Below are 72,089 nucleotides of genomic sequence, written 5' to 3'. Positions count from 1 at the left end.
TGGTATCAGAGCTTAAAAGCTCACTATGCAAGGTTTAACTACCTTGAGCTGATCCCCACTATGGCTGAGAACAGCACTCGGTTTCTCCCAGGAAATCTGACAACTCAGATTTTGCCTGAGGGTCTGTCCATAACTCGGTCTCCTCTATTCTTCGGGTCTAACTATACCTTTTGGAAGAATAGAATGAAAAATTTCATTCAGGCAACAAATATGAGTGCATGGCTATCTATAGTCCAAGGCCCATTTGTTCCTATTGAAACTGTTGATGGCCAAACGGTTGTCAAAGCTGAGACTAAATGGACAGAGGATGATCTCAAGAAGCTACAAAATCATGCTTCGGCTATAAACATGCTTCACTGTGCTTTAGATGCTGCAGAATACAACAAGATTTCAGGTTGTGAGTCAGCGCAGGAGATTTGGAAGAAGCTTTAGGTCACCTATGAAGGAACCAACAAGGTGAAGGAATCCAAGGTCAACCAGCACATGAGGTTGTACGAGCTGTTTGAAATGAATGATGATGAAGGAATCTCTGACATGAACGCAAGGTTCACAAACATCATCAACGAGCTCAAGAGACTTAGAAAGATCTTCATAGAGGAAAAGCAAGTCAAGAAGATTCTTAGGAGTCTTCCTAAAAGCTGGCAAGCAAAGAAGACTGCTGTTGAGGAAGCTCAAGACTTAACCACCTACAAGTATGATGAACTCATTGGCTCGCTGCTGACCCACGAGATATCAATGAAGAACTTTGAGGTGAAGGAGAAGTCTGAAGACAAGAAGAAAAAGTCTCTTGTCATGAAAGCTGACTCCACTGATGGGAGCTCAACAGACGATGAAGAAATGGCTATGTTCACTAGAAAGATGAAAAGGCTGTTCAGAAAGAATGACAAATATTCTAAGAAGCCTTACAAGAAGTTTGATAAGTACAAAGCTGAGTCCAGCGACAGCAAGTACAAGAAGGACAGCTCAAAGCCCATTACATGCTTTGAATGTCATCAAACTGGCCATATCAAGTCAAGCTGTCCCACGCTGAGGAAAGAAAGAAAGAACAACAAGAAGGCAATGGTGGCAACTTGGAGCGACAGTGATGAGTCTTCATCATCAGAAGCTGATGCCACTGAGTCAGCAAAGATTTGTTTCATGGCTGACGAACTTGCTGAGCCATGTGTTTCTGAGCATGCTGACCCCTCCATTGCATCTGACGATGAGGAACACTCAACTGAGGTATTATCACTACCCCTGCTCAGAAATGAGATGGTTAATACCCTGAGTGACCTCTACACACTTGTCAAAAAGTGTAATAAAAAGGTTAGAGCACTCAGCAGGCGATGTGACGAGGTTGAGGAGGTCAAACTGAGTGACCTTCGATATCTTCTCCAGGACAACTCAACCTTGCATAGTAATATAGAAATTATGTAAAAGTTTGTCTCTGAGGTCCAATCAGATTCTAAAAAACTGAGAAAGGATGTCACATCAATTCAGAACCAACTTAAGGTTCCGAATAAAAGAAATATTCCTCTGAACACTGAGTACCGAAGTACTAGTCAGCAGAGATGGAATCCTCAGCGGAATGTCCAGTGTGACTTCTGTGGGAAGAAAGGACACACCACAAAGGTGTGCTGGCACGCTCAGCACTGGGGTGCTGACCAGTCAGTGAGACATCCTAAACGGAAGGTCAGTTGTGACTTCTGTGGAAAGAATGGACATATTGTCCAAGTATGTCGTCATAAAATGAAATATGATGCTTTACCTGTTGAACCTAACAAGCAAGGACCCAAAAAGAATTGGGTACCTAAAAGCAACTAGCTATATTGCAGGTAAGCCTGAGATGTGCTGAGAAGTCAAAGATGTGAAACTCAGTTCATCACGTTTGTGCGTAAACGAGGAGGAAGTGTAAGTTTTGGAGACAATAAGAAGGGTAAGATAGTAGGGTCAGGAACCATTGGTGGTAATCCTACTATTGAGTCAGTCTCCCTAGTCAGCGGACTCAAATATAACATACTCACCGTAGCTCAGCTATGTGACAATGGGAGAAAAGTTATATTTGATGACACTGGATGTAAAATATTCGAGGGTAAAACAAATGAGTTAATTTTAACTGCCCCTCATATTGATAATGTCTTTATGCTGAACTTAGAAAAGAAGTTTTCAAAAATTGTATGCTTAGTGTCAAAGGAAGAAAATTCCTGGCTATGGCACAGGAGACTTGGTCATGTAAGCATGGACCTCCTGGCCAAATTAGCAAGAAAGCAATTGGTTGAGGGACTGCCAGAACTTAAGTTTGAAAAAGATCAATTATGCCACGCTTGCCAAGCTGGAAAACAAACCAAACAATCTTTTCATATTAAAAACATTATCTCAACTAAGCGTCCATTAGAGTTGCTACACTTGGATCTCTTCGGTCCAGTCCAGCCGTTGAGCTTGGGTGGAAGAAGATTTTCCTTGGTCATTGTAGATGACTTTTCTCGGTACACTCGAATCATCTTGCTGAGTAGCAAGGATGAGACCTTTGAGACGTTTTCAAATTTAGTAAGAAAACTTGAAAATGATAAAGACCTTAAGTTAGCTCACATCCGAAGTGATAATGGTGGAGAATTCAAGAACCAACAGTTTGTTGAATTCTGTGAAACCAACGGCATTGACTATAATTTTTCTGCTCCTAGAACGCCTCAACAAAATGGGGTTGTTGAAAGGAAAAACAGAACCTTGGTTGAAATAGCCAGGACAATGCTGAGTGAGCATAGGCTTCCAAAGTATTTTTGGGGAGAAGCTGTCAACACAGCGTGCTATATTCTTAATAGGGATCTAGTTAGACCTATACTAAAGAAAACCCCCTACGAACTTTGGAAAGGACGAAAGCCCAACATTGGATACTTTCGTGCCTTTGGTTGTAAATGCTTTATCTTGAATACTAAAGACAGCTTAGCTAAGTTTGACTCAAAAGCTGATGAGGCTATCTTTTTAGGCTACTCAACAAACAGCAAAGCATACAGAGTTTTCAATAAACGAACTCAAGTCTTAGAAGAGTCAGTACATGTTGAGTTCGATGAAACTAACCCTGCAGGAAGATACCAGCCGCTGACTGAGGATGATCCACACTCAGCACCCGCTGACCAAGAAACTGTCGCTGAGTCATTTCCTCAAGGGCTGACCAAAGGTAAAAGTGAAACTCAAATTACTTTCACTGACCAATCTACACCTGCAGAGATTGTTGAAACACAACCAGCGCAAGACATCAATCTACCAAAGGAGATCAGGATACCAAGAGGTCACTCAGAGAGTGCCATTCTTGATGCCGTTGAGAATACCCTGATGACGAGGAATCAACTCAGGAGATACCTCAGCAACGTAGCATTCGTCTCTATCCAAGAGCCAAAGAATTTCGTTGAAGCTGAGTATGATGAATTCTGGATGAATGCAATGCAAGAAGAACTTGATCAGTTCAGACGAAATAAAGTATGGGATCTAGTGCCAAAACCAAGAAGCCAGAAGACCATAGGAACAAGATGGGTCTTCCGCAACAAACTGAATGAACAAGGGAACGTGGTCAGAAACAAAGCAAGACTTGTAGCTCAGGGCTACAGTCAGCAAGAAGGTATTGACTATGATGAGACCTTTGCCCCAGTGGCAAGGCTAGAGGCTATTAGAATTTTATGTGCATATGCAAGCTATATGAACTTTAAACTGTTTCAAATGGATGTTAAGTGTGCATTCCTTAATGGAGTTATAAACGAGGAAGTTTATGTTAATCAGCCTCCAGGGTTTGAGGATCCTAAATTCCCAAACCACGTTTATAAGCTCAAAAAGGCTCTGTATGGCCTCAAGCAAGCACCACGTGCTTGGTATGAGAGGCTGACCAGTTTCCTGCTGACTAGAAATTATGTCAGAGGTAAAGCTGATACAACCTTATTCTTTAAGAGGAAGGGTAAAGATACCCTGCTGGCTCAAATATATGTTGATGACATTATTTTTGGTGCCACTAACGAGTCAATGTGCAAGGAATTTAGTAAGCAAATGCAGACTGAGTTTGAAATGTCAATGATGGGAGAACTCAATTTCTTCCTTGGACTTCAAATCAAACAAGGGAAAATGGCATCTTCATCAGTCAAACTAAGTATGCTAAGGAGATATTGAAGAAGTATGAACTTGAGAATTGTAAGTCAATATCTACCCCAATGGGCACTGACACTGTCCTCTGCGCTGATGAGAATGGTAAGTCAGTAGACAGCAGATTGTACCGAGGTATGATTGGTTCTCTACTTTACTTAACTGCTAGTAGGCCGGACATTCAGTTCTCGGTATGTTATTGTGCTAGATATCAATCTAACCCTAAGGAATCTCATTACATAGTTGTAAAAAGAATCCTTAGATATTTGCAAGGCTCAGTGAATGCAGGTTTGTGGTATCCCAATACTCATGACTTCACACTCATTGGATACACTGACGCTGACTACGGACGAGACAAGCTTGAACGAAAAAGCACCTCAGGAGGATGCCACTTCCCTGGGAGCTGTCTTGTGTCCTGGTTCAGCAAGAAGCAGGCGTCAGTAGCCCTGTCAACCACTGAAGCTGAGTACGTTATTGCTGGAAGCTGCGTTGCTCAAGTCCTATGGATTAAGCAATAGCTTGAAGATTTTGGCGTTTGGACTAAAACAATTGAAGTCAAATGTGACAACAAAAGTGCCATTGACTTATCAAAGAACCCAATCCAGCACAGCAGGATGAAGCATGTCAGCATAAGACATCACTTCATCAGAGATCACGTACTCAAGGGAGAGATCAAGCTGACCTATGTCCCAACGGATGAGCAGCTTGCTGATATCTTCATAAAGCCACTGGCTCGTGAGCAATTCAACATACTTAGAGAAGCCATTGGTATGTTTAATCCTCTTCAATAAATTTCAAGTATAGTATGCATGCTGAGTGAATTACCATGCTGAATGATTTATGCTATTACATGTTGTGTGTTTATCTTAAGATGAGAAACTAAGCATAAGAATTATTCCTTTGCATAACACTGACTACTCAGAATTTTAAACGCTTGAAATTCTTAACACTGAGTGAAGAGTCGTTGCAAACTTTAATGCAGAGCACGCGAATTAAATAGCCACCTAGGATGACGTATAGGCTATAATTAGAAAATACACGCGATGTATGTGTCATAAATGCCAGAATCTTTATCGATTGAGAATCTCGAGGTAAAACGGACAACCCAATGCCTTGGATTAACTCAACATCTCTATAAATAGTGGATGAATTCCCACTTTTATTTCTTTACGCTTAGAAATCTTTGGCATTCATACTCTCTCTCTAAAAATTCCCAAACTTCCCAAAACTTCTCTGAGAATATGACAAGAGTTTCTCTAAACATCTCCGGTGCCGGTCTCTCCCATAACCGCTCCGATGACAATCCCACTTCTCCTACTCAGCGTGACCACGCTGGAGTTACTACGTCGAGTAAGAAAGCTCAAGCTGCCCAAGCCACCTCTTCCAAAGGGAAACAACAGCAAAAGGACAAGGGCAAGAAAGTAGCAGAATGCACCTACACTCAGGTCTTCGAGAGTGTGAGGGGGTTTAAGATTGATTACTCACGATGGTTCTCATAGGGATTCGTGGATGCCGAGCAACCTTTTTATGAGTGGATCAAGAACAATGGTTGGACCGAGCTGTTCTCAGTTCGCGATGCTACTTACCCTGAGCTGGTAAGAGAATTCTATGCCAACCTAAAGGTCGCCGATGATGACCGGAACTACCTAGCTTCTCATGTTCGAGGAAAGGACATCTTCATCAACCCTGCATATCTTGCCTCACTGTTCAAGCTGAAAAACGAAGGAGCTATACTTCGTAAATCTGGTGACCATGAGAAAACCGACTACGTTCAGACCTTCTATAAACCTGAGGGTCATGTAGGTGAAATCTCGAGCACTTCCATGGGTCAGCATCAAAAGATGGCCCATTACATACTGACCAATTTCCGTTTCCCTAAAATCAACTGCACCAACTCAGCAACCAACTTTGAGCAGTGTTTTATATGGCACATGCTGACCTACACACCGATAAACATGCCCATATTCATAATCGGTGGGTTTCTACGAAGTACAGGAACCCTTAGGTTAGGCTCTTTTATCACCCGAATCGTCAAGGATCACAATGTGTATATGGTTGCGGAAATCAGCACTCGAGGAACAGAGATTACAGCTGGTGCCCTATTCGGTTTGGCACATGATCTACCTATTGTGCCGAAGAAAGGAAAAGGGGAAGCTGTCCAGAACGCTGAGGGGGCGATGACATGAAAGGGAAGAACTCAAAGAAAGAGGAAGGCTGTCTAGAGCACCTCTAAAGCTGCTGCTTCTGCCCCAAAGAAGCTTAAATTTGTATGCGGAGGAACTAACCCTCAGATACAACAAGGACAGGGTGGATCTAGGTCAGCTGAGAAAAGACCTAGGCAAGCTGAGCCTGAGACAGAAGAAAGACAGGTTGATGACCAACCATTAAGGAAGAGGAAGAAGCAGCTCAATTTTGAGTTAAGACCTATCGATGCACTACCAACTGATGTCGTCGTTCCTCCTAACTCACACTACCTACAAAGTCAAGACGTTGACGCTGAGCAACAGTTAGATGATCAGGAAGAACAAGACCAACTGGGTGGTCAGTTTGTCGAGGAAGAAATGGAGGAACAGTTTGTGGAAGAACTGGATGATGAGTCTGAAGAAGAAGAAAGTGGTCAGGATGACACTGAAGAAACAGCTGATGATGAGCACCTTGAACCAATCAATACTGAGTTGGTTGACGAAGCAGAAACTGAGCACACAGCAAATGCTCCCGCTGTTCAAAGGGAAACTTCACCCACTGACTCCATTGAGTCCTTTCCTTGTGACCCTACTCCTCCAAAGCTAAAGAGACTGAGGAAGAAGAAGGCTTTTAGAGCACCCGTCATTGACCTCATGGGTGACTCATTGCTAAGGGATGAGATCTCTGACCTTACAGATGTACATCTTCGGTACTTCTCAATCCCTCCTGAGTCTCAACCAGAGCAACAAGAAAATCAAGCCTCTGTTTCTCAGCCGAAGGAACATGCCGACTTAAATGCTTCCACCAACCAAAGTAATGCCGAGCAAGTGCTCGAAGATTCCGCTCCTCAACATGTTGAGCAAGCCAAGGAATTACCTGCTCAGGTGAACACTGAACTTCCTCAGCTTCCACAATCCAGTCAGTTTCAGTCTGACACTGAGCAAGTAACACTTTCTACCGATCCTCCACTTCCACAACTCAATGTGCAGAATCAAATTCAGTCAGTTTCTACTGACAATCCTAATTCTAGGCCAGCTGCTGATAATGCTGGGCCTTCTAATGATGAGCAGAACCAAACACCGCTTTCATTCGGTTCTACTCCTCCTCCGGCATCTGGGTCAACCAATGATGGATCCTTAAGCTATTTGAATGCCTCTGAGTCTGGTCGAAGAATCGTTGACTTAGCCCAAGCTCTTATCCAGGACCTCCATCAAACCAGTACCAATGCCATTGGGTCTACTACTGTTGAGACAACTCCACTCTCGTCTGTCACTCAGCTTCTAACTGAGATCAAAGGTCTGAAGGATCTTCTAAGTGTCATGACTTCATTGCAATCTCAACAGCCCAGGAAGGACTCTATAACAAAGATGGCCGAACTCCAGCTGGCCATGGTAAACCACATGAACTCACTGTAAGGGCAGATTCATCAATTATCAGCTGCGAACTCAGCATATGCCACGTCTACCGAAGTCCATCATCTCTTCAGCCAGCTTCATATTGAGCAAGAGAAAACAAATCACCAGCTTTCCACCTCCTCCCAATGCTCCATTGAGCAAATTAGCGAGGCTGTACGTCTGCTGAACTTAAACAGGCAAGAGATGGCAACTGACGAGCTTAAAACCAACGAGATTCTGAAGTATTCTCGAGTAACTTTCAACCATGTGCGCCAAATCAACGGTCAGTGTGAGTATTTTGATTCATCTTTGCTAAAAATGTTTCATCAAGCTTTTGCAATGCTCACCGAAACCATACACTGGGTTGGCAAGTCTCAAGCCGCTGTTTTGAGTATGCTGAGTGCTACATCTATCGGTATTCCTCAAGCTATTGTGGATGACACCTAACTCAAGCTGCCATTGAAGAAACCTTCATTGCCAAAACCGATGTTGGCAAAACGGGGGAGAAAGAACAAGCCCCAATAACTCATCGAACTGAAGAAGCTTCAGTTAGTCAGCAGACAGTCAAGAGTAAAGGCAAAGCTACTACAGAACATGCCGTTCACAAGAAGAAATAGCTTCACTTGCACTGACTAGAATAGCTAGCCTTTTTTGAACCTTCATACCTGTGTTCTGCTTGTGAACTTTGTTGTGCTGACTTTTAAATTCAAACAAAGTATATGCATCTCTTTCATACTGTCTACTCTTATGCGATGCTTACTTAAGTGATTGTTATAACTTGTCAAAACGCATCTTCATTAAATCAACTGTGCTACACTGTCTATATTGATTAATGATATGTCTGCTGTGTTGATCAAATGTGTTGACCACTTCTTATATGTCCACTTAAGAAAAACTCATTGAACAAAGCTTACTCAGCGCTCTCTGATATTTAAACCTTCCGCATAAAACTGAGTTAAATAGAATATGTTCCATGAGCTGACCTATTTCTGAAAACTGACCTTAGACTTACTCGATTAAACATTAAAATGTTTAGAGTAAAACTAAGTCAGCCGCTCAACCCTTACGGGGGAGTTATTTGATAAAATTAGGTCAACTATCATGGGGGAGCTCAACACTGAGTTCTTCAACTGAATATTTTTGCCAACATCAAAATGGGGGAGTTTGTTGAAACACCTTTCTACATGATTTTGATTTGACAAAATTATTTAAGTGATGATAAAAATATTCTAAATTTAAATGCTTTGATTTATTACACTAATGTGTTTGTTCAATGTTGAGTTTAATTGTTTATAAGACATTGAGATTAAAAAGCCCAAAGGCCCATAAAGTGGAAGTCAAGCCCAAATTAACACATCAAGACCATTCGGCTCAAGAGTTCAAAACGAAGCCGTATCAAGTAAAATGACGACTCAGCGAGAGAAGGATCGAGAAGCCTTCGTGGCAAAAGCTTCAAGTGGAAGCTGCTGAGTTGGACGACAATGCAGTCTGGACAGCGGCAGACAATGTTCAACTTCCAGACAAAGTATTTCTACTTTGGGAAAAGTTCAGAAGGCGCAGGAAGCTGTCTCGTGGACTTTTCCTTAAATGTCGAAACATTCTGCTGAAGACTGACGAAGACAGAAGATGCAAGAATCCTATTGGCCAACGACGCTGAGCATGCCCAGAGTGATAACGACAGGAAGCCGTTTCCCTCCAACTGTTATTTCGAAATTCGAAATGACCAGGTGCCTCAAGTGTCACTATATAAAGGCCATCCATTTGCTTCAATCGATGCAGATCTTCAACTAGTCGAAACGCTGACCAAATTCATACTTGAAGTTTTTGTGAGAAAAGCAAAGCCAATACCTTACACCAATTTCCATATTATTGTGTAAAAGTCTAGAGTGATTTTCAATCATCTAAAGTGTCTTAGCAATTGTTGTTTAGGACAAACACTTTATCATTTCTAGAAGAATAGAAAGGAGAGGCTGAGTACTCGGTTATAGTACTCAGCGAAGATATAGGAGTGAGTAGAGGTATAGAGGAAGGTACTCTTGTTATACTCAGCTTCTATCTGTAAAAGGTTTCATGCTCTACCTTTAAAGAGCTCAGTAGAGAATTCAAAAAGCTCGGAACGAGTTCCGGGGACTGGACGTAAGCGGAGAGGCCGAACCAGGATAAGTCTGCTGAGTAATATCTTTCTAACCCTTAAACTCCTTTAATATATATTGCTTGCTGTAAAACTGACTAAGTAAAGAACTCACGCTGAGTTAAGTCTACTAAGAAGCTGAGTTCAGGAATAGACTCTAAGTGCTATTTTCTGACTCAAGTAAAGAAGCAGACTTAGTCACAAGTTGACTAAGCTTGTGTCTCGAATCTACTTAGTGACGATGTGTAAACCTTTTCATAAGAAAAGAAGTCAGCCTCAACGGACAAATTTTTAAATAGTTCCTATGCCCCCCTCTTGGAACTAACTTGTCACATTATAAGGGACCTACAGAAATTTCCCTCAAGATTGGCACATTCACTTTGAAATGATTGGTTAGGAGAGATTGTGCCAATCTTGGTGTGCACCATGGGACACGTCCATCCCAAAAGGTCTGGACTTCCATTTCTCATCCCAAAAGGTCTGGACTTCCTGTAGAGGAAAAAATTTCCGTCCAGATTAGTCAGGTTCACTTTGAAGTGATTTATTAGGAGTTTATTGTGGCAATCTTGTTGTAAATTTTGATAATGTTATGATTTTAATGTTGTTATTGTGGCAATCTTGTTGTAAATTTTGACAATGTTATGATTTTAATGTTAGAATTCGTTATTGTTTGGCATTTTTTGTTATATACCACTTCGCGAATTAGCTTCAAAACGCATCTAGGCTTCGCATATGCTAATTAAATTCATCAAGTAAACCAAACATTAGTTTCGCAGGCTTCACATATGCTAATTAAATTCATCAAAAACAGTCTACATATGTAATAGGTTGAGTAAATGGACTAAATATGTAAATGGACCTCCTATTTGATCTAGTTTTGTAATTTACCCTAATAATAATCCAAAGCAATTACATCATTAGTCAGGACCGGTCCTCAACTATGATTTGAGGGGCGTATGTCCACGGGACTCAAAAAAGTGTTTTTATATTACTCTGTAATTATAAAAACAGGGATGAATATAAAAAATTAAGATTGATTGGTTGAGTTGGTATAAGGAATTGTTTTGTATTCTCAATTTAGCTTGAGGTTGGAAATTCAAGCCCCCATCTCCTTATTTATTTTGTAAATCGCTATGTACCGCGTCTTAATTACTACTTACCGCTCCAATATTGACAGTTTTGCCCTTTTCATATTTTTCTTTCAAAAACTGTGAATGCTTTCTCTCTTCCGATCAACACTGAAATTGTGAAAATAATTGATGAGTTGCAACCTGAGAAACCTGAAAATGGATGATTACGAGCCGGAGACATTGGACGAGGTACAAATTTTGAAAAAATTTACGTTATTTTCCGTAGGTGGTCAAGGAAAATGCTTGGCCAGACGTTTTTCCTGACCGCCTGAGCATATAGACAAGTCAATGTGCAATATTACTGATTATTTGACTGTTACACTCGTTTTAAGTGAAGTTTTAACAATTATTGTGACTTTTAAAAGACGTTAGGCGCTAGTCGGGCGGACATGACCCTTGAGGATTAATCAAGATTAATCAAATTTGTACTTTTTATTTGGTAACCAACAAATAGTTATATAAATTCAATTAAAATATATATTATGCTATCTAAAAAATAATAATATAAAATTACTTAATATAGAACAACACGTATATTTATAATATATATCTTTAAAAACTGTGCAAACATCAACCTTTCAATAATAATATCATTGAAACAGCGAAAAAGATAAAACATAATGTTCACAAGTAATATAATTCACCAAAATATATGAAACGGTGTCATTAAAGTCTTAACTCATATCATAAAAACAAGTAGAGAACGCGATTAAATAAAAATATATAAAAATAATAAACAAAATTCATGTGACAATGTTCAAAACTAAATTATAATAAATAAAAAAATTTATGTTCATCATCGCTTAAGCGGCGCCTAGGCAATCTAAGCGGTCTAGACGGGGCCCTTGCGGCTAAAATTTACCTATATATAAAAAAAACAAAAGAGACTAATCGGAGAAAATAAAAATGGATTTTCGATTTCGAGCGTCTAAAGACCTAGGCCGTTTTGGTTTTGAATAGTGACGAGTCATAATAAGCAACAACCTGAACACTGAAGTTGAAATTAAAACACTGTTTGTAAAACCACAACAACTTATAGTACTCTTTAATTGAAAAGGACCACGAGTTGTTCCGAGTCCAGACACAACAATCCACATCTTCCATCCCTCGTTTTACTGTAATAACTCTTTGTTGAACTTCCAGCGGCAATTTCGGTAAATTGAGCCAAGTAAGAATCAAATTCAAAATTTCATTTAATGAAACTAATCAATTAAAAATACGAGAAATTTTCTACTATACACCGGGAACAATTAGGAGCGTTAAGGAGCCAAATTAAGACCGAACCTAGGTAGGCTTGGTTCGATCTCAAAGCTTGTTGAGCTTAAAATTTTAAGCTTTGCTCGATTCTCGGTTCGAAAAAAGCTCGTGAACAACTCGAGAATGTACTCAAATTTATATGTTTTAACACTTTGTTATTTAGTTTCAGCATTCTAACAAAGGAAACATCGGATCAATTAAACTTCATAAATATAGTAATTGAAAAATAATCGAGTCATGTTTGCGAGCTTTCAAACCAAACATATGGAGGCTCAAGTTCGAGTCGGTCCCGAACTCGAGCCAAGCTTTGATCAAACTACCGTGGCTCATTAACATCCTAGGACCAACACACCTGACTTATTAAAAGAGGCTAACATGTATAAATTTAATTCGATTAACTCTCATATAGTGGTATGCATCCCTCTTTTAATTGGTCGAGTGTATTACTCTTCGTGTGTAGTAAAAAGTCTCTTCGAAATATCTTTTTATTGAAGTCTAACTTTATTTTTTCTCTCTCTTTTTGGAATGTTCCATGTACAAATTTTAGTATACGGCGAACCATGTTAATGTATATGCCAAACCAATAATTTGATAATAAATTATATATTATTGATCAAGTGTTGTGCACCAAACGTATACTAAAATCTCTCTAATACTCTATGACCATATTAATCTGGCCTAATGAAAAATAGTCATATATTTATGTATTGTTTATCTCCATTATTTTTCAGGAGACAATATTTTGGAAAATAAGAAAATAAAATCATTAGAGTCTAGTGAATTTTGTGGTTTGTACTAAAAATAAAGTGAGACATAATAGGAGTTAAAAGATGTGGGAAGAGGTGCAGATTGAGAGACAACTATCTTATAGACCACATGAAGGAAAAACACACCATTATTCAGTTTCATGCTCTTCTTGGAAACAAGTGACATCATTCTTTCATTATTGCTTTTATAATAAAGTACAATATTTTCATGTAATACCCAACATTTTATTTTATTTTATTTTGCTTTTCATCATTGGATACTCACTTTGAAATTAATTATGTGACAGAGTGTTCCCACAAATTAATTGACCTATTTTTTTTTTTACATAAAAGCCCTCTAAATTTAAAGTGTATATACAACTTACCTTATGTGTTGAATCCTTATTTACTATTGTCCGTTACACTTTGCTACTTGCTTTGTAAAAAATACCACTTTCTAAAAAGCAGAGATTCCTGTTTTTATAAAAAAGTTATTTTGCAGCTAAAAAGATAAATAAAACATGTCTAACTAAACACCTAAAACTCTTATTTTTAAAGTGAAAAGATAAGGGTATTGCTAAATACCGCCCCTAATTTCCGGTTCACCGCACTGTTTTGACCATTATACCCTTGCCACTTTTTTTCCCCTAAAACCTTCAAAACTCTCTCTAGTTTTCTCTTCCGAGCACAAATCCCGGATTTGAAAAAAATGGATCAAAACATTCCCGAAGACAATGAGTTCGAACACGAGGTAATATTACGAGAATTAAAAACGTTATTTAGCATTTTTTTATTTTTTTTTATTCGATTTTTGCCTGGGCGAGTGGCGAATACCACCCGTTCCTTAGGCCGAACGGATGAACTACCCGTTCGGCCTAAGGAACGGGTGGTAATCGCCACCCGCTCCACCAATGGAACGGGTGGTACGCGCCACCCGCTCCACCCATGGAACGGGTGGTACGCGCCACCCGTTTCACCTATGGAACGGGCAGTACGCGCTGCCCGTTTCCACCTATGGTGGAACGGGTAGCCTGCCCGTTCAGGCAAAAATGGGCAGAAATTGCCCCGAATTAATTTCGAACGGGAGAAATAGCCCCGAAGTATTTTTTTTGTAATTTTAATGTAAATTTTTCGTATATTCAGGTACCGATAGAAGATTGGAACCCCGATAACATTGATTATAGTTCGCGTTTTATAACGGATACCGTTTTCCCCTCCAGTCAGGATGCTATTGATTGGGCAAAAAAGATAGCTATTCAGAATGGGTTTGAGCTTGTAATATCTTCGCACAAAAATAGGGGAAAACAGAAGTTGTTGCGCTGTTCACGGGGTGAACGATATAGAGGTGTTGTGAAAAATGATGAAGATCCTGCAATTAGGAAAAGTAAAACTAAAGCGTGCCGCTGTAAATTTCAGATTAAAGCCTATCAACATGCAGACCTTTCGGGATGGGGGATAAAGGCTAAGGCTGGGTTAACTGAAATGCATAACCATACAATGCGTATGTATCCAGAGGGAAGTCGGCAAATGAGCGGACTCAGTATCGCATCTAAACAAATTGTGCGTGATATGTCTTCAGCTCAAGCAAAGCCTTGTGCTATTTTAGCAGCAGTTAAAGAAAAACACCCAGAGGACAACTCAGTAATTAAACACATATATAATTACAGGGACAAAATGAGGAGGGACGCGTTTGAAGGTAGAGACCTGGCTAGTCAATTCTACCATATTGCTGTGGAGAACAAATATGTCAATTACACACAGGCTGATTCAGGTGTGATAACGCATGTGTTCATGGCACATCCAGAGTCAGTTGATATGTTCAGGACTTACCACTGGTACATCGGCATTGATTCAACGTACAAAACAAACAAGTACAAAATGCCGTTTGTTGAGATTGTTGGGATGACGCCATGCAATAATAACTTCAAGATAGCGTATGCTATTGTTAAAGACGAGACCGAAGGGAGCTATCGTTGGATTTTGCAAAGGCTGAAGATTTTGCTTGGGGATGATCTTAACCCGACCGTTGTTGTTAGTGACAGGGAGCTTGGGTTATTAAAGCCGATACAAGAAGTTTTTCCACAAGCAGCGCACTTGCTATGCACTTGGCATATAAATAAGGATGTGGAAGATCGTGTGTATAGAATCATTGGAGATAAAGGCCTTGCCTCTAAATTCAAGAATGGCAAATGGAGAACAATATTAGAATCATTAACCATTGAGGAGTACGAGACCAATCTTATGATGATGAAGGAAAAGATGAGCAGGTTCAAAGGAGTTATCTCGTATGTTGAGGAGACGTGGTTGGTGCATAAGGAGAAGTTTGTTGTTGCTTGGACAAAGGAGTTCCTACATTTTGGTAACACAACTACTTGTCGAGTGGAGAGCGAACATGCTAGTCTAAAGCAATGGCTCAATACGGCAACTGGGTCCCTTGACACGGTATGGCAGAAGGTTCATAAGCAGATTGAATCACAAGCAACCAATATAAGGTATTTGCAATTTCTTCTACTGCGATTTTGGAATTTGCATTTAGGGTTGTATCATTTCACTAACTAATAATAATTTTGTCTTCGTATCAGGTACATGCTTGAACAGTCGCGGCTTCGTCAAGCAGTCACTTTCACCGGACGCCCATTAAGCCAACTTGTATTCAAAGTCTCTCATTATTGTCTGCAGTTGTTGAATCAAGAGTTAGAGCATATGAGAGGGTTGAGCCATGAAGTGTACGTGCATTGCGGTTGTGTATTGAGAACATCGCATCAGATACCATGTGCATGTGAACTGAAACGAGCTTGTGATCTGGAACAAATGATCAGTTCTGAGAGTGTTCACGTGTTTTGGAGAACACTTTTAATCAATCATGGTCACACTGATGAAAATGACGGGCGTAATGATCTGAACGAGGAGCAGCGATATTTTAAGTCCTTAGTGGACCAAGTCTCTAAAGCCGACCCATCCGTAATGCGTAATATTTCAATGTTTATCCATGATCAACTACACCCTGATCAAGCTCAGTACACCGAACCCGATGTCAAAATTAACGTGCGGGGGCGACCTAAGGTGAGCAAATCCACAAAACGTATGCCGAGTTCTTGGGAATATAATAAAACTCGTCGTGGACGGGCTCGTTCTACTAGTTCATCTAGGAGTCGTGGTAGAAGTGGCAGAATTAGCTCGTCATCCTCGGTACATAATGCTGCCTCATCAGGTAAATTATATCTGATAAACCTAACTTTTTTTTATAACTGTTTTGCAATATAGAGTTGTTTTACACTAATATACATGAATGCAGATGGAAAAACGTATCATGGTTCTGAATTCGTACATTCCGATAAAATAGTTGGCATAATTAAACCATACGTCGAATCATACTACGACGTTGTAGGTGATGGAAATTGTGGTTTCCGTACGGTAGCAACTTACATTTTTGGTGATGAAGAAGCGTGGCAGACAGTTAGGCATCACATTCGAAATGAAGTAATTGCTAACCGTTGTTTGTATCAAAGAGTGTTTGTTGATACTGTTGATGCAGCTCTTCGTAGAGTAAGTTGGGACGGTGCAGGTTGTACGCCGGATTATTGGATGATCGTTTGGGATGACTTGTGGCCGGTTGCTACCATGTACAATTCTGCTATCATGTTATTTGGCTTCTCAGGTGGGGACACATTAGCGTTGTGTGGTACTATCTTACCATTGTATGCCGCATCGACTGCTACAAGACCATCACGTGAGATTTGTATAGCTCATTTAGGGAATCACTGCCAGCACTACATACGTTTAAATTTATCGCCTAACTTTCCGGTGCCCCCTATAGTACACTGGTGGTTTGTGCACCGAGGCCAAAGCGTTGTAGGATGGGAGCGCTTCTATCAGGATAGGGTGACACAGTGGACCAGATTGGCCCAACTTAGGGGATATTAGTGGTTGATATTCTGTAATGTTACAGGTGAATTCTGATGAATTATATATGGTTCTGTAATGTTACAGGTGAATTCTGATGAATTATGTGTGGTTCTATAATATTACAGGTGAATTGTGATGAATTTTGTGTGGTTCTGTAATGTTACAGGTGAATTGTGATGAATTATGTGTGGTTCTGTAATGTTACAGGTGAATTGTGATGAATTATGTGTGGTTCTGTAATGTTACAGGTGAATTGTGATGAATTATGTGTGGTTCTGTAATGTTACAGGTGAATTCTGATCAATTATGTGTGGTTCTGTAATGTTACAGGTGAATTGTGATGAATTTTGTGTGGTTCTGTAATGTTACAGGTGAATTCTGATCAATTATGTGTGGTTCTGTAATGTTACAGGTGAATTGTGATGAATTATGTGTGGTTCTGTAATGTTACAGGTGAATTGTGATGAATTATGTGTGGTTCTGTAATGTTACAGGTGAATTCTGATCAATTATGTGTGGTTCTGTAATGTTACAGGTGAATTGTGATGAATTTTGTGTGGTTCTGTAATGTTACAGGTGAATTCTGATCAATTATGTGTGGTTCTGTAATGTTACAGGTGAATTCTGATCAATTCTGATTAATATATTCGAACATGTGGTATTCCAACGGCTATATTCCAACGTCTATATTCCAACGGCTATATTCTCCATCTATAAAATTAAACAATGTTGCTACTTCAGTTATCCACATTTACTCTTTACATTACGATCAACGACAACTCTCAAACATAAATGGCTTCATCTGATTTTACCAACGAGTTCCCTAATTTTCCTCCCGAGAAAAGCATAGTTTCAACTTTGAATAAGTCTGATTGCACGACGAAGATGCTTGATTACCAATACTACGCAATCCGTGTATATGGAGAGACATTTGTGAGTCCAACAATGTTCCATCCTGAATTTCCATTTATGTTTTGCTTCAAGCTTCCGTCTGCTGGTGAATTTCCAATATACTCACTACACATGATGTGGTTCTTATGTTATATGTATTACATGCCTTTTGAATTTGCTCTAGAGGAATGGTTGAACAATTTGAATGAAGGAAATATTCCTAGTCATATTCAAACATTTCTGAAGTGGTTTATGCCTATTGATGACTGGAAAGCTATGTTCGCCAGACTATTGCGTGATAATCAGAGGGGAATCATCCCTAAAAAAAATTTCAACTCCATCATCTTTTTAAGATGGACAGAGTCTGAAATTTCTCATGAGGTTCATCGAACTTATCCTTACTCGATCGTGAAAAATTGGGATCGCTATAAATTAGAGGTTCGAGTACTACAGAGTATCAGCGCTTCAAAGAACGATTACCTGCCAGGACGAGCTTGGCCAAGAAATAGAGGAAATGCTCCATGGAACATTTTTCCTGTGGAATATGAGACGAATATTGCAGAGGAGAAAGAGATATACCTTGCAATACAGTCAGGTGTACCAGCGACATCTTCACCAAACATTCAGGTGTACGAAGAAGATAGTGACTAATGTCTTTTTTTTTCCGGTTTATGTCGTTGTAATGTCTTTTTTCAGTTTATGTCGTTGTAATGTATTTTTACAGTTTATGCCGTTTATGTCGTTCTAATGTATTCTTAAATTTGCAATAATAACAAAACATACCACAAAAAAGTACTAAAATATCAATCCACCAAATTCAGTCAAAATAGTACTAAAATACTTCAAAATACAGTCATAACTCACTTGGCCAAATGCCAAACATCCATAATCTCCTCTAACGACTGCCTATATACAATCGCAGCATCCTCGTCTAGATGACTCATGTGATCCAACACAGTTTCACCCCAGCCAGATAATCGACTAACCCACTGTAAAAAAGTAAAGAACAAAAAACAAGGTTAATATCATTTCACATTTCAGTAAATATCATTTCACATTACTAGACCAGTAAAGAAAAACCAAAAATAACTTACAATCTCACTGTTTGAGCGAGTATAAACAGCCGGTCCGGGTGCAACAATCTCCGGAAGTAGACGAGGGTGTGAGTGACGGGTGTACCAATGCATGTACTGATCCTCACAATCTAATGGAGTATGTGCTGGAGTGAATACAGACAGTATAAGGACGGACGACTGGGGAAAAGAGTCCCAAATACCCTGCACCATCACAGCTGGCACCTCTACACGATACTTCAAACTGGTCCACGGGCGAACAGCCTTAGAAGGCTGCAATATCGGTCTAGGAATGGTCTGCACATGTCCAAGCTGTCGAAGGCATCGCCCCGGCATGTACGACTTGATCACATCCCGATACCGTATCCATCCAGAATATAGAGTCCTCGGGGTCTCAGTAATGGCATCAGGGCCATACGGCATCCACATGACCTACAGATGTATAAAATTACATTAACACATACAAGTAATACACAAATTTGTTTTAATTGAACAGTATTTATAATTATAAAGCAAGTATACCTCATCTGCTGTCAACACATCAAGCCGGGCACGAAATGCTCTCAGCCGCTCATCGCTCTTCTCCATCGATATAGATGGCCACAACGAAGCCCTAGGAAGATCCGGGTCAACTATAACTGCCTCTCGATGTGGCCTGAAGCAAGGAAAATACTCGTAAATCCAGGACTGGAGCAATGTCATACAACCCGTCATCTGCCCGCAATCTCCTCCGGTAGCAATACCAAGATGACGGTATAGATATGCTAGTGCAGCTGATCCCCAAGAAAGTCCAACGGCTCCAGCCGCCGAGTCCTGCACCTCTAACAGACAAGAAGGTCGGATGCGGTCACCACTCTTGTCTACGAACAAGGTGGAACCGAGCATCAGCCACGTCCAAGCTATAGCCTGGGTCTCAGGAATCCGATCACCTCTACAGTGCTCCATGACGGAAGCGGCTCGTATACCACCAGAAGCATAATGACGGGCATCTAACTGAACCCGAGTCACCCCAAACAAATCCATCACGCACTCCTTAAGCTCATCAACAGTCGCATAAGCAGTCACCATGGCACCATCTACGGGGATGCGCAATATCTCCCACACATCATGCATCAAAATGGTCATCTCGCCAAATGGCATGTGAAATGATGACGTGTCTGGCTGCCACCGCTCTACAAATGCCGTGATCAGAGCAGCATCTATGTGACTGTGCATAATACCAGGTAAATGGAACAAGCCAGATGACTCGATATGCGACTGAATCGTCCGGGAAGAACCACTGTACCATAATCTCAGCTTCGTGCAATACCCTGATCTGGTATGACACCTAAGGACGTCCCTATCCTGACCGGCCCATATAGCACATGCAATATGTCCCAAAAAGCTCGGGATCACAGCACCATCAAATGGACCCCCGGGGACGGGGTCCTTCACAACCCAGTCATCCTCTACACTCCTCGATCGCTTGCTGCTACCTGAAATTACAGCAAACGGTTTACATTAATTTTTTAGTATATTTTTCAATAATCACGATTAACACAAATACAAATAAACACATTTTTTAATTTCTCTTACCAGAAGAAGATGCTGCGGTAGAAGAAAATCGTCCGTCTCGACCCCTCGTCACAACGCCACGATCTATGGGGATAGTATCAGCACTAGGACGATGCATAGAAGCATCCCCGTCCATGTCTATATCAGCCGCCTCATCCCGTCCCTCAGCACGCTCCGCCTATGCAGCATGTGCCCTCCGGGCGTCCGCCATGAACCGCTGCTGCTCCTCCCGGTCCCGCCGAGCAGATGCAGTAACAGGACGTGAAGACGTGCGTCTAGGGTCAGCTCCCTCCTGATCCTGTAATATTATTTATTTATAAGGTATATTCAATTTAACATAATTTTTTTTTTCTATACGTTCGGGTCTGCCTACGCCCGGTCCGTGCAATTTTTTTAAAAAAAAAATTCAAAATTTGCCCTTTTTTGGCCTGGGCGGGTGGTTTACACCACCTGCCCTATGGTCCAAACGGGTGCGGCGCACCAGTCGGCCTTAGGGCCGACCAGTGCGCCGCAAACGTTTGGCCCTTAGGCCAAACGGGTGGCGTATGCGCTCCACCATAAGGTGGAGCGCATGCGTTGTACGCGTTCCACCTTAAGTGGAACGCGTACGACGAGCGACCCACCCCATGGTGGAGCGCATGCGCCGCGCGTTCCACCTTACGATGGAGCGCGTGCGCCGTGCGATCCACCATAGGGTGGATCGCTCGACACGCTCCATCTCCACCGTAGGTGGAGATGGAGCGTGTCGCCCGCCTAGGCCAAATTCTGGGATTTTAATCCCGAATTTCGGCCCGATTACTCACGATTTTGATAATTTTTTTTATGGAAATACTTACCGTAATACCCATGTATCCTTTGCCGATGCCTCCTCTTCGTGCCATCTCGTTTTTGGTCGGTTTTTTTTAGAATGGAAAATAAGTTGAGAGGATTTGGAATTTTCAAAACTTATATTTGAAATAATGAGAAGGGTAAAAAGGTCAATACAGGGCGGTGAACCGGAATTTTAGTGCGGTATATAGTCGCCCACATAAACGGGATGTAAAAAATGAACCACCAAATATCCCGTGTATTACTCGAGTTGAGATTGAACAAGTGCAAAACAGACATTATTATTGGATGATGAGAATGGTTGGATTAATGATGTGGACAGTTTTGGGGCAGCAAATGGAAATGAATATATATATTTGTGATGTAGTATTTGAAGAACAAGACAATGGGAGTTATTGAAATTGTTTACTCAGTTTGGTGGATGCTGCCCTACTATTTAGCCTTCTTTCACCTGCTCATCTAATTCATGTACTTGTTTTTTTTGTTCATTTCTCTACTAATTTATGGATTTCAGTATTCCTCCAATCTTTTTTTTTTTTTTCTCGGCTTAATGCATATTTACACTTTTAAACTGGACACGTTCTACCTATTGGCATCCTGAACTTTTAAAATAACATATCACACACATATACACACCTATAGTTGGTTTTAAAAACCAATCACACACCTATAGTTGGTTCTTTCGGGCCTTCTGCACACAAAATCGTTGATTTCTCATCTTTGACAGATGAGGAGGCATACAGAACAAACTCACGCGCTTTTCTTTTTTTCCTATAGTACGCATGCCACCTCAACTATCAAAGATGTCATATCAACGATTTTGTGTGCAGGAGATCCAAATGAGCAAAGTATAGTTGTGTGATAGGTTTTTAACAGCGAAATACAGGTGTGTGATGAGTTATTTTAAAAGTTCAGGGTGCCTATAGGCAAAACGTGTCAAGTTTAAGGGTGTAAATATGCATTAAGCATTTTCTTCTTAATGAACTATTTACACAATTTAATACATTAGAAACTCTCTCAGCTTACTTAAAGTAACATGATTAACTTCTTATATTCACATGGCAGAATAAGAGAATACTTTGAAAAGTATACCACTTATGCAAGTTCAAGAGGCGAATTGTTGGGGTTTTATGTCGTATAGACAATTGTTTTAGGATATAAACTAATTGTAAATGAATTGTTCTTTATTATTTATTTCATGAGATGTAGTATGTTTAATTATATAAAGGCATTAAACTGTTATCACAACTAAACTAGTTAAATAAAAGGGAATCTTGATTTTACTGAAGTAATCATAAAGTGTTTATACAAGCATGAAGCGAGACTATATTTTATAATAAGTCAATAAACTTAAAGTTGTTACAAGGCAAGTAATATGTTTAGGGATTAGCATAATGTTGTTGAGACTTGCATATAACAATGTCTTTTGTTGTAAACAGTGAGCTGATCTCACAAGTTTTAGATATTCAGATATCTAAGCAGTTGCATGGATCCGATGAAGAAGATCATTAGAATTGAAGATCCGACTTGAAAAAACATGATACATAGATTTATCTATTGTCACATGTTTAAGTCTCAAAGGTATTAGTAGGTGATATCATGTAAAATTATCTTCATTTTTACCACTTAAATACCATCAAACATCTTGAACACTTTGTCAAATGACACATCAATGAGATTACTTAATCATGAATTCTCTTCATAACAACATTATCTTTAATTTTACCACTTGAATACGTCTATAATTGCTCACTATAACTACCAATAAAATCACCTTTGCAACCTTCAATAGATGCAACATGATCTTGCAAATCACACCAAAAAAAACCTCTTTGAAATAAGGACTTCAATACTACTTTTCATATCTTTCAATATCTTTTTCACATGTTTTCAACAATTACAAACAAAATCATATCTTTCATCCTCGTCTAATTGAAAATTAAAATCAAACACAGCAACAAAATCATCTTTCATCCTTGTGGTGAAGCTCTTAGCCTAGTGGTTGAGAGCTTACCTATGTTTTGGGAGGTCATGGATTCGAATCACATCCGGGTCTGGTGGAGATTTTTCGTTTTTCTTTAATGTAAGCGCATTGTGCGCAATTTTTTTTTAAAATAAAATAAAAAATATATATATTTTCATAAAAAAAACCAAAACAAAAATAATTAATTAAATGTTTTAGAAATATCTAAACTTTGAAAACATCACACTCTGGTGGGGATTTTTCTTTTTTCTTTAATGTAAGCGCATTGTGCGCAATTTTTTTAAAAAAATAAAATAAAAAATATATATATTTTCATAAAAAAACCAAAACAAAAATAATTAATTAAATGTTTTAGAAATATCTAAACTTTGAAAACATCACACTCTGAACATCACTTTTACTGTAAAACTTCTCAATAGAAAGCCAATTCATAGGAAAATTTGAACTTGCTCTCTTACAAAATAAATTTTCAACAATAAAACATATCTCATCATCCACAACTGAAAATACATAACAATTCAAATTTGCAAAAAAAAAAAAAAAAATCAAATTTTTAATAGTCAAATAAAAAATTTCCGTCCTCACGAGTACTTACAGTCCAAATCTATACCAGAAAATAGACCTAAACATTTTAACACAGTTCTCATCACACTCCAAATTAGTCTTATTATTACTAAATCATCAACATTCACCACCTTCTTCACACCAAAATACTTATCAATCAAATACTTATCAATCAAATTTTCTTCATTTCCCATTCAGAAATTCTCTATTTTCATAACAACTCGGGCCACTAACCATAAAAAAAACTCTTCGATGTCAAACCTCAACCTAACACCACCTACATCGGTATACATACATAACATGTCCTCTTGATGAACCTTGTTCATAATAAAACAATGTATCAACTAACTATGATAACTCAAATCACCTAAGTTTGGAAAATTACTAAAACATGTCTTACAAAACATGTTCAATCGATATTCACTTGATCTAAACATACATGACACTCAACTTCTTCACCTACTCTTTCTTATGTTTCTTCAAAAAAAAAAACATCATCCTTAATAATCTTTTCCTCAACAAAAGAAATCTCAAATCCTCCATGACATCAACCAAAGGTTCCCCTCTGAACCCTCCAAACGAGAAGTAGATGCTTCATCGTTATCAGAAAGATAATGAAACCAAATTTCTTACTATGGTTTTCTATTGGCAAAAAAAAAACTCAAAAAACTAAACAAATCAAATAAGGAATGACAAAAAAAAAAGGCGAATACAACAAAACAATCAAATGAAAGAAAAACAAAATACAGGATAAGAAATAAAGTAACACTCAACGAAATCCAATCGAAAATGACAAAAATCTAGATAAAGAAACAGATTCAAAAACCAGTCACCAACGCCCAAAAACACCCTAAAAACAGTAAAAAACAAAACAATTACAAATTTAAAACAGACACGTGCAACAATGAGGAAAACTATAAAGCAAAATGTCTCCTCTAAAAGTGGCATTTTACATTCATTCCCTTATTATAATCTCTAACGCATCCTGCATGTAAATGCCCCTGGACTTGAAGCGGGTACAACACATAATCATCTTGCTATAGGTTGAAATCCATTTTTCATAAATGGAAGTTACCAGGATTCGAACCCCTTGATAACTTGATATAAAATATAAGCTGTTAGTTAAGGACACATAATCATCTTGCTATATAAATGGAAGTTACCAGGATTCGAACCCCTCGATAACTTGATATAACATAAGCTGTTAGTTAAAGCTCAATAGCTTTTATATTAATCAGATTGAATTCCTACACATCCTAAAAGAGGTAACCTCGATTTGAAATGTGATGTTCATAGTGAAAAATTACACCCAAAAAAATTCCTGAATCCAATTGTTTCCTCAATTGCTTGCATCCTAAAGCACAGATAGTAAAAAAAAAAAAAATGCTTATAATGGCCCAGTTGTGAGTGCATGATCTAAATCAGCAATTAAATCATTAACATCCTCTATCCCCACAGAGATACGAATAAGATCTTCGGTCAGACCCCTGGCTTCTCGCACACTAGCTGGTATACTTGCATGAGACATAAAGCAGGGCATGCTTATAAGGGACTTCACACTTCCTGCATAAATCAACAACTACCTTCAGTGGTGAATACAGGACAACTTCACTGGGAGCCAATTATACACTGGGCATAGATTTAAAAAAAAAAAAAAAAAAAATCACGCTCCCTTCACACCCTTAACCCCAATATTCCGGAGACAGGGCTCATTATTTATTTTTACACATTGAGCTCATTATTTATAAAGCTACATGTTTACAAATGATCAAGGGCTCAATATATAAAACTAAAAGTTCAATAACTCAATGTGTAAACCAGCAAAGTTCAGGAGCCTCATGATACTTTAACCCATGTACATATATGCATACACGTGCGGATATATCTTATATGCCTTGATATGAAAATGTTTTTTCCGGTCATGAATGAGCTTGAATAGAAAGGAGGATTACCAAAACTGACAGTTATGCTGAAGTACTTGGTAGTCTCGACAATGTGCTTCGAGAGTGCCAATGATCCTGTCAAAAAGCTGAACACGGAACCTGCACCTTTTGCCTACAAGAGAAAAACATTGGAGTTCATATAATGAATGCGGTTTCAAACTGCGGAATTATCGAAAGCCCCAGACAAAGGCTGGCACCTGAGAGTAGTGTAAATCTCGTCCAGGATGACCAGGAAGACCAGCATAGTTAACTTTCTTCACTCGTGGATGTGATGCAAGAAACTCAGCAATCTTCTGTGCATTGTCCTGCCCAAGAGACGAAATTACACATATAAAATCTCCACTGCAAAAAAATTATTGAGAATAAGCTGGAATATTGCAAGGAAACAAGTCTTTGGATCCTTCAAACATGTTAATAATCACCACAAACAAGATGGGGAAAAAAGTTCAGAAAATCAGATGGAATATGCATAATTTTCAAACGGAGTTCAGTTCCAACATTTTCATTCAACAACTATCGTCATCATTTGCATTAGGCAGATCAACCAATTTACAGAACAAACACAAAGTATATACGGATAAAAGCACCAATTAAAACCTTAACTTGTAAGAAGGCTTGTCTCAGAATGATAAATATTTCAAAAGTTAGGTCAGTACTGCTAGGATCACAGAAGCTACTATTCACCAAAGTAGGAAAAACTTTGAACTAAATCTAGAAAAAAAGGTTTAAAAATTAACCATTGACATTTATCATTCCTCAATTACTCTAGATTTCCACTAGAGTTGCACACTGCCAGTCAGTTGTGGTGAAATCTCTGCAAAGATTGGCATTTATCAACATATTCACAAAAGTTCCAAATCAGACACCAATTTATCAATTGCTTTTATAAGTGTCAAAATAAAATACATGAACACAATTATATCAACATAGAATATGCAAGTAAAAATGCATGTAATCCAAAAATAATTTGTTGCAGGAAATAGAAGAAATGTGAAATTTTCCACTCCAAGGTTTCTCACGTTGCACCTGTTGTTTCTCCACACGTAGAGCCATGGTCTTAATACCTCGTAAACAAATCCAACAGTCAAATGGTGCTAACCCAGAGCCTTCTGCATTTTGCAGGAAATACAAATCTTTGGCCAAACTGAAAAAACCAAAAAAAGGGAAATTAACCCAAGTGGAGCAGAATGGAGGAGAGATACTACAGAACGAAAACTAGTAAATTCATGACATCTGTAGGTAGTCAATTATATTAGTTGAGCTTGGAAGAAATTGCGATAGAAAACAATTAGCAAGGTACATAAACAAGTGTATTTAGATACACATATTGGAAAACATATCGTACTGTGAAAGTGAAATAATTTAACACAAAAATAAAGAATAAGGCTGGGAAAAATAAATAAATTACAGAATTTCCATCCACTTTTCTTAACAAAATCAGAAAACAATGTGCATTTATATATTTCGGATCAGTAACATACGAGTGCAGTTGTATTTAATTTATTTATGATGATATTTATTTAAGTTAACACATAAAAAGCATGGAATCATGCTCAGCATTGCAACAGATGCACAAGGTTCGGCTAAAAACTGAAGATAGTAACAGAAACTAATGAAAGGAAATTGAAGGCATTTAATATATCTGCTGCACAAATAAACAAGCTTAGGGATGCAACCTTTCTCCTTTTACAGCAAGTACTCCTGCCATAACATCACTGTGCCCAGATATAAATTTAGTAGCTGAGTGCATCACTATGTCTGCAAGGAGCAAAATGTAATCAATATTAACAGCATTAAGCACTGCAGTTCACACAGTTAAAGGATTGCAAATTCATACCTGCACCAAGTTCTAAGGGCTGAGATAGTACAGAGGACATAATACTATTATCTACCAGGACAAGAGCACCATGCTTGTGTGCCATCTTTGCAATTTCCTTAGGAAAGAAAACAGGAAATTAACAAAAGATGAGTAAGCTATTAGAATCAAATAAAACAGAACAGAAAAAGAATAGGTTATATCCCTGTCAAGGGAAGGGGTCAACATCAATCCATTGAACTTTGATACAAAAAAGAGTAAACCTAGAGGTGCATAAGGATATTAAAATTCTCACTTGAATGCTCGATTTTCAAAAACAAATCCAATGGTCCTCAGCCTTTTAATTTAACTAAATTTTAGTCCTGCCACTAAGATCACATAAACTTCAGTACTTCAATTTTTGTCATGGACAAGATTTTAGCACCTTTTACATAAAACTAGAGACTAAAAAGTTTGTTTTACTTAAATATCAAGGGAGGCAAGCAGAGCTGCAAATAAATCAAGACATTTGTGAACTTGATGGTTTGGCTCAATAAAGGTCCATTCAAGCCCGTTCATGTGTATGCAGTTCATTCAGCAAGGTATGTCCAGTTCATTTTAATCATGATCAGCTGGTTTAAGCTCAATTGCTAGTAACATTGATGCTTTTATGTATTATATGTAAGATTATAAAATAATGGATATAAAGAAGTTAATTTATGACTACTTTTTTGATCAAAAATTGTATTGTTTTAAATACATATTTCACAATTTTATATTTCACTAAATTATGAATAATTTTCCATGGAATTCAAATTTGTCAAGGGAGATTTTGGCTTGATATAGACTTATTTAGGCTCATGAACCCATAGGTAAAACAACTCTATCCAGCTCAGCTTGTCTAGTTATAAATAACCCTGGATGGATAGCTAAATTTTCAGCTCATTTATTATAGAAGTCTAAACAAACCGAAAAAACTCAGCACCCGCAGTGCTACTCATTTCTTTTGCCACCATGAACACAAGTTTAAATCGGCAGATTAAAGAATATAATTCTCCAACAAGGTACTTAATTCACTTCTATGAAAGTAGAAACTGATGTGTGAATTTTACAAATACTATACCAATGTTTTAACTTAATACATACTTTGAAGTGGTCAATTTGGTATAGTTCTATATCCATAAACTAAAAACAATAGTAAGAAAAAAGACTAAATCACAAGCATGCCTCTTACACGAATATCGGAAATTTGTTGACGAGGATTGGTTGGGCTCTCGAGCCACACGAGCTTTGTTGTAGGACCAATTGAAGATGCTACCTCATCGAGATTGCTAGTGTTTACTCGTCTTCACATTGTTGAGCAGAACCATTTCAGAATTCAGTTGCTGCAAAATCAGACTGGAGAAAAATTCGGAAAGGATGTACTAACTTGACGATAATTCCAGATTTTGGGGTTACTTGGGACAACAACCGGTCAGAACCACCATAAATGTCATCTCCAGCAACAATTTCCTCACCTAAGATGAAACTTCCACGAGTCAGCAAAATCCAGAGGAATAAAGTATTGTTATCCATGAAACAATAGACTTAATGATGAATCTACCAGATAAAATGCTTCATAAGGGCGGCCCGGTCGCATTACGCGTCCCCGCTGAGCGAGGGTCCGGGGAGGGGTCCCACCACAAGGGTGTATTGGGGGCAAGCCTTCCCTTGCCAATTTAATTGGCAAGAGGCCGCTCCGAAGACTCTAACCCGTGACCTCTGGTCACACGGCAACAACGTTTTACCGTTGCGCCAAGGCTCGCCCTCAGATAAAATGCTTCATAATTAGCATAATTTGGATAAAGCATATTAAACTTGCACATGGTACAGTACAGACCTTGTAAATCATTACAACCAAAGTTACATTAATGGATATCATAAGCCATAACAATATGGCTACGTGAACACATTTTGCTTCCCCTTTTAAGTACTTGGCATTTTCACATATATGATATGTAACATGGGTATTGAACACTCAATATTAAGAGGCAAATCTCTGAAATATTGTCAAATCCAGCAATTGGGTACAATTGCATAAGACTCCTATCATATTAAGCATGAAGCCTGCAAATATATATCCTCCAGTCCACAATCAAACTGCACCCATAAGTAAAAGACACGCCTTGTGAACCAATGAGATGTGTCAAATATACAACAATAAAGTGAGCATAAAATAAAGGAAAGAGCACCTCCAATCCAAATTTAGGCTTCTGAACATGTCGTTTATTCAATAATAAGGTGAGCCTGCACCCAGAATGATGCCCTATCTTATGTAAATTTTCCATGAAGTCATGAACTCAAATTTCTAATAATCATAATTAAGAATAGCATAAAACCTACGATCTTATTTGTCAATTATTTCCACCAATAAATTCAAACTGTACATAAGAACCTGATTTAACAGACATGCAGTGTTGTTGTGCAGGTAAAACAAACGACAAAAGAGAACAAAAACATACCAGTTCCAATAAGATGAGTGACGGCAGCCAAAGCAGCCATTCCACTTGTGAAGCAAAATGCTCTATCTGCCTTATCTAGCTTTGCCAAGAGGCTAAAAAAATATGAAAAAAATAGAATTATTAAGCTTCCAAGAAAAAACAAATACAGAGCAAATAAACAGAGAACATCCATTTGAAGATTGTTAAGAAATGCTTTTTTTCCAAAGTATTATGGGCACAAACATGCAAAATACACCTCTCCAAAGCATCCCTGGTTGGATTCCCACTTCTGGTGTAATCATATGGACCATTTTCAGTTGCAGATGGCTGGAATACAGTGTGTGAAAGTAAGATTTAGATAAATAACAAAATAGAGTTATCATGCTACACAAGACATTACTACAAAACGTAGCAAAATATACAGATAAAGTAAAGTGTCACATTGCTTTACTAAACTGGGATACACATTCAGAGAGATACATTGCCAAATATGAAACTGAAGAAAGAAGATAGAGTATCATTCATCAATAGGTGGATAGGGAGAGGATCACAAAGGACGCCCAGGGTCTTGGGTTCAACACCCAGCACCTCTTCCCAATTTCATGTACATCTGCTTTCCCAAACTTCTAAATTCATAAGAATGCAAATCTTCTCCAAACTTTTGTAACACATCATGATTGTCCATTCTCCAGATACCATATATTAAAGCACTTGAAGTTCAAACAGGTATTCGTCCCAGTGTGTATTTATTAACTGAATAAGCTAATATGGTTATTATCATTCCACTCTTACTGATATTCAATCATTCTAAATATCAAGCTCCTTTACTTGATATGCATTGTTAAGATATGTTCACCCATTCATTAAAATATTTGGAGGGCAAGGAATATTCAAACAGGGTATCAAACTCTAATTAATTCAAAAGATTATGTTCCATTGATAAATTGGTTATAGAAGAATCAAGTATACCCTATGATCTCAGAAAATGTTTCTATTTTACTAATAGACAAAAAGTGCTAAAGAGACTGAAGAGAATCAGAAGATGTAGGGATAAGGACCAAATATGCCCCTAACTTTTTTGGGGAAGTTGAAATATACCCCTAACATATGAAACTGTCCAATATTAAGCCGAACCTTATACCTGGGATCAATTTCAGGCTTGTTGTTAACAGTTATAACTACATTGTTACTTAGTCTAACTAAACCAATTTAAAGTGACATGAGCTGGCATGGACATATTAGGGTCTAAATTTGTTGATGGGAATGTTCCTTGATGTGTTGGCATTATAAGAATGTTTTTATATATAGTTGTATTCAACCTCTTAGGTCGTCAGATTAAATATAAATTTAATATATTCACCTGTATATGAATGGTAGATTTGAAGTGAGAGAAGGATTTCAATTTAAGATCTGCAAATTATCAACTTAGTTTTCCATGAGTGCTTTATTCATATGATCTGCAAAGCATCAACTTAGTTTTCCATGAGTGCTTTGTTCATGAAGAAAGCTAACAGATGCTAAATCAAACCCATTGCTAAAATGCAACTTGAATAAAGCACTCACGGAAAACTTGTAAATCTAAAGCAACTATCGACCATTTAGCCCTCTCCACCTTCGTAGACAACATATAGGGCCAAACGATATGCTTCAAATCTATATTCACTTGAAGTTCAGCAGTGCAAGTATCAATATCAGTCCCAGTTCGCAAAATTAAACATCGAAATACCTGTTTAAACGTAGCTGTTTGGTAAAGCGGTGTACTTATTGCATCATAAGGATCAAAATTATTCTCAAAGTTCATCAATATCGTCGAAATACCTGGCTCCTTTATTCCCATTTCTACAAAATAGGATGAACATAAGAAATTATGAGCACCAAATAAAACTTAGACCAGAAAATTGAATAAACATAATTTTACAAACCATTTAAGTGCTCTGCTACAACATCAACCAAAGATGAAACGTGAACATCCACTTGTTTGTCCATTGAGCATTTGAGTTCAAACTTTTTTGTTAAGATTAAACCTTTCTCCCGTAAATTACTCTCATTCCTAAACCAAAAACATCGTACGAATTTCCGATTTGTGGATACCTATACATGCACCAAAGAAGAGCATGTTAAAGTTTTGTATTTAGTGAACAAGGCATGAAAAGCATACAAAAGGAACAACTAACGTCATATTTACAGCATGCCGTTTTACTTTTCACTAATTGTTAAATATAGTTTAATCAAGCCTACTCAGTCTAACAGTTAATTTTCATCTGTTTGTTCCTTGGTAATACTCATACTCCATACTCCTTTTGCTTCTAAGACATGCTTTCCTTTCCTGGAGCATCTATGTTGCAATGATCATAAGGCTGTCATGTCTGATCATGGACAGCACCCCAATTTTTAAATCAAAAGGAACAACAGCAGCAAAGCATATAATTTAACAATAACAACAAGAGCAATATTATGAATCTCGATTAAAATCCTTCGGTTGTGACATTTATTATAAATTACAGAATTTTGAATAAAATTTAATAAAAGTAAGATCAACAGATAAAGTGTTCAAAGGAATTAACAGACTGCATCCATACTTCTAATGCACTAAAACGATAAGAACAAAAGTAATAAAAAATAATAATAATAATAGTGCCTCACAAATGCTACCCATCTACAATTGCTCCCTCGTTATTCACATTTCTCATAGTGGGTTATAAATTTTTCGCATTTACAAAATTGGCATAGCCAAAGCCACTCATTTCATCTTCAGGTATTAGATTCTATTCTTATCACCAACTAGTCTATTACTCGTATATTTTATTTCTATTATTACTATCAATAGAGCCTTGTAAACATGAAAAAAAAAAAAAAAGTCATAGGCGGCAATCACATTGAGACTAAGGGAATGAAAAGCCCGAGAGAGACCTGAAGCTCTCTGAGTGAAGGATTGCAACTGATGCCTGAATAAACACTATTAGAGCTGCCAATAGCTAACATTGTCGCTTTCTCTTTCTGGGTAATTTCTCGTTTCCTAAAAGAACATCAATAGAGATAAACAATAAATATAATTCGAAAATTTCAGAGGTCTCTTGAGGTTTAAAACTTGGGGGTAAAACCCCAAAATTAGAAAGACTTTCAGATTTTATATGCCCTGACCACGTGAATTTTCAAATAGTGCCTCTCGAGCAAAAAAAAAAAATTAGTAGTTGCCCAACACTGTTATCTCTCTTTCCTCAAAATCCTAAATGCAGCGAAAGATTCATGTTATTGATACAAACACCATATAAGAAAAGAGGAAGAAGAAGAAAACATATTTTATTAGAAGTAAATATTGAGAAAACAACATTGCTCGAGATGCCATTGAATTCTCGAACTGGAAGTTGGGGATATGAGATCAAACTCATCTTTAAAATTGCACAGTTTAAAGCAAGGTTGAAATCAAACAATCTAATAGTGATCTAATCTAATTACTCCATCCAGACCATAATGTAAAAGAAAAGAGTGAAAGTGTGATGAGGTTCTACCTTTCCCGACGGCGGTGGCTAGTGAGTGTAATAAGTTAAGCAGTAGAGCAGAATATGTTTGTTCGGGTGGGGAAGATGCAGACTGAGAATGGAAATCGACTAGGAGAGAGAACAAGTAAGAGCGCGTGGAAATCACAACAAAATGATGAAAGATGCGTATGAATCTACATAAATATGTGTCTATATACAATACGTGCATAATTCACCAACATTGATCTCTGAGCCGAGCCGCTCATGAACGGTTCGGTGGTCGGCTCGATAAAATCTCGGGTCAATCGGTTCGATTTGTAAACGAGCTGCTCGTGAACATGATTTACTGGGTTCGTAAACGAGCCGAACTTAAACAGGCCAAATCTCGGCTCAAAAGCTCGCAAGCATATTCAATTAGAATATTTAGGAACAATTTTTAGTTTTGTAGAAAACTATATAATTTTGTGTTAGTTTACAAATATATAAATTTAATATTATTTCATTTGCTATTAGATGAGTTCGTTCACAAATATAATAAATAAGTAATAGACGAACTATTTGTAAGCATTTATTTATTTATGAATTTTCTTTGTGAGTTTGTTTATGTACACCATTAAAGAGTTATTTGCAAGCAAACTTCATAAATATAATTAACGATTTACTCACTGACAATTTATGGTTAGATAATTTTCTTAATGAACAAAGTTCAAATAGAATTTTGGACTTGAAACTCGGCTCGAGCTCGTTTATTTTCTAATCAGCTGAGCCGAGCTTGAGCAAGCTAAAGCTCAGCTCGGGCTCGAGCTTGTTAATTTTATAGCGAGCCGAGTCTAAGCAGGCCAAAACTCGGGTTGGCTCGGTTCGATTACATCCCTATCCATTACGCTATCTATATCTCCATTTTCTATTTTCTATACATGAAATTCTACTTTTTCTCCAACTCACTACACCATTTATTATATCAAAAAGCATATTCTCTACTTTATTTCATTCTACCTAACACTTTTATTAATATTTTATTGTTTTTTACATATATATTATTATTATTATTATCATCAATAATCTATAATAAATAATATTAATTCGAGAGCCAATTAAAAATAATAAAAAATACCATAACAAGGTTATTAATTTTAAAATAATAATTATTATTATTTATATTTATTTATATAATTAAATATAGTTAAATTTCTAGATTAACTAAAATTAATATTGCAAAAGTCTAAAATAGAACGAAGATAATGAATTAAAACCATAACGGATTTCATAATATAAGAAAATCGGCATACAAATAAAATGCTACTTAGCATATGATATATACTGAAAATAACACAACACGAGCACATGGAATGTATAAAAGTGAAAATAACACAATACGGGTACATGAAATGTATAAAAGTAATTGTTGAACCAACTCGATCGTTCTTATTTATCGAATCATAATATACATTCCAAACATGCTCTATTAATTCATTGCGAAGATCAAAATGTGACTTTTCATCTCTAATTTGTCGATGTTGCTCTAGGAAATCATGGAACTGAGTATCATGATTTATTGGGCTTTCTAGATTTGAGGGTGCTGTAAGTGGATCCTAAATGGGTAGCGATAGATCACGTCCATCCTCAATTATCATATTGTATATGATAATGCATGTTCGCATAATATCATGAAGTACGTTTTTCCACCAAAATCGTGTTGGATTAGTAATAATGGCAAACCTCGCCTTTAAAATTCCAAAAGCATGCTCCACATCTTTTCTGCATGATTCTTGTACCTTTGCAAAATGTCTCCGCTTTGGACATTGTGGGTCACGAATCATTTGAACTAGGGTAGACCATTTAGGATAAATACCATCAGCTAAATAATAACATGTATTGTATTTTTTTCATTAATAGTATAATACGCTGGAGGTGCAATACCATTAGCAAGATCATAGAATAGATTAGATGAATCTAACACATTAATGTCGTTATTGGTTCCAGGCATACCAAAATATGCATGTCATATCTATAGATCATAATTTGCCACTGCTTCTAGAATAATTATCGGTGAACTAGAACGTCCGCTATATTATCCTTGCCAAGCTGTCGGACAATTCTTCCATTCCCAATGCATGCAATCCAAACTACCCAACATACCAGGAAAACCACGAGATTCCCCAATATGAAGCAATCTAGCAATATCATTTGCATTTGGCCTTCTGAGATATTGCTCGGAGAAAATTTCCACAATGGCCCGATAAAAAAATTCCAAGCTCTCTATTGCTGCTGACTTGGCAATTTTATAGTATTCATCAATAGCATCACCCAGAACTCCATATGCCAAAATTCGTAAGGCATCTATTACTTTATGTATAGATGACAATCCCATTCTACCAACAACATCACGACGTTGTTGAAAGTAAACATCATGAGCTTTGACTGCATCTGTGATACGGATACAAAGATCACGAGACATTCTGAACCTTCTTCGAAAAGTCTTAACATCGAATCATGGATTACTACTAAAGTAATCCTTGTTTATATTTTCATCTGCTTCTTCATAGCTACGATAGATAGCTCAATGACCTTTGACTAAGCCAACATGAGATGAGCCGCTACTCTGACTACCATCTTCTTTATATTTTTTATATCAAGATAATAACTTCATTGTGATTTCATGATCAATGTCATCATCTGAAGATGAATCACTAGATATAGATAAACTCATTTCGTAATGGATCAAGTTAGAGTATGAATAAGATGTAATAAAGAAGTGTGAATAAAATGAATTGAAGTAGTGTCCAGTATTTCATATTTTTCGTGAAGGAAATCATGTTGCGGATTCGCTTGCAAATTATGGACGGACGGCAACAGTTTCGAATTGGTGGGATGTTGTCCCGGATTTTTGTGGATCGGTCTTTTTTCATGATCGTGTAGGACGTTGCGTTTATCGCTTTTCCTAATTCTTTGGCTTCATTTTATTCTTTATTCTTTTTGTATTATGACATTTATTTACTCTTTTAATAAATTTGGTTCGGGGCTTTTTTGGGCCTGTGGTGTGCCAGCATAGCTGGAATGTCCGCCGCTTTCCCTTCCTCGCTAACCAATCTTTAATAAAAATAAAAAAAATATGATTTTTAAATATATTATTTAATTTAATCATTTACAATTTTATCCAAAATATACATTAATTTATACAAAATATATACTACACAATATAATTTTTAATAACATTTAACTAAAAAATCTTAAAAAATAAACTTAAATTAACAAAATATTAATTTTCATAAAAAAAATAAAAATTACAGATTTTATAAAAAAATAAAAATAAAATAATAGTTCCACCCATTTAGTGGAAAAATAGTTGAAGTTGGCACTCCATGCCTTATTGGCGTGGAGATTCGGCGGTAGTTGGAGTGCCAACCACCACCAATTAAGCAACTCCAACCCTCAATGAGGGTTGGAGTTGCCCTGAGGGGTCATCTCCTAAAGCTTCTATGCGTCATTTCCTTAAATTTTCTTGCATTTTTTAATGTTTACTCATTGATATCAGGCCAATATAATTATATCGATGTCTAAAATATATGAACCAACTCCAGTAGAAAGAGAATATATGGTGGCTCCTCAATAAAGTTACGATTGCATATTAGGAATCTTGATTTGGAAAGTCTCACTATACCCAATCAAGAATCCAGTCGTTGTCATAATTTTGTCTGATCCCGAAAATCACGGGTGCAGTGGACTTGAGGAATACCAGGTCCTGATATTTGTGCACAGGTTCACCTATCAATAGGTGAGGCGTAGCACGACTCGTTCCTCGACTCATAACCGTCTTCTGTAATTCGATCGCAGTATAAATAGAGTAAGCCTAAGCCAAGGTACACAAGTTCATTCATTCTATTAAACTTACATTACAGTTTTTATTTAGTAATTATGATCATCCTCGAGTCCTTTCACAAACCTGCTTAGTCATCGGATTGAGGAAGTGGCGCACCGAATTCAACAGGTCAATTACAACCTAACTCTGGAAATGGTGGAAAAAGACAAAGACCTAGAGCCTTAACAATAAAGACTCTTGGGGAAATCACTTGACGTCTAGAAGAAAACCTTGGATCTACCCACGACATCGTCGGTGTCATGAGGCAAGAGCACGCCATAGCCAAAGTAAAAGAAAAACTCGAGATAGCAGAAAAAACCATCAGATATGTGAACAAAACTGAGAACACCAACTGCTCGACTGGACACCGCACTGTTTGAAATTGCTATCTTTAACCAAATGAATCACCGAAGAAGGGGTCTGGACGCCCAATTGAGGGGAAAGGAGACTCCCCAATATAATGTCGCCAGTCCTGAACTCCCCTTACGTGTAACATAAGGGACGCTGATAATTCCCCCATAAGATCAGTCTAGGCAGGAGCATGAAGACTAGACCTGACAATTATCATGTTCGAGTCATGTTCGTGTAATGTCATTTTCGAGTTCATGTTAAAAAGAGTAAATCCAAACCCAACCTAAAAACTTTCGTATCACAATTGTGTTAACGTGTTTGGGTTAGTGTCCGTTTTTGTATCATGTTTTTGGGTTACATGTAATTTAGTTATGCATATATATATTAATAACAACTTTTAAAAATATAAGAAGGTACAATACTATTTTTAAATACTTTATTTCATTTTTAGATTAGTGTGTTAACACTAACCATTGAAAAGCCCGCTAATATCATATTAGGGGGCATGTAATGTATTTATAACAATTTAGGAGATTCAAATCATATTTGTAAGTAAGAATTATAATTTTATTATCTTTATTAATAAAGTGACGTATAAAAACACGAAAGAATATAACACTAATTTTAAATATTCATATCATTTCGTGTCATTTTCGACTTAGCATATCAACCTCAACCTAACCTAAACATTTACGTGTCAGTTTTATGTCAACCTAAAAATGATACATTACTTACTAAGCTAAATGAAACACTAAAATTACGTATCAATTTTATGTTAATTTCTGATTAACTTATTATCAATTAATTCACCAAAACCCTTAATAGATGTGTTGTTTTCTTTCCCACTTACTTCCCTTTTTCGGATCTTGGGACGAAGCAAAATATTGGTAGAGGAAATATGGTGAATGTCTTGGATGTTTTTTTATTCCTCTAAAGTGGTTTCGAGATCAATTGCATGCACAAGATCCTCTCTATTACATCTCCACTATCAATTTGGTCATCTACCTCTTTATGTGTTGCAGAAATTATGTTCTAATCTTTAGCGAGAATCTATTTAAAAAAGTGGAGCTTGTTAGTCTAAACATTGCAGAGTATCATATTCTCCTATAACAAATAAACATGTTGTCTTTCTTTAATTTAGTGAATGATGACATATGGGGGCCTTGTCTTGTTATGTCAAAATTTGGTTATAATTATTTTGTGACATTTGTGGATGATTATTCTCGAGTAACTTGGCTTTATCCTTTGAAATATCATTCAAAATTAATTACTTTTTTCGTGCCTCTCATGTTAAGATTAAAACAAAATTTAACAAAAAAAAATATTTGTATTTTGTAAAGTGATAATGCTAAAGCATATCTATATATCACCTTCTAGTCTTATCTTTCCCAACATAACATTATCCACACCAAACATCTTATATTGTTACTCATCAGCAAAATGGTGTAGCTGAATGAAAGAACCATTACTTGTTAGAAGTTACTCGGGCACTAATGTTTCAAATGCAAGTTCCAATAGTTTTTTGGTGGATGTTGTTTCCACTACTTGCACTCTAATCAACTGTGTGCCATCATCTTTTCTCAACGGTCAGATTTTGTACTTTCTTCTTTTTCCCTCTAATTTTTTTATTTCCTCTTGCACCTAGAGTTTTTAGGTGTACCTGTTTCATTCAATATATGTATCTGGAAATCTTGAAACATGATCATAAATCACTCAAGTGTGTTAGGTTACTCTCGGGTAAAAAAAAAGTATCATTGTTACTCTTCATCCTTAAGGCGTTACCTAGTCTATGCAAATGTTAGCTTTTAAAAAAAACTCGTTTGCTGCTTTCAACATCATCTTATTCGCCTTCTCCTTCTGGTACTTATGGTGATGACTTTTTGGTGTATACTGTCAGTGAACATGTAGTCTCTCTTCCTTCTCAGCCTGTTGTTTGTCAAGTTTACTCTTGGTGTGTGCAACATGTGTTGAGGCACCTTCTCCAAGTACAAACATTAATATTTACTCTTGGTGTGTAGACCTGGCAATTATCGTGTTCAAGTCGTGTTCGTGTCGTGTCATTTCGGGTTCGTGTCAAAAAAAGTAAACCCAAACCCAACCTAAATCGAACTTGCTCAAACTGTTTCGTATATATATACGTATTATAATCTAAGTGGGTAAGAACCAATTTTTAAGTATCAATATAAAAGTTCTTAAAATAAAGTTAGATTGTATCTAAGCTTCTTAACATGTAAAAAAAATTGGGGCCTAACAAACAAAAAAAAATTACAAATTTGGATTTAGAAAACGTCTAACACTTCTCGGGCTATCTTGGAGGTGCTAAACTAGCATGCCATTAATATTTCTTGGAGACAGGGGGCCGAATTGTCCCTGATCACGTCAATTTATCAAATACTCAAATCAAAGTTCTAGGTCAAATGCCTAGTTTATCAAATACATAATCAAATAACCAATTTAGCACCATAATCGTTAAATTTTGTAGAGACAGGGGGACTAGAACTACTACCCCTAGTCATGGTGGTTCCAGCGGTCGGATGGGTCCTACACCCCTGTCTACTTGGTGAAATTGGGTTTGTCCAAATAAAACCAATGAATTTTAAGTGTGATAACGAAACAACATATTTATATTGCTAATATAAACCCATGTTTAATGGAAAAAACCAAACATATAGAAATTAATTATCATTTTATGCAAGAAAAGTTGAAAGATAAATACAATCACAACCCTACATGTCAAAACAATGAGCTACCTAGCAAATGTCTTCATCAAAATGTCAGGTATGAAGCTGACAGTTAGGAATTTTAGAACATAGGAGAGAAAGAGAATAGAATTAGGAGGAGAGAATAGAATGAGAAGAATGAGGAAATAGATTCTTCATTAATATTTTTGATGATTCCTTACAATGACACAATGACTCATTTATAACTGTGGCAAAAAGTTACTTAAAGAAGAAGAAATGACAGTTAACAAAAACTTAACAATTAAGTAACTAAGACTTAATAACTAAGAAACTAATAAAAGGAACTAAAAACTTAACAGCTAAGTAATGAAACTTAACAGCTAAGAAACTAATAGTTAATTACTTAGTTGTTCTACGTTTATATGTAACAATACCCCCTCCTTTTGCATACTCTTGTCCCCAAAAGTGAAAAAACTCTGGAAATTGAGCTGCAATCATAGTCGACTCCTCCCAAGTGGCATCGATAGAGGGCAAGCCAAGCCATTGGATGAGCAACTGGGGTGTAGCTGTGTTGTCAATGATAGCATTGCGAGGTAGTCAAGACAGGCAATGTTGGAGGAGGTTTCTTCTTTAATAGGCAGATGTGAAACACATGGTGCACCCGGCAAGTGGCAGGAAGCTGTAGCTTGTAAGCAACCTTCCCAATTCGTTCTAGAATTTGAAAAGGCCCATAATATTTAGCGGTAATGGCAGCATATAAGTCAGTAGGATGACTAGATCTGACTGCGGATCTAATTTCAGGTTTAAGGCCAGTGGTAAAAGCTGAAAGGTAGAAGGACTTAGAATTTTCAGGGTGTACCTTTTCCATCTTGAGTTTGTCTAAGCAAGGTGAGCTACTCCACCACATCCACAGCTTCTATTTCTTGAAACCTCTTCTCAATCTCCTCAACAAATTCTTGCCAATAAATGAGTGGGTGGCCTGGCCACCAGTTCCTGAACCACTTCTCCGCCTTGCCTTGCAAGTACAAGCTCACTAAGCGGATCTTCTTATCTTCTTCAACTTCGAACAACTAAAAATACTTATTGCATTTACTAACCCACATTTCTACATTTGTTCCATTAAAAGATGGTAAATCGCACTTTGGAAGGAGCTTATTGTAGGGAAGGTTCCTTTGTGAAGGGCCTTCAACTTGTTGAGAACCAGGGTGTTGCCCCAAAAGGCCCCTGTTCAGTATTGTTGGAATGTTGACCGTTGAAGGTGAAGGAGTTGTGCGGAGAATTCCATATTGGGATTGAATGATCTGTGAAAAAGCTAGAATGGATTTTTCCAGGATTGATGAGAATTCATCTTATCCTTTCGAAGGGTGTTATGTTCAGCAAGAAGATTCTCAAATCGTTGTTGTTGTGATTCTTGGTGAGCCTGAATATGCTCAAGTTGCTCTGCTATGGATTCTGATCGATTATGAAACTGGGTAGTAAGTTCTCTGAGTTGATTTGCTAGGACTTCCATGGCTGCTTTTTCTTTTCTTTTTGTTGCGCGAGTTTTTCTATAAGAGGTATTTATCATTCATAGGATTGCCAGAGGAAGGAATGTCTCTGATACCAATGTCAGGTATGAAACTGACAGTTAGGAATTTTAAAAGATAAGGGAGAGAGAAAGAGTAGAATTAGGATGAGAGAATAGAAAGAGGAGGAAACAGATTCTTCATTAATATTTTTAATGATTCCTTACAACGACAAAATGCCTCATTTATAATGAACAAAAACTTAATAATTAAGTAACTAAGACTTCTTATCCAAAAAAAAAAGTAGCTAAGACTTAACAACTAAGAAACTAATAAAAGGAACTAAAAACTTAACAGCTAAGTAATGAAACTTAACAGCTAAGAAACTAATAGCTAATTACTTAGTTGTCCTGCGTTTATACATAACACAAAACCTTACCAAACACTCGAATCAACTATGTTTATACCAAGTTAAGTATGATCAATATCTATACCTCCAGCTTGAAAATGAATCATGAAGATAGAGCTAGTTGTTACTAACTGTTACATCTTAGCGTTCCTTAATCACAATCATAATTATAGGAAATTAGCATAAATGTAATTTATGGAGTTACCTAGTTTTTTAACATACATAATATATATAAACAGATGTAATTCTTCAGAATCATTTCATTTCAATACAAGAGAAGAGAAGCCATGCAATCCAAATTCCATTTCACTGGTATAAAAGGAAAAAAAGCAAGCATGTACACTTCTTACAAGTAAATTCACCAATGTACCAAGTGAGCCATATAATATAAAACAAGGATTTCCCAGTGAATAGAAGATACAGATAACAGTACACACCTACCAATGTACTTAAGAACAACATGATGCACTCCCCGTCCTTTCTGCTGGTCTATCCATAAGAACCATTCCTGCCGGATTCTGCGCAGGCTGCACCCGAGGTAGTCTTTTCGCTGTACCCACAAAATATGTAAATATTTGTCAATGCCAGACCAGACATTATATATGAACTTGAAAAATCGTGTTTCTCTTTGACTTAAATCTTATTGCAATAGTTGCTTCACTTATCAATATGCTTTAGCTATACATATAAACATGTGATCTTAAGTTTCCTTGCGCAAAAATCATCAGTGCATAAAATAATTCGACTCCATTATTATCTACAAGGAAATTGTTTTGCATTACCTATTTCGTAAAAAATGTCATTGACATTGGTAGCATTTTTTGCTGATGTTTCCATAAAGAAAAGGCCATTCTCCTGAGCATACACTTGAGCTTCCTGCAAATATTAAAAGGAAGTCTTGTTATATCTGCAAATCCAACCAAGCTATTTATTGCCACGCACCTAATTAACATTTTGTCAAACTATAAAAAAAGAAGTTTTCAAATTATTGAAGCACATAAAAAATTTCTCAACAACAATTTTTATTATTGAAGCACATTATGCATATATACTTCAATAACAATTTTGTCAAAGTTTCTAAATATTTGTAGATTATTATTGTCGGAAAAAATATCCATGCTTTCCTTTCGTTGTTGAGATGATATTGTTAAATTCTATTGTTACTTGTAGATGGACATTACCTAAATAAAGCTGATGGTATAAGGGCATATTAAGGCCATTACAATAGAAATTTTATAAAGGCACATAATTAAGAATTCATAAACATAAAAATATATCAGTGGTATCAAAGTCACTTCAAGAAAAGACTTGAATAACTTGGTACACTCAATATTTGGTTCAGTCAAAACATTTCCACTTGAAATTTTAAGACAATTTAACTTGCATAGAACTATTAAGCGATATGCGGGTCACATCAACAAATAATCTTCAGGCTCAAAAGGCTTGAAACTGTAAATCTATGGTGCAGATATTAGTTCTCAAACGACCATATATGTGTTCAAAAGAAATAATAAGTATTACACCTCTACTACTTTTCATATTCCTAGTTCTTTTGAAAATTAAATATCTTTTCTAAGATCTCTTACAAGTTACAACGAGATGCATACCTAATCATGAAAAAAAAAGTCACACGAAAACAGTCCAAAAGATATACTTACTTCTGCTGCTACTTTCCTTGCATCTAGCATATCAGCTTTGTTCCCAGCAAGCGCCATGACCATATTTGGGTTGCCTTATTGACAACAAGCAGAACAGAATAATCAAGGACTAGAATAAATAACTAAATAAATATCATTATTCTGGCTAACATAAAAGATAAGAACAACAACATATAGACAGTCTCAAGCAGACAGAACAAAACTATCTCAAATTGTGAAATATTGTTCCATTCTAAAATACAAGACAAGAAGCAGTTCCAATAAAAGCACATAACAAAGACTATCCTGAGTTGTTCACAGACAGATATTTATACAAGAATATCTCGTACTCATTTTAATTTAAGCAGCTCACCTTGTGCTTGAAGTTCTTGGACCCATTTCTTTGCTCGCTCAAATGATGACTACAAGAGACAATAAAAAGGTAAATATTTCATTTATAATTGAAATAGACTCGCATAAAGCATCACAAAAAGTTAACCAAACTACCATCTAACAGCATAAGTAGAGAAAAAGATAGAAACAAATTTCTGCTCATCTTCTTAAGAGAAAATGGACAACCTGTCAAAAGCAGTGCTGAATACTCATCTAAGATAACTTCAGCACTAGATAAAGTAAGATGATAGAAATCACCCTTCAACGCTTTACAATAAAACAGTCAATTATTTATTTGATTAGAAACAATTACAAAATTTCAAAAAGGAACAAGCTAAGGTGCATCCTATGGTCACTTTTTTTTCTGGTTATTTTTCATTTTGTCCATCTTACTATAGCACAAAAAAAATAAGTAGGAAGCAATTTCAATGTTTTTCTTTTTATAACAAAACAGTCAAGATCATAAATTTGTATTTACCACACACAAGTCATTGTCATCAGCATTCTAGTAAACATGTCCAAAAATGGAAAGGCCTTGCTACAAGGAAATGTGGCAGGTATACAGGTGCATGAACTACTCCACGAATGAAGTGTAGAAACTGTCACTGTTAAATTAATCATTAAGAATTAGGAATTAGGAGCACAAAAGTTCAAGGTGCAAAGCTTCCATACTAATATCATTAGACTCCTAAATGAACAGAGCGCACTTATAGCAACAGAATGCAATGTTAGTACATGAATTTCTTCAAAGAAAGCATTGGAACTACTTGCAAATCAGGAAAATGTAAGACATCAAATTACCAAGATCTTGACAATTAAGATCTACACTTGCATACCGATGCAAAATAATCTCTCATCAACTTCTAAATCTGAACAGCAACACCCAAAAGGATCTTTAGAAGGAACAAATGATAGGAATATTGACCACAAGCTTGAAAGTTATATACGGTAAGACGCTCATCTATGCTAAGAAATTTTGGCAAGCAATCCATAAGACCATACACCTAGTATTAACATCCAGGGCACCTAAAAATTAAGCACAGACTAGGGAAAAAAAGAAATTGCAACTGGAATGTAATGTCTGCAAAACCATCCTCAGATTTTGACTCAAAATTCAAGCAAAGGAACAAAAGGATTGCAATTCAAAGTGTGTCTATCTAGCAAACTCAAATACCATAGACCATATCAAGTGCAAATTTTGTTCTTTAGCATGAAAAAGGTAAACATACAGACTTGTGCGACATCTTCTTGGAGGTTCAGACCTACAGGATGCTAGAAAATTATATAGAAAATGGAAGAAAAATAATAAGAAAATTTAAAATTGTGTTTCATTTTCATGATGTGGTTTGAACAAATATCTTAACAAAAAAGTGAAAGAGCTATCGCCTATAACAGATCACACCACATTCCAAAAATGTTTGTCTGATTAATGATGGCTACAATTCTTTAAAAAGTACAGGTCTGGAATTAGATACGAACTCTGAATTGATTCCAACCGTTGACATTGTGGAATGTAATAGACTATGTCCTCAGTATTGTGAATAAAAGATACAATTTAGAAGCACAAAACATAGGTATAAAATAATATGCTTTTATCACAAAAGATTTCATAACATTTTTCTCACCCAGTTTTGCACTAAAATAAATAGAAGTTTTAAACAAGTTGAACACTCTATAGGTGATCTGGATCTCATAAACCGCAAGATATAAAGTGAAGTAGTTAGCTACTATAATCTTTTTAGCTCTACATACTATTTGTTATATTTCTTTGGCTTAATACATTATTTCACCCTTCAAACTTGTCAATTTTTGTCTTTTGGCACCCCAAACTTTTTAAGTGACCAATCACACACCTCAACTTGGCTTTTTTATAACTCTTACACCCCAAATTTTTCACTTGTCTTCTAACCATCCGCGCTTGTTACACACTTGCGCTGACATGGATTATTACCAATTAAAATCTTACACATTGCAAATTTTTTAGAGTTTAACTTTTTCTTTGTTTTTCTCTCCACTCTTTCCAGATTGTTCGTTTTCTTCTTCGATCTGTGTTTTCTTCGTCTGGCTCCTTTTTCTTCTTCAATCTGTGATTTCTTCATCTAGCCTGTGGTTTTCATGTGTTCTTCTGGATCCTCTTCTTCGTCTGGATTCTTCTTCTTCATATGTGTAAATTGCGTTTTGATTGTATTAATTAATAATATAACATTTCCATCTGGTTCCTTGATTTTATTTCATTTGTTTTGAGTTTTCAGTATTAGACTTGTGTGGAAGTTCACTAGCTATAGTCATTTAGTCATCAATCTAGGGTTAATTACGGGGTTTGGGGCATGTGTTTTCTTTTTTCTGGTTTAGGTGCTTCTCTTTGCTGTCGTGATTAACAAAATTCAGAAGTTGGGGACGATCTGGGCTATTGGATGGAAGAGTTGCAGCATATTTAGATGCTAAATCATTGAAGATTTAGCTTCAATTGAAAACCAAAAATTTCTCCCATACTCCTAAATCCCCAAATTGAGATTTCCATATTTTTTAATACTGCTACTTTGGTGAATATTAAGTGCTGACATTTACTGTTTTCATATTTCGGCAATCTTTATGCTTTTCTTCTTTAATCTTTATGTTTCTTCTCAATTTTTGGTTTTTTCAATCTGGTTCTGTGATTCCTTTCCCTCCTTTGTTTTTTTATTTGTTGTTTCTATTTGAGAGTATTGGAGAATCGATTCAGAATATTGGAGAATCAATTCAGAGGCAATAGTACCTCTACAACTGCTAAACATTGTGGATTTGCTTTACATATGTTTGCAAAAATGGAGAATTTTTACTTTCTTACACTTTCAAACATCGTTTTTTTACTTTTCATTACATTTAATTAATAAAATATCAAGAAAGAGAAACAAAAACAATAAAAACATGTGTCTGTGTGTGTATATATGTCTCACGCGCTCATAGTATTTGAAAATCGAACTCTATTTTTAACACTGCCAACTTAGCAAAGAAGGGCATTAGAGTTCGCAAGTTAAGGTGTGTGATAGGTTTAATAAAAAGTTCAGGGTGCCAAGAGACAAAAGCTTTTAAGGGTGAATTTATGTATTAAGCCTATTTCTTTTCTTAGATAATCAAACTTCTAATTACACCACTGAAACCCTTACCTAACTCATTGGCAATTTGGCAAAACATTGCCTTTTGCAAGCATGCACAAATTGGTCATGTACTTACCCATATTTTTCATGTCAAATCGTTAGAAACTTTCTTTTTTAATACACTAAACATAATAACTCGATTATTCTTTCTCATTTGTTAGCTAGAATATGTAAAAGATTAAGGAAGAGGAAGAGAAAAATATAAAGAAATAACCACCTAAGTACCTAAACATGGTGTGGAAGTATTACAAGATTGTGAAAAACATAAATTGAGGAAATAGGTCAAACAATCAGTTGAACTTCAGATTTGTTCAATTCAAATATAAGTTCATGATGCCATTATAATATTCTCATTACATATATTAGTGATTTTATGTATTAGACAAAAATACAAGGATCAATTACCAAAAAAAATCTAAATTTTCCATGACTACTTCTAGCATAACTTATTTCCTTTTCCATGACTACCTCTAGCATAATTTATTTAAGGTAGAAATCTAGATTTCACTCACATGCAAGAAGAAAAGGGGAGTTGTAAGCGAGGCAGTAACCTTATACCAACATTTCAACAATGACAAGCAGCAATCTTCCATAAAAGATGATGGAAGAATTTCAAGAGTAATTCATTCAGTCAGAGAATGACATTCATACAAAGAGCAATTCTTCCTCTTCTTTCAAGACCAAATACATGGATCTGGTCCTGCATCTTAGGGGCTAAAACCACACCGATAAAAATCGTTTTCACTTACAATCCCCATCGAAGAATTGATTGAAACAACCACTTCTAATGAAATCAGCGTTCTCAAGAAGGAAACAGAAAGAATGGGTTTGTCAAACTTAGTTTACCTGGTTTGTTATATCATACACAATAATAGCTGCAGCAGCTCCCCTGTAGTACATCGGGGCCAAGCTATGATACCTCTCCTGACCTGCTGTGTCCCAAATCTCAAATTTTACAGTTGCATCATTCACGGCCAATGTTTGTGAGAAAAATGCAGCACCTATGGTTGATTCCTACACAGCACATAGCAGGAATCAGGCTCAAAAATCAATAAGCAGAATCTCCATTAATAAAGCACAATCCCCTCAAGTCCCTTATTGCACTAACCTGAAATTCAACAAACTGTCCTTTAACAAAGCGCAACACAAGGCTAGACTTTCCAGCACCAACATCCCCAAGAAGCACCTGAAAAACAATAAACATTGAAAAAACAATTCGAAGTCACAAGTCACAACACAAATGTAAAAGCTAAAACCTCCCACTCCCAGTGAATCAAATGATATAATATCGAATGAATCAACAAATATGAAAAACCAGGTGAATCAAAAGAAAGAAATCCGCACAAATCTAGGTTCCTAACAAAAAGACTACAGCATAATACACTAAATATATATATATCCCATAACCATTTAAATTGCCTAAGGAACTGCATTTATGATTTAAATAAAATGCCTGTACCAATACAAATCAAAGGACTCTCCATGGCATGAAAAAGCAAGAGTAATTGAAACGAGATTCAGGGATTCATGGTCTCCAAGGACAGTCATTAAGTAGCCATTAACTACAGTGTTCTTAAAGCCCCATTACCGAAGTTCCCAATTTATAATAAAAAAAAGGAGCATCAATAATGCCCAAATTAATTCACTACCGAAATAAAAGCCATTCGATTTTCTGGAAGAGGAGAAAAGCAGCACTGACTTTAACATGGACATGACAGTGAGTACTAGTTAACTTCAAATCGGAGTTTTAAAGGACAAATAGCAAGAAAATAAAATTTGCACATTAAAATATTACAGAGCTTAGAGCACCCACAGGTTTAGCCTAGCTGTAGGGTATCTTTCAACTCAAGCAAGGTATTAAGTTCAAGTTGTCTCTCCCCAAAACAAAAACACAGAGTGTAGAAATCTTTTCTCACTACTAATATAAAAATATTAATGCAGCCATATAGGACTCCAATGACACATCTTATGTGCTTGAGCACTTTCTCGCAAGTTTCCCTGAATTGTTGACCACCGTATTGCCAACATTATTATCAAAATGAAATATTGTAAAGGAAAGCACGTGTTGGCCCTCAACATTAAATCCTCAAGGATATGGCAATATTAAGTCCTAGAAGGTGTAACAATTGAATCATTGCTACAATAGGAAAAACTAAGTCCTAGAAGGTGTAACAATTGAATTATTGCTACGATAGGAAAAACATCTGGGTACTCAATCAAAGGCCAGAAGTTAAGAGAAGTATCAACCACATTCAGTTACAATTTCATGTTTTCTTTCACCATAAACCAGAAGAATAAATTCTCATAGCACAGAATACAAGCTACAAGCACAACCAAAACATGAAAACAATCATAAGCTCACCAATTTGGCATTGATGTTCTTGTTTCCAGCAGTGGCCATGACTATCAATAACCGTGAAGATCAGAAGACAATTTGCAGTACTGATTTAGCAGATATTTGTCAATAGGAAGGAAAGGCTAGAGAGCTAGAAAAAGAAAACAAACAAAGAAAACTCATTAGAATTTTCACCAGGCACTAACAGTAAATAAACTTACAACGAAGTATCAATATCAGAAAGCAAAACACACTCTATCTCGCCAATCTCCCCAATCATTCACCACAAAGAATAACTATAGTACTAGTTAAATATAATATATAGCATAGTTTTGACATTTGAGGAAACATTTCAACAGGAAGTCTTAAAGATTTCTCAGCACTATATATCTTGAGACTTAGCAATAATTGAATCTCAGTACATAAAAATCGAAACACCATATCAGGACTCTGTGGCTTCCATTCACAGGAAAAGTTTTTCTAAGATGGATATGTTCTTGAACTTCGAGACCGTACTTCATACTTCAGACAGAGAAAATAGTAAAAAGGTCAACTCAAGCTCAAGATACGGACATGTTCTATACTGAAATTCCAAATTACTTAACTCCGTTACCGAGGATCAAAAAAGCCGGAACTTCTAGAGATAACTAAAAGAAGAAAAGAATTCACCTAATTTACACAATTATTGAGCCACAAACAAGAATTCAAATCCCTAAATTAATTCATAAACACAGAGGCGATTGCATAACAACCGGAATCGGTAAAGAGAGAAAGAAAGAAGCAAACCGAAACTGTTGAGAGAAGGCAAACGCGTGATCTCTAAGGACGATCGCCGATCGGGGGGTATGAAGGCGAAATAGATTGGGAGAAGACAAGAATACAGAGGTCGATTTCGTGTGGAATGAGTTAAAACTAAAACGTGATTTTTAATTCTGGTGTATATATAACATATACTACACGGTGTAAATGATGTGGCACTGAAAGAAAAGTAAACATTTCCTTTATTTGGTACACAAAAAGTAAACCTTTCCTTTATTTCTGGACTTGTGTGAGACGGCAGAGACTGATCGGGTTGCGCTCTGGACAATTTGGTGTCAGCGTAATAACCAGATTTGGCGCGATGAACATGCTGTCACTGCGTTTCTGGGATGGATGGATGAATGGCGTACTGCCCAGTGCTGTAACAGTACACAGGATGTTCCAGGATCAGCGAACCAGCGTGGAATGGTGGAGACCAGCAAGGGGCCGTGTCAAATGCAATGTTGATGCTGGAGGAGGCCAGTGGATGGAGTGGGAGCTGTTGTCAGTGGCCGATCCAGCCCCGGCTCCACCCCTGACTAGTAATGGTTCGGTAGGTAACAGCCCTTAATTTTAGTTTATCTTGTTATATTTTGTAGTTTTATCTCCATATTTTAAAAAAAAAAAAACTAATTAACGAACTATTTTTTTTTTTGAAACGAACGACCTATTTATGTGAGTGTCGATCAAACCAATCCTTATAAAGAATAGCCAGCAGACATGCAGGAGACACATCACATTCGTGATAATCGAACGAAGTTCGTCATTCAGTGAGCAGTCTGATTACCTTCACGAATCGTATGAATAAGACACATCTCCCAATCTCGACTTTTGTATTCCCAGCATCTCGTCAATAACCATGCTAATCGATGGTGCCTATCGGTCTCCTCATATATCATCGTCAGGACAGTCTGTGAATCAATCTCCATAAAATAGTTTAGTTGGTTAATAATGATGGTTTTAAATCTCAATTTTTAAAGCTTTTTAATTCGTTTTAATTTTCTTTTCTAAAAGATAAAAAAAAGTTATATATTTTTTAAAGATATCTAATAAGCACTTTTTGACTTTTGATATTCAATAAACAACGAAATTTTGGGTAAATTATATTTATGGTCACTAAACTTTACCAATTTTAACATTGTGATCACTATCAATTCTTAACAATATAACCACTGAACTTTACATTTTTTTAATACTGATAGTCACTCAACTTTTACCAACTCTTCAAAATGATCGTTAACGATCTCAAAATGAAAATATTTAAGAATTAAAGTTGTTCAGAACGATATTTACCACGAAATCACGTTTTTTATTTTCCAAAATCATATTTTTTGGAGTTTTCATTTTCTAAAAATTCAAACTCTTTCCTACCCAAACAACATCTAAAATCTCAAAATGAAAATTTTTAAGAATTAAAGTTCCTTAAAATATCATTAGCTCTACAAAAAAATTTATTTGAAATCGTCAAAGATCGTTTTGAAGCATTGAGTGGCCACCAGTGTTAAAAAGTGTAAAGTTCAGTGGTTAAGAATTAAAGTTCAGTGGCCACAATGTTAAAATGGATAAGGTTCAGTAGCCATATACAATTTACCCTTAAATTTTAGGGTGTCTGGGTCCAAAAGATGTTTTTTATAAATCTCGTGAAACTCTTCTTTTTAAAAGTTTTTTTATACATTTAATTTTTTTTTTAAATAACTATGTTATTATCATTAATTACTTTTGATGTTCTTTTTATTTTTTAACTTTTTATTATCATTAAGTTGTATAATTTTAAAAAATCAACATTAGATTTATAAAACATTAAAGATGATGAGCATTTTAAAATTTTTAGTATACAATATACTAAAACAACGAGGTTTAGAGTGTTGGAGGCGGAAAAAAAATTGTCCTGCCCTAGCAGGCTAGACTTTATAAATTTTTTCCGTTGTGAATGAATCTCCATAAAATAGTTTAATAGAATGTCCACTATTAAAGTAATACTTCCGTCACAAACTAAAAATACTAAAATTTAATAAAATATATATATATATATATATATATATATATAACCTTGAAATATACATATGTAACCTTGAAATATAACTAATTTTATTATAATAATTAATTATAAATTATTAAAAACCTTTTTAAGCACTACATTAATAGCTTTTTTTATGAATTACATTAATAGCTTTTAACGGCACATAGGTCCGTTTGTTTTACCTACTGTTTGCTGTTGCTGTTTGCTGTTTACTGTTACGGTTTGCTGTTTACTGTTAGAAAAAGCTGCTTTTCCAAAAAGCAGAGATTCTCTGCTTTTGTAAAAGGCTACTTTTCGGATGTAAAAGGCAAACATGAGACCACTAACCAAACACATAATACTGTTTTTCAATTGCAAAAGGCAAACAGGAGGTCACTAACCAAACACCTAAAACTCTCTCTTTTGAAGTGAAAAGGCAAAAGGAGCCTGAAAATGAGCAACCAAACACCCCCATAATTTAATAACTTTTTGTTGGTTTAAATATCTAAAAAATCAATTCACAAACAAAATACATTAATTAACTTCCTATTTAGTCAATTGGATACATGAGCCCTAATCTACTTACTTAACTGGATACATTATTGCTTTTAATTTTTAATATTAGCGTGGTTTCTTTACTGATTTTCGAATAAGATTAAGTAGTTTTTTAACTGTTTTAGGAACTAACTTTTTGTTATATATATCTGATAACATCAAGATATTATCCATGGGATCAAAGAGGATATTTACCAAAACGGCAGCGTATTGGGGCGCCCAGGGAAGCAATGGCGTATCAAGCAAGTCATCCAAATGGCGGATCACCTAGACTCCGCCACACACGATCCGTAGTCAAATCTACGTGAGACCCGCCATCATGTCTCGATCCGCCCGCCGAACGGTTGAGCCGATTCCCAATAAAAGGCAATTAATGGAACGTTAATGAGCTAACGGCCACACTTAAAGGAGATCCGTAACCGCCATTAATAAGGCATTAATGGAGACTTTCTGGTTACAGGGAGTTACGATCACATGACTATAAATAGCTTGCATCACAAGCTATTGAGGTACACATTCACATTCTCACTCTAGGCCATTCTCTTGTCAATACAGTTTATTCATATTCACACACTGACTTTGGCATCGGAGCTTCCCCCCGTCGAACCCAACGACGCCCCCCACAAGGAAGGAATCCGATCAGAAGTTCATCGCCAGTTATCAATTGGTGCGGTGAGCGTGGAGGTCCTAATTAGAAAAGGACTCGGCTCACAACCTAAACATGGCAACTGGAGGGTCTAACCCCTCAACAGGAACTACAATACCACATATACCACCGTCAACTAACCTCACCACAGGCGCTGGTCGCGTCGATCCTGATGCGCCAATTATTCATGACGAAGGGAACATGTCACCAGAAACCCTTTTGGATATTTGCGTACGTACCATAGGCAGAGAACATGGACCTATTATGGAAGGCCGATTAAGAGCTTTCCTGACGAATCGAGATGTAGGAGGAGCAACGACAGGAACTGCTTTCCCGCTTAATCACCGTCCGCCGCCAAGACCCACCTTAACGCAATGGCAGAACGCCTATGTTATGCCTAATGCTCGCCATGACTCGTCGTTTTTCCTCTCTCAACCCGTGGATTCGACCATTGTCAATTTGGGACTCAGCGATAACCCGCCACTGAATCGAGCGCTATTTCATGATATACCAGAAGGAAGTCAAAGAAATGATCAATCTCCCCGGAGAAACACAACAAATCCAGGGATCACTATTGGCGGATCTCGAGCTCCACCGGCAGCGGATCGGGGACGGAATAACACAGCCACAAATCAGCCGGAAGGCAGACGTGGTGGTCACAGGCGTAAAAAGCGGACTCGATCACATAAGGAGGGACGGTCTAGATCTCGCTCTCATCGCAGACGCAAAACCAGGTCTCCCCGGCGGGAAAGGTCGCCTCCCAAGCAAAGAGAAAACGAACGCCAAGATGGATCACCTCGCCAGGTTTCACAACATCCGCCGCCAGATGGAGGTAATAGGGGAAGATCTCCACCAAGAGGAAGATCTCCACCAAGGGAACGATCTCCACCAAGAGGACGTGACGGCGGTAGGTCACCATCCGACCCTTCGTCAGAATCTAGTTCTTCATCCTCGCAGCGAAGCAGATCCAACAGTAGGAGGCGCCCTAGAAGGGGTCGAGGTTCTATTGCGGATCAGATCAGGGAGGAGATACGCAGACAGAACGAGGAGAATGCCAGACATAATCCATTCGCCAATCGGGAGTCACCCTTCACTGCGTGGATCGAGGCCGAGGAAGCGGATAGGCATTTTAAGATTCCAAATATACCAGCCTATTCTGGCGAGGATAATCCCGAAGCCCATGCAAGGAAGTATCGCATGTTGCTCGGATTTAACCGTGCAAGCGAGGCAGTGCAATGTCGAATGTTCATCACTACACTGAAAGGTCCATCTTACGACTGGTTCCAATTGTTGGTCCATTATAACGTAACAAGTTAGTTCCAATGGGGGGATAGGAACTATTTAAATTTTAGTTCGTTAAGGCTGACTTCTTTTTCTTTGAAAAAGGATTACACAGTGCGTTGAGTAAATTAAGACATTAGCTTAGTCAACTGGTGACTAAGTCAGCTTCTTTCTTTGAGTCAGGAGATAGCACTTGAGTCTATTCCTGAACTCAGATACTCAATATACACAACTCAGCGTGACCTCTTTACTTGGTCAGTTTTGTTTAAGCAAGCAATATATATATTAAGGAGTTTAAGGTTAGAAAGATGTTACTCAGCAGATTTATCCAGGTTCGGCCTCTAAGCCTACGTCCTGTCCTTGGAACACGTTCCGAGCTTTCGAATTCTCTACTGAGCTCTTTAACGGTAGAGCATCAAACCTTTTACAACTTAGAAGCGGAGTATAACAAGAGTACCTTCCTCTATACCTCTACTCACTCCTAATCTCTCACTGAGTACTATAACCGAGTACTCAGCCTCTCATTTCTAATCTCTAGAAATGATAAAGATTTGTCCTAAACAACAATTGTTAAGACACCTTAGATGATTGAATAATCACTCTAGACTTTTACACGAAAGATATAGAATTTGGTGTAAGTATTTGCTTTGCTTTTTCTCACAGAACTTCGAGTAGAATTTTGGTCAGCATAATGGCTTGGTGAAGATCTGCATCGAATGAAGCAACTGAAAGGCCCTATTTATAGAGACGTCTGAGGTACTAGTCATTTCGAATTTCGAAATAACCGTTGAAGGGAAACGGCTTCCTGTCGTTGTCACTCAGTCCTGCTCAGTGCTCTTGGCCAATCAGATTCAAGTATCTTCTGTCTTCGGTCAGTACTGAGCAGCTTTTAGTCAGTCCTGCAGAATGTCTCTCCATTTATGGTAAGGTCAACTAGACAGCTTTCTGTGTCTTCTGAACTTTACCTAAAGTAGAAATACTTTGTCTGCAAGTTGTTTTTGCTCAGCTGCTGTCTTGTACTCTTTGTCGATACAACTCAGCAGCTTCGTTCCGAAGTTGTTTAACGAAGGTCTTCTCGATCCTTCTTACGCTGAGCTGCGTTTTGTACACAACGACAGCGTTTTGCACACGCGGGCCGAGTGGTCTTGATCTGTTTGACTTGGGCTTTGACTTCCGTATTGGGCTTTAAGCCTTTTAGTCTTTATGTCTTATAAACAATTTAACTCAACATTGAACAAACACATTAGTGTAATAAATCAAAGCATTTAAACTAAGTGTGTTTAGAATATATTTAATTTTACTTAAATAATTTTGTCAAATCAAAATCATGTGGAACGGTGTTTCAACAAACTCCCCCATTTTGATGTTGGCAAATCTATTCAGCGAAGAACTCAGTGTTGAGTTCCCCCATGATAGTTGTCCTAATATTAGTTAGCAAACTCCCCCGTCAGGGTTGAGCTACTGACTTAGTTTTACTCTAAACATTTTAAGGTTTAATCGAGTAAGTCTAAGTTCAGTTTTCAGATATAGGTCAGCTCATGGAACATATTCTATTTTACTCAGTGTTAAGCGGAAGATTTAACATTCAGAGAGCGCTGAGTATTTTATTGTTCAATGGGTCTTATGAGACAGTGTTTAATAAACATACAAGATAATGTCAAACATTTTATCAGCATAGCATACAATCAACAAGTATTATAAACAGTAAACATAGTTGATGTATTTGAAGATACATAATAACATAATACTCAGCATCATATAAAATAACTCAAGTTTGGATAAAAGATGCAAGTATTGTATTGAAATAAAGTAGTCAACATATATAGCAAAAAGATAAGCAAAAAGAAACATAGAAACTACAAAGTAAAGAACAAGACTGAGTTAGCCTATTTCTATTTCTTCTTCTTATGCTTAGACTAACTACTTCTAGCAGCCTCCTGCTGAGTTCTAGCTTGTTCTTTCTCCCCCGTTTTGTCAGCATCGGGAGGAGGAGGAATTCTAAAGGAGTCGGTTAAGGCCGCGTTGGTCAGTGAGGCGGACAACTCCTTAAGCTTGTCGGCACTTTCATTGATGCCGTCGAAGACAGCAACGCCATCATCCAAGACCTCTTGAGGTATACTGAGTTCAGCTGCGCTGAGCATGCTCTGTATGTAGGCTTGAGACTTACCCACCCAAGTAATTGTATCTAACAGTGCAGCAAAAACTTGATGAAATGTCTTCAGCAAGGCTAAGTCATAATATTGACGCTGGATATTATAGTGACGCACATGGGTGAAAGTCTTTTAGGTAGTGACTGTTGAAACACCTTTCCACATAATTTTGATTTGACAAAATTGTTTAAGTATAAATTAGAATACATATTCTAAACACACTAAGTTTAAATACGTTGATTTATTCTACTAATGTGTTTGTTCAATGTTGAGTATAAATGTTATAAGTCATAAGGATTGGAAGGCCCAAGCCCAATACGGAAGCCAAGGCCCAAGTCAAACAACTCAGTACACTCGGCCCGCGTATGTCAAGACGCTGCCATTTTTGTTCAAAACGCAACTCAGCAATCGGAAGGATCTAGAAGACCTTCGGGAACAACTTCAAGATGAAGCTGCTGAGTAGTCTCGACAAAGCGTACAAGACAGCAGCTGGCAAAGGAAAAACTTCCAGACAAAGTGTTTCCTCTTTTGGCAAAGTTCAGACGACACAGTATGCTGTCCAGTTGACTTTACCATAAAAGGAGAGACCATCTGCTGTGCTGACCGAGGACAGAAGATACACGATTGTGATTGGCCAAGAGCTCTGTGCAAGTCTGGATGCCAACGACACATAGCCGTTTCCCTCCAACGGTTATTTCGAAATTCGAAATGACCGAATGACCAGACGTCTCTATAAATAGTGCCATCACAAGCTTCACTAAATACAGAACTTGATCAAGCCATTACGCTGTCCAAATCTCTACAAGTTCTGCAAGCAAGAAGCAAAGCAAAATTCTTACACTACATTTTCATATCTGTGTAAAAGTCTAGAGTGGTTGTTTTTCAATCATCTAAGGTGTTCTAGCAATTGTTGTTTAGGACAAAATCTTTATCATTTCTAAAAGTAGAAAGGAGAGGCTGAGTACTCGGTTTTAAGTACTCAGCGGAGAGATTAGGATTGAGTAGAAGTATAGAGGAAGGTACTCTTGTCATACTCAATTGCTGATATTGTAAAAGGAGAGATTAAGATTGAGTATAAGTATAGAGGAAGGTACTCTTGTCATACTCAATTGCTGATATTGTAAAAGGTTTGAGGCTCTACCTTTAAAGAGCTCAGTAGAAGATTTGAAATCTCGGAGGTGTTCCGGGGACAGGACGTAGGCTTAGAAGAAGCCGAACCTGGATAAATCTGCTGAGTGAAGTTTTCTTAAACCTTAACTCCTTATTTATATTGCTTGCTTAAAACAAACTAAAACTGACCAAGTAAAAGAGGTCAAGCTGAGTTGTGCGCTACAAACGAGCAGGTTCAGGAATAGACTCTAAGTGCTATTTCCTGACCTAAGCAACGAAGCTGTCCTAGTCACTAGTTGACTAAGCCAGTGTCTTGCTGAGTGTTAAGTGCCGCTGTTTTATAAACTTTTCTTAAAGAAAAGAAATCTGCCCAAATTATTTTAAAAAGGTAAAATAGTTCCTAACCCCCCCCCCCCTTGGAACTATATTTGCAACCTTACAAGGGACCAACAGTGACCAGTATCTCATTCTGCTTCATTTGGTCAGTGTCCATCTCTTCTTATTCAAGTTCAGCAAACGAACGGCTTCGCTAATTTGCTCCACCGAGCATTGAGAGAAGGAAGCCAGCTGATGGTTTGTCTTGTTTTGCTCAGTGTGAAGCTGGGCAAAGAGCATCTTAACTTCAGCAGAAGTTGCATATTGAGTGTTCACAGCTGACAAGGTCTGGAATTGTCCCTGAAGAGTGTTGAGATGTTCAACCATTGTCAGTTGGAGCTCAGCCAGCTTCGTTATTGAGTCCTGCTTGGGCTGTTGTGATTGAGTTGAGATCATAACACTTAGCAGATCCTTCAGTCCTTTAACTTCATTTAAAAGCTGAGTGACTTAGGACAGCTGAGTTGACTCATTGTTGGTAGACCCAACAGTAGGTTCAGCATTTTGATGAAGATTTTTGATTAATGACTGCACCGAGTTGATGATTTGTCTACCAGACTCGGTGGCATGCAGATAGCTGAGTGATTCTTCATCAGGTTGCCTAGTTTCCTCAGTGTGACCAGTGGATAGAGGAGGCATATTTTTCTCAGTGACGACATGGTCAGTGACTGGAAGGGGGTTTTCAATCTGCACTTGGTTTTCTTGTAGAGATGATTGATCGGCATGAAGGATTGTTGGTCCAGAAGTAAGATGAAAGGGTTCAGTGCTGACAGGGGCAGGAGTTTCCTAAGTCAGCACAGTGCTTGGAGCAGCAGCATTAGCGAGAACTTGCTCGGTTTGGCTTGTAGGGTTGGCAGAAGCATTCAAGTCGGCTTGTTCCTGTAGTAAAGAAACAGAGGCTTGCTTTTCAAGAGAAGTTGGCAGAGAAGAAGAAGTTTGTTTGCTGAAATTTTTTAGCTTAAGTGTAGAAGGGTCTTTGGTCGGCTTCTGGACAGGAAGGTCAATGATAGTTGTCTGACTTGCCTTTACTAGTCTTCTTCTTCGAGGAGGTGTAGTGTCAGCTGGGATAGACTCTATTGAGTGAGGAGGAGAAATTTCTTCTTGATCAGCATTGAGCTGGTCAGTTTGTTCTTGTTCTTCATCTGCAGCCAACTCAGTATTAGTTGGGTCAGCAGTTTCCTCTTCACTAGCAGTCTCCTCAGTGTCATCCTGACCATTTTCTTCTTCCTCCTGTTGATCATTCCCTTCGTTTTCTTCTAGCTCTTCTTCAAGCTGTGTGATGAACTGATCATCCAGTTGCACATCGTCTTCTTGATGCTCAGCTTCAGTTCCCTGACATTGTGTGAAGTGAAAATCACCAGGAACAATGAAGTTAGTGGGGATAGCATCAATAGGGGTCAGCTCTGAAGACTTCTTCTTCTTCAGAGGTTGCTCATCAGTATCCATTCTTTCTTCTATATCAGGCTCATCTTGCCTGCTTCTCTTCTCAGCTGACTTAGGTCTCTCCTGACCTTTTTGAGCAACTGACTTCAGCTTCTTAGCCGGAGACTCAGCATCTTTTAAAGGAGTCCCAACAGCTTTCCTTTTGCGGGCAGCTGGAGCCTTTGTTGTTTTGCCCTTCTTTGGGACAGTCTCCTCAGCAGGCTGATCAACACCTTTGGCTTTCTTAATCGGTTGGTCAAACTTCAAGGCACGCAGCGCAGCAGCAGTGATCTCAAAGCCTTGGGCCTTAGTTTCCTCGGATAGGTCAATCTGATGGTCTATGAGGATTCTGGTAATGAGTGAGCCCAGCCTTAGAGTTCCAGTGCTCCTTTGGAAGCCGACAATTAAGAATACTGGCATGTTGATGGGCTTGTAGGTCAGCATATGCCATATGAAGCATTGCTCAAAGTTTGTTGCTGAGCTGGTGCAATTTATCTTTGGGAAGATATAATTGGTCAGCAGGTAGTGTGCCATCTTTTGGTGCTGGCCCATTGAGGAACTGGAGATTTTTCCAGAATGGCCAGCGGGCTTGCAGAAGGTGGCAGAGTACCCAGTTCCTTCATGATCACCAGTCCTCCTCAGTTTTGTTCCTTCATTCTTCAGTTTCAGCAAGTTGGCAAGGTAGGTAGGGTTGACAAAAATTGTTTTCTCTTTTACCACAGTTACTAGGTGGTCTTGGTTATCGTCAGCAACCCGCAGATTATGGTAGAATTCCCTTACTAAGACAGGATAAGTTGGATCTCTAATTAAGAACAGCTCGGTCCAGCCATTCTTCGATATCCATTCACAGAATGGTTGCTCGGTTTCTACGAAAGCCTCAGAGAACCACCTTGAGTGGTCAATCTTCCACTCTCTAACGTTTTCGAAGACCTTAGTATAGGTTCTGACTTTGTTCGGCTTTCCTTTAGAGGAGGTGGCTTGGCCAGCTTTGCCTTTGCTCGGTGTAGTGGCCTCAGTCATTCCAGGTGGAGTAGAATGCCTGGAAGGTTCGTCCGAACTGGTCTTAGAGTGACCGGCACCGGAGATGTTCAGGGAAATCTTAGTCATAGTTTCAGAGAGGGGTTTGGAAGTTTTGAGAGTTTTTTTTTAGAGAGAGAGAGTATTTATGCCAGAGAATTCGGTAAGTGTAAACAGATAAAAATGGGGATTTGCCCATTATTTATAGCTGTGAGAGTTGGATCTTATCGAATCCATGTGTCAGTTTTGCCTTGGGATTGTCAACCGACAAGGATCCTGGCATTCATGACACATTCGGCGCATACGTCATCCTAGGTGGCTATTCGCGTGCTTTAGCATTAAATGCAACGGATCTTATACTCAGCGTTTAGAATTCTAAACGTTTTATATTCTGAGCAGTCAGTTTTACACAAACGGATGATTTAAGTAATTGATTTCTCAGTTTGAGATAACTACTCGGTGCCAATATTTGTTCAGTATGTGATATTCATTCATTTAGCATTAAATACTCAGCATACATCTATCCACTCAGCAAGTAATAGCATAAGTCATTCAGTATGGTAATTCACTCAGCATGAATATATATTAAGAGCTGGAATTTACTGAAGAGGATTAAACATACCAATGGCTTCTCTCAGTATGTTGTACTGCTCACGAGCCAATGGCTTCGTGAAGATATCCGCAAGCTGCTCATCCGTTGGGACATAGGTCAGCTTGATCTCACCTTTGAGTACATGGTCTCTAATGAAGTGATGTCTGATGCTGACATGCTTCATCCTGTTGTGCTGAATTGGGTTCTTTGATAGATCAATTGCACTTTTGTTGTCACACTTGACCTCAATTGTCTTTGTTTGAACACCATAGTCTTCAAGCTGTTGCTTAATCCAAAGGACTTGAGCAACACAGTGTCCAGCAGCAATGTACTCAGCTTCAGTGGTAGACAAGGCTACTGACGCCTGCTTCTTACTGAACCAGGATACAAGACAGCTTCCTAGGAAGTGGCATCCTCCAGAGGTGCTTTTTCGTTCAAGCTTGTCTCGTCCATAGTCAGCGTCAGTGTATCCAACGAGTGTAAAATCATGAGTGTTGGGATACCATAAACCTGCGTTCACTGAGCTTTGCAAATATCTAAGGCTTCTTTTTACAGTTATGTAATGAGATTCCTTAGGGTTAGATTGATATCTAGCACAGTAGCATACTGAGAACTGAATGTCAGGTCTACTTGCTGTTAAGTAAAGTAGAGAGCCTATCATACCTCGATACAATTTGCTGTCTACCGACTTACCATTCTCATCAGCACAAAGGACAGTGTCAGTGCCCATAGGAGTAGATATTGGCTTGCAATTTTCAAGATCATATTTCTTCAATATCTCCTTGGCATATTTAGCTTGACTGATGAAGATGCCATTTTTCCCTTGTTTGATTTGAAGTCCAAGGAAGAAGTTGAGTTCTCCCATCATTGACATTTCAAACTCAGTTTGCATTTGCTTGCTAAATTCCTTGCACATTGACTCATTAGTAGCACCGAAAATAATATCATCAACATATATTTGAGCCAGCAGGGTGTCTTTACCCTTTCTCTTAATGAATAAGGTTGTATCAGCTTTGACTCTGACATAATTTCTAGTCAGCAGGAAACTGGTCAGCCTCTCATACCAAGCACGTGGTGCTTGCTTGAGGCCGTACAGAGCCTTTTTGAGTTTATAAACGTGGTTTGAGAATTTAGGATCCTCAAACCCTGGAGGCTGATTAACATAGACTTCCTTATTTATAACTCCGTTAAGGAATGCACTCTTAACATCCATTTGAAACAGTTTAAAGTTCATATTGTTGGTCCCTTATAACGTTACAAGTATAGTTCCAAGGGGGGTTATGAACTATTTAAAAAATTTAAGTTAGGGCAGACTTCATTTTCGTGAGAAAAAGGTTTTAACAGCGGCGCTGAGTGAATAGCAAGATACTGGCTTAGTCAACTAGTGACTAGGTCAGTTTCTTTACTTGCGTCAGGAGATAGCACTTAGAGTCTATTCCTGAGCTCAGATATTCAATGCGCACAACTCAGCTTGACCTCTTTACTTGGTCAGTTTTTGTTTAAGCAAGCAATAAATATATAAAGGAGTTTAATGTTAGAAATATGTTACTCAGCAGATTTATCCAGGTTCGGCCTCCAAGCCTACGTCCTGTCCCCGGAACACGTTCCGAGATTTCGAATTCTCTACTGAGCTCTTTAACGGTAGAGCATCAAACCTTTTACAATCTTAGCAACTGAGTATAACAAGAGTACCTTCCTCTATACCTCTACTCAATCCTAATCTCTCGCTGAGTACTATAACCGAGTACTCAGCCTCTCCTTTCTAATTCTAGAAATGATAAGTGTTTGTCCTAAACAACGATTGCTAAGACACCTTAGATGATTGAATAATCACTCTAGACTTTTACACAAAAGATATGAAATTTAGTGTAAGATTGCTTTGCTTTTTCTTGCAGAACTTTGCGTAGAAATTTGGTCAGCGTAATGGCTTGATCAAGTTCTGTGTTGAATGAAGCAACTGAAGGGCTCTATTTATAGAGACGTCTGAGGTGTCGGTCATTTCGAATTTCGAAATAACCGTTGGAGGGAAACGGCTTCCTGTCGTTGTCATCCTGTCTTGCTCAGAGCTCTCGGCCAATCAGATTTGAGTATCTTCTGTCCACGGTCAACTTTTGGTTAGCTCGGCAGAATGTCTCTCCATTTATGATAAGGTCAACTGGACAGCATTCTGTGTCTTCTGAACTTTACCCAAAGTGGAAACACTTTGTCTGGAAGTTGTTCTTAGCCAGCTGCTGTCTTGTACTCTTTGTCGAATCAACTCAGCAGCTTCGTTCCGAAGTTGTTCCAGGAAGGTCTTCTAGATCCTTCTTCCGCTGAGTTGCGTTTTGTACATAACGACAACGTTTTGACATACGCGGGCCGAGTTGCCTTAAACTGTTTGACTTGGGCTTTTGACTTCCGTATTAGGCTTTGGGCCTTTTAATCTTTGTGTCTTATAAACAATTTAACTCAACATTGAACAAACACATTAGTAGAATAAATCAAAGCATTTAAACTTAGTGTGTTTAGAATATTTTTAATTACACTTAAACAATTTTGTCAAATCAAAATTATGTGGAAAGGTGTTTCAACAAACTCCCCCATTTTGATGTTGGCAAAACTATTCAGCGAAGAACTCAGTATTGAGCTCCCCCATGATAGCTGACCTAATATAACTTAGCAAACTCCCCCGTTAGGGTTGAGCTACTGACTTAGTTTTACTCTAAACATTTGAAGGTTTAATCGAGTAAGTCTAAGGTCAGTTTTCAGATATAGGTCAGCTCATGGAACATATTCTATTTTACTCAGTGTTTAAGCGGAAGTTATAGCATTCAAAGGGCGCTGAGTAATTTGTTGTTTAATGAGTCTTATAAGACAATGTTATATAACCATACAAGTCAATGTCAAACATGTTATCATCATTAGGTTTAATCAATAAGTTTTATAAGCATTAACCATAGTTGATGTAATTGAAGATACATAATGACTTAATACTCAGCATCATAGATAATAACTCATAACGCAGTTTTTGGATAAAAAGATGCAAGTATTGATATTACTAGAAGTAGTCAGCGTATACAACAAAAGAAAAGCATAAACATAGAGACTACAAACTTAGCATAACTGAGCTAGCCTAATTTCTATTTCTTTTTCTTTTGCTTGGACTGACTATGCTCATACTGTGTTCTAGCTTGTTCTTTCTCCCCCGTTTTGTCAGCATCGGGAGGAGGAATCCTAAAGGCGTCGGTTAAAATGGCTCTGGTCAGTTCCGTGGACAACGCCTTAAGTCTATCGGCGCTTTCATTGACACCATCAAAAATAGCAACTCCATCATCGGAGACCTTGGCGGGTATATTGAGTTCAGCAGCGCTGATCATGCTTTGAGATTTACCTATCCAGGTAAGTGCATCGGACAGACCAGCAACGACTTGATGAAAATTCTTCAGTAAGGAAGTGTCGTAGTATTGACGCTGAATATTGTTGTGACGTACATGGTTGAAAGTTTGTCTGGTGACAGACAGTATTTCATTTTGCTTCATGGCGTCAGTGTCCATCTCTTGTTTGTTCAGGTTCAACAGTCGAACAGCCTCACCAATTTGCTCCACTGAGCATTGAGAATAGGAGACCATTTGCTCGTTGGTCTTGATTTGCTCGGTGTGAAGCTGAGCAAAGAGCATTTTAACTTCATCAGAAGTGGCATATCGCGTGTTCGCAGCTGACAGGGTCTGAACTTGACCTTGAAGAGAATTGAGATGTTGAACAATTGTCAGCTGGAGCTCAGCCAGCTTTGTGATGGAATCCTGCTTAGGTTGCTGTGCTTGAAAGGAGACTATGACACTCAGCAAATCCTTGAATCCCTTAACTTCATTGAGAAGTTGAGTTACTTAGGAGAGCTGAGTTGTCTCAACAGTAGAAGACCCAGCAACAGGTGGAGTGGTTTGATGAAGGTATTTGATTAATGTTTGCACCGAGTCGATGATTCTTGAGTCTCGGGTAGAGCTGATTGATCAGCAGAAGTGTTGATTGGAGAAGAAGTAATCTGAATGCTGTCTGTGCTGACTGGAGCAGGAATGTCTTGAGTCAGCATAATGCTTGTTGTAACAGCATTGACGGGAATTGGCTCCACTTGGCTTGTAGAGTTAGCAGAAGCATTCAAGTCGGCGTGTTCCTTTGGTGAAGAAACAAAGGCTTGCTTTTCAAGGGAAGCCGATGGAGTAGAAGATGGTTGTTTTCGGAAAAATTTCAGCTTGAGTGCAGAAGGATCTTTGGTCGGCTTCTGGAGAGCAAAGTCAGGGACAGTCGGTTTTGGAGCAGGAGGGTCAACGACAGACTTCTGACTTGCCTTAACTAATCTTCTTCTGGGAGGATGAGTGTCAGCTTGGATAGACTCTCCTAAGTGAGAGGGAGAAGTTTCTTCTTGATCAGCATTAAGCTGGTCAGCTTGTTCTTGTTCATCTCCAGCAGCCAACTCAGTATTAGTTGGCTCAGCTTCAACCTCACTAGCTGTCTCCTCATCGTTCTCAGCGTCATCCTGACCGCTTGCTTCTTCTTCTTGTTCATCATCTTCTTCACTATCGCCATCTAACTCTTCCTCAACTTGTGCAATGAACTGATCGTCCAGATGTACATCATCTTCTTGATGCACAGCTTCGGTTCCTAGACACTGTGTGTAGTGAGAATCACCAGGAACAACGACGTTAGTGGGGATAGCATCAATAGGGGTCAGCTCTGAAGACTTATTCTTCTTCAGGAGATGCTCTTCTGTTTCAGGCTCATCGTGCCTGCTCCTCTTTTCAGCTGACTTAAGTCTTTCCTGACCTTGATGAGTAGCTGACTTCTGCTTCTTAGTCATAGGCTCAGCTTTCTTCGAAGGAGTCCCAAAAGCTTTCCTCTTTCGGGCAGCTGGAGCCTTTGTCCTTATGCTTTGCTTTGGAGCTGTTTCCTCAGCTTGTTGTTCAGCAGTAGCTTTTCCTTTCTTTATTGGCTAATTGAACTTCAAAGCCCTCAGCGAAGCAGCGGTTATCTCAGATCCTCTAGCCTTAGTTTCCTCAGATAGATCAATTTGATTATCTAAGAGGATTCTGGTGATGAGCGAGCCCAGCCTGAGAGTTTCAGTGCTCCTTTGGAAGCCAGCAATCAAGAATACTGGCATGTTGATCGGCTTGTATGTCAGCATATGCCATATGAAGCATTGCTCAAAATTCGTTGTTGAGGTAGTGCAGTTGATCTTGGGATAAATGAAGAAGGTCAGTAGATAGTGAGCCATCTTTTGGTGCTTACCCATTGAGGTGCTTGAGACTTCTCCAGAGTGGCCAGCGGGCTTACAGAAGGTGGTATCGTACCCAGTTCCTTCGTGATCCCCAGATCTCCTCAGTTTTGTTCCCTCATTCTTTAACTTCAGCAGGTTAGCAAGATAGGTAGGGTTTATAAAGATGGTGTTTTCCTTTACCACAGTTACCAGATAGTCCTGGTTATCATTGGCAACTCGGAGGTTGTGGTAGAATTCCCTTACTATGTCAGGGTAGGTGTGGTCTCTAATGGAGAACAGCTCGGTCCAGCCATTCTTCGATATCCATTCGCAGAAGGGTTGCTCGGATTTTACGAAGTCTTTTGAGACCCATCTAGAGAAGTCTACTTTCCATTCCCTAACGTCTTCGAATACCTTGGTATAGGTTCTGACCTTGGTCAGCTTTCCCTTAGAGGAGGTGGCTTGGCCAGCTTTCCCTTTGCTTGGCGTAGTGACCTTTGTGGTTTCAGGCAAAGTAGTTTGCCTGGAGGGTTCATCGGAACTAGTCTTAGGGTGACCGGCACCGGAGATGTTGACGGAAACTCTAGTCATAGTTTCAGAAAAAGATTGGGAAGCTTTGAGAGTCTTAGAGAGAGAGAGAATGCTTTGCCAGAGATTTCGTTAAGTGTAAAGAAAATAAAAATGGGGATTTACCCATTATTTATAGCGGTGAAGAGTTGATCTTATCGAATCCATGTGTCAGTTTTGCCTTGGGATTGTCAACCGACAAAGATCCTGGCTTTTATGACACATTCGGCGCATACGTCATCCTAGGTGGCTATTCGCGTGCTTTTGCATTAATTACAACGGATCTTATACTCATCGTTTAGAATACTAAGCGTTTTAAATTCTGAGTAGTCAGTTTTATACATACGGATGATTTCTCAGTTTGAGATTACTACTTGGTGTGCACATTTACTCAGTATTGATATATATTGCGTTAGGTACTCAGCATAATAATCACTCAGCATGCATTTGCATAAATCATTCAGCGTAGTAATTCACTCAGCATAAATTTACATTTAGAATAGGAATTTACTGAAGAGGATTAAACATACCAATGGCTTCTCTCAGTATGCTGAACTGTTCACGAGCCAGTGGCTTTGTGAAGATATCCGCAAGCTGCTCATCCGTTGGGATGTAGGTCAGCTTTATCTCACCCTTGAGTACATGGTCTCTAATGAAGTGATGCCTTATGCTGACATGCTTCATTCTGCTGTGTTGAATTGGGTTCTTTGATAGATCAATTGCACTTTTGTTGTCGCATTTGACCTCAATTGTCTTTGTTTGAACACCATAGTCTTCAAGCTGTTGCTTAATCCATAGGACTTGAGCAACACAGTGACCAGCAGCAATGTACTCAGCTTCAGTGGTAGACAAGGCTACTGACGCCTGCTTCTTGCTGAACCAGGATACAAGACAGCTTCCTAGGAAGTGGCATCCTCCAGAGGTGCTTTTTCGTTCAAGCTTGTCTCGTCCATAGTTAGCGTCAGTGTATCCAACGAGTGTAAAATCATGAGTGTTGGGATACCATAAACCTGCGTTCACTGAGCTTTGCAAATATCTAAGGCTTCTTTTTACAGTTATGTAATGAGATTCCTTAGGGTTAGATTGATATCTAGCACAGTAGCATACTGAGAACTGAATGTCAGGTCTACTTGCTGTTAAGTAAAGTAGAGAGCCTATCATACCTCGATACAATTTGCTGTCTATCGACTTACCATTCTCATCAGCACAAAGGACAGTGTCAGTGCCCATAGGAGTAGATATTGGCTTGCAATTTTCAAGATCATATTTCTTCAATATCTCCTTGGCATATTTAGCTTGACTGATGAAGATGCCATTTTTCCCTTGTTTGATTTGAAGTCCAAGGAAGAAGTTGAGTTCTCCCATCATTGACATTTCAAACTCAGTTTGCATTTGCTTGCTAAATTCCTTGCACATTGACTCATTAGTAGCACCGAAAATAATATCATCAACATATATTTGAGCCAGCAGGGTGTCTTTACCCTTTCTCTTAATGAATAAGGTTGTATCAGCTTTGACTCTGACATAATTTCTAGTCAGCAGGAAACTGGTCAGCCTCTCATACCAAGCACGTGGTGCTTGCTTGAGGCCGTACAGAGCCTTTTTGAGTTTATAAACGTGGTTTGGAAATTTAGGATCCTCAAACCCTGGAGGTTGATTAACATAAACTTCCTCGTTTATAACTCCATTAAGGAATGCACTCTTAACATCCATTTGAAACAGTTTAAAGTTCATGTAAGATGCATATGCACATAAAATTCTAATAGCCTCTAGCCTTGCCACTGGAGCAAAGGTCTCACCGTAGTCAATACCTTCTTGCTGACTGTAGCCCTGAGCTACAAGCCTTGCTTTGTTCCTGACTACATTTCCTTGCTCATCCAGCTTGTTGCGGAAGACCCATCTTGTTCCAATGGTCTTCTGACTCCTCGGATGTGGCACTAATTCCCATACATCGTTTCTTCTGAATTGGTCAAGTTCCTCTTGCATTGCGCTCATCCAGAATTCATCTTCCTCAGCATCAGGGAAGTTCTTAGGTTCCTGAACTGAGACGAAGGCCACGTTGCTGACGTACCTCCTGAGTTGATTTCTTGTCATCAGGGTATTCTCAGCGGCATCAAGGATTGCACTCTCTGAGTGCCCTCTTGGAATCCTTATCTCCTTGGGTAGATTGATGTCTTGTGCTGTCTGTGTTTCAACAATCTCTGCAGGTGTAGACTGGTCAGTGAAAACAATCTTAGGTTCACTTTTACTTTTGGTCAGCCCTTGAGGGAATGACTCAGCGACTGTATCTTGATCATCGGATGCTGAGTGTGGATCATCCTCGGTCAGCGGGAGATATCTTCCTGCAGGGTTAGTTTCGTCGAACTCAACATGTACTGACTCTTCTAAAACTTGAGTTCGTTTATTGAAAACTCTGTATGCTTTGCTGTTTGTTGAGTACCCTAAAAAGATAGCTTCATCAGCTTTTGAGTCAAACTTAGCTAGGCTATCTTTGGTGTTTAAAATAAAACATTTACAGCCAAAGGCACGAAAGTATCCAGTGTTGGGCTTTCGTCCTTTCCAAAGTTCGTAGGGGGTTTTCTTTAGTATAGGTCTAACAAGAGCCCTATTAAGAATATAGCACGCTGTGTTAACAGCTTCTCCCCAAACGTACTTTGGAAGCCTATGCTCACTCAGCATTGTCCTGGCTATTTTAACTAGTGTTCTGTTCTTCCTTTCAACAACCCCATTTTGTTGAGGTGTTCTAGGAGCAGAAAAGTTAAGTCCTGAGCTTCCTCAACAGCGGTCTTCTTTGCTTGCCATTCTTTGGGAAGGCTCCTGCATATCTTCTTGACTTGTTCTTCCTCGGTGAAGGTCTTCCCAAGTGTCTTGAGCTCATTGATGATGTTGGTAAACCTTGCATTCATGTCAGATATTCCCTCATCATTGTTCATTTCGAACAGCTCGTACAGTCTCATCTGCTGGTTCACCTTGGTCTCCTTTACTTTATTGGTTCCTTCGTAGGTGACCTCCAGCTTCTTCCAAATCTCTTGCGCCGACTCACAACCTGAGATTTTATTATATTCTGCAGCATCGAGCACACGGTGAAGCATGTTTATAGCCGAAGCATGATTTTGTAGCTTCTTGAGATCATCCTCTGTCCATTTGGCCTCAGCTTTAACAACTGTTTGGCCAGCCAGAACTTCGACAGGTAGAAATGGGCCTTGGACTATGGATAGCCAGACATTCATATTTGTAGCCTGAATGAAATTTTTCATCCTATTCTTCCAGAAGGTATAGTTAGACCCGAAGAATAGGGGAGGCCGAGTAATGGACAGCCCCTCAGGTAAGATCTGAGTTGTTTGGTTTCCTGGGAGAAACCGAGTGCTATTTTTGCCCATAGTGGGGATCAGCTCAAGGTGGTTAAACCTTTTACAGTGAGCTTTTAAGCTCTGATACCACTTGTTGGTCCCTTATAACGTTACAAGTATAGTTCCAAGGGGGGGGGGTTAGGAACTATTTAAAAATTTTAAGTTAGGGTTGTTGGTCCCTTATAACGTTACAAGTATAGTTCCAAGGGGGGGTTAGGAACTATTTAAAAAATTTAAGCTAGGGCAGACTTATTTTTCGTGAGAAGAAGGTTTGGACAGCGGCGCTGAGTGAATAGCAAGATACTGGCTTAGTCAACTAGTGACTAGGTCAGTTTCTTTACTTGAGTCAGGAGATAGCACTTAGAGTCTATTCCTGAGCTCAGATATTCAATGCGCACAACTCAGCTTGACCTCTTTACTTGGTCAGTTTTTGTTTAAGCAAGCAATAAATATATAAAGGAGTTAAAGGTTAGAAATATGTTACTCAGCAGATTTATCCAGGTTCGGCCTCCAAGCCTACGTCCTGTCCCCGGAACACGTTCCGGGATTTCGAATTCTCTACTGAGCTCTTTAACGGTAGAGCATCAAACCTTTTACAATCTTAGCAACTGAGTATAACAAGAGTACCTTCTGTTGAAACACCTTTCCACATAATTTTGATTTGACAAAATTGTTTAAGTATAATTGATATACATATTCTAAACACACTAAGTTTAAATGCTTTGATTTATTCTACTAATGTGTTTGTTCAATGTTGAGTTAAAATTGTTTATAAGACACAAGAATTAAAAGGCCCAAGCCCAATACGGAAGACAAGGCCCAAGTCAAACAACTCAGTATAACTCGGCCCGCGTTTGTTGAAACGCTGTCGCTTTGGACAAAACGCAACTCAGCAAAGAGAAGGATCTAGAAGACCTTCGGGAACAACTTCAAGATGAAGCTGCTGAGTAGTCTCGACAAAGCGTACAAGACAGCAGCTGGCATATGAAAACTTCCAGACAAAGTATTTCTACTTTGGGTAAAGTTCAGACGACACAGTATGCTGTCCAGTTGACTTTACCATAAAAGGAGAGACAGTCTGTTGAGCTGACCGAGGACAGAAGATAGACAATTCTGATTGGCCGAGAGCTCTGAGCAAGTCAGGATGACAACGACAGGTAGCCGTTTCCCTCCAACAGTTATTTCGAAATTCGAAATGACCGATGCCTAGACGTCTCCATAGATAGTGCCATCAGAAGCTTCACTCAACACAG

General features: G+C 38.0%; 2 protein-coding genes and 1 pseudogene across 3 annotated transcripts; 1 reads left to right on the top strand and 2 right to left on the bottom strand.

The window, feature by feature from the left end:
- The first annotated feature begins 15,910 nt into the window (after nucleotides 1–15,910).
- LOC136208952 (uncharacterized) lies at nucleotides 15,911–16,870 on the top strand. The gene is made up of 2 exons (XM_066000252.1): nucleotides 15,911–16,157; nucleotides 16,242–16,870. Exons 1-2 carry the CDS (start codon nucleotides 15,911–15,913, stop codon nucleotides 16,868–16,870), a joined length of 876 nt encoding a protein of 291 aa, XP_065856324.1.
- An 8,080-nt stretch (nucleotides 16,871–24,950) lies between these two features.
- On the bottom strand, nucleotides 24,951–33,610 carry LOC136209177 (cystathionine beta-lyase, chloroplastic). 2 transcript variants are annotated; one of them, XM_066000577.1, is made up of 14 exons: nucleotides 33,474–33,610; nucleotides 32,875–32,980; nucleotides 31,887–32,055; nucleotides 31,691–31,803; nucleotides 30,221–30,291; nucleotides 29,986–30,077; nucleotides 28,914–29,001; nucleotides 28,719–28,830; nucleotides 27,527–27,623; nucleotides 27,366–27,447; nucleotides 26,716–26,833; nucleotides 25,887–25,994; nucleotides 25,699–25,801; nucleotides 24,951–25,309 (listed from the first exon to the last, which is right to left on the bottom strand). In XM_066000577.1, exons 2-14 carry the CDS (start codon nucleotides 32,944–32,946, stop codon nucleotides 25,134–25,136), a joined length of 1,401 nt encoding a protein of 466 aa, XP_065856649.1. In that variant the 5' UTR covers nucleotides 32,947–32,980; nucleotides 33,474–33,610; the 3' UTR covers nucleotides 24,951–25,133. The 2 variants fall into 2 exon arrangements, with proteins under 2 accessions (XP_065856649.1, XP_065856650.1); XM_066000578.1 differs by lacking the exon at nucleotides 32,875–32,980.
- Nucleotides 33,611–42,531: 8,921 nt separating this feature from the next.
- LOC136209677 (ras-related protein RABF2a-like) lies at nucleotides 42,532–50,696 on the bottom strand (annotated as a pseudogene).
- Between the last annotated feature and the right edge of the window lie 21,393 nt (nucleotides 50,697–72,089).

This window comes from Euphorbia lathyris, chromosome 10, assembly GCF_963576675.1.
Source record: "Euphorbia lathyris chromosome 10, ddEupLath1.1, whole genome shotgun sequence".
Taxonomy (NCBI): domain Eukaryota; kingdom Viridiplantae; phylum Streptophyta; class Magnoliopsida; order Malpighiales; family Euphorbiaceae; genus Euphorbia; species Euphorbia lathyris.
This window is presented reverse-complemented; position numbering and strand designations above follow the sequence as displayed.

Coding starts and splice junctions, on each gene's coding strand:
- LOC136208952 (XM_066000252.1), top strand. CDS start 15,911: ATGCGTAATATTTCAATGTTTATCCATGATCAACTACACCCTGATCAA. Junction 16,158..16,241: donor ACATAATGCTGCCTCATCAG/GTAAATTATATC, acceptor ACATGAATGCAG/ATGGAAAAACGTATCATGGT.
- LOC136209177 (XM_066000577.1), bottom strand. CDS start 32,946: ATGTTAGCTATTGGCAGCTCTAATAGTGTTTATTCAGGCATCAGTTGC. Junction 32,056..32,874: donor CTTCACTCAGAGAGCTTCAG/GTCTCTCTCGGG, acceptor GTGCATGTATAG/GTATCCACAAATCGGAAATT. Junction 27,624..28,718: donor AACAAATTTCCGATATTCGT/GTAAGAGGCATG, acceptor TTCTTTCCTAAG/GAAATTGCAAAGATGGCACA.